General features: G+C 41.6%; 1 protein-coding gene across 1 annotated transcript; it reads right to left on the bottom strand.

Annotated features, from left to right (window-relative positions):
- Positions 1 to 28,072: 28,072 nt before the first annotated feature.
- Lpl (lipoprotein lipase) lies at positions 28,073 to 54,450 on the bottom strand. Its single transcript, NM_008509.2, has 10 exons — positions 54,165 to 54,450; positions 47,402 to 47,562; positions 42,231 to 42,410; positions 40,267 to 40,378; positions 39,110 to 39,343; positions 38,164 to 38,406; positions 35,468 to 35,588; positions 33,675 to 33,857; positions 32,620 to 32,721; positions 28,073 to 30,499 (listed from the first exon to the last, which is right to left on the bottom strand). Coding segments are annotated over exons 1-10 (1,425 nt in total). The 5' UTR covers positions 54,253 to 54,450; the 3' UTR covers positions 28,073 to 30,498.
- Positions 54,451 to 72,089: the final 17,639 nt, after the last annotated feature.

Here is a 72,089-nt window from a genome sequence, read left to right as displayed (position 1 = left end):
AGCACCCATAGAGTGCTGATGCTCAAAGCCTATAACCTTAACCTGGGCAAGCCTCTAGGTCTATCCATACACACCTGAGGTACAGAAATCAAAGGAAACAGTTAAGTACTACCAGTATGCAGGGTTTCCATTGACCTTGCCATGACCACCTTGAGTTGTAGCTACTATGGTTGTTGTTGAGTAGTCCTGGTGAATTTGGCCAGTCTTATAGAATAATATTACATAAACAAAAATATTTGAGTGACGTGTGGATCCTTGGACCAGATCCTGTAATCTATGCCATGAGTGTGTCTGATGCCCTTGGTATGAGATTCAGGTAAAGTACATACCTTGTGCCTTAGATAAAGTCTCTTTTGTTCTAACATTGTATGAATCCTCTTTCCCAGACAATAGTGGCAATCTACTGGTTTTGCTGTAGCCCTGAATCATGCTTATGTCAGTAAATCCCTAAAACATCCAACTATAAAGCCCTTAATCATACTTACATCAGTAAGTCTCCAACACATCCAATTGTAAAGAAATAATACTGTTTATATTTGTACTTAATGTGATCTATGTAGACCACCAAAATGCTTTTTCTATAAAATGTACAGATAGCCCCAAATGCTATCTGTAGGGTTTAAGAAATGCAGGGTTTAAAAACAATACCGGGAAGTCAACTATATGCCCACATACTTTCAGTGAACAAAGAGAATTTGAAAATTAAATAAGGTAATTTACAGTACCACCAAAAATATACCATAGCACTTAGTTCTACACATTCTCTTGTAATTTGTGCATTTACCACTGAAACAGATTTTTTCCATAATTAGTGTAATTAACATCCACTTCTTTGAAATAAAATTATGTTGAAAATCTTTTTATAAGATTTATGATTTTATAATTAAGCAGGATTCATAGCTCACAGAGACTGATGCAACAAATACAGACCCTGTATGGATCTCTGCACATACATTTATGATTTTGTAACTTGATGTTCTTGTGGGACCCCTAGTAGTGGGAATGGCAGGGGTGTCTCTGACTCTTTTGACTGTGCCTGAGACTCTTTTCCTCCTTTGTGTAAATCTGACAAAAATATAAAATCTCTATCCTAATGCCATAGTTTGAATATGCTTGGCCCAGGAAATGGCACTATTTGGAGGTGTGGCCTTGTTGGAGTAGGTATGTCAATGTGGGCCTTGGCTTTAAGACCCTCATCCTAGGTGCCTGGAAACTAATCTTCTCTGATCTGCCTTCAGATGAAGATGTAGAACTCTCAGTTCTTCCTGCATCATGTCTGCCTGGATGCTGCCATTCTTCTTATTATTAATTATTATATTCAAGATAATGTATATATTTCACCAATCATAAAAACGATGGACATGTTGTTAAATGAACATAAATAGATAAAGTCTTTTTTTGGGGGGGTGGGTTTCGAGACAGGGTTTCTCTGTGTAGCCCTGGCTGTCCTGGAACTCACTCTGTAGACCAGGCTGGCCTCAAACTCAGAAACCCGCCTCCCTTTGCCTACCAAGTGCTGGGATTAAAGGCGTGCGCCACCATTGCCGGGCGATAAAGTCTTTTTGTTTGTTTATTTGTTTTGTTTTTAGTAGAGCTTAACATCATGGCTCTTACTGTGGTATAAACCCAAAATAAGAACAATTTTTAGGCATTGGAGTTCACTGTAATAAGACTGTACTTCAACGTTGGTAACATCACCAAAGGATTTTACCTCCAAAGTAACTAGGCTAAGAGTTGACAGTTCTGCTGTGCCAAGGGATGAATTGTAGGCATGGTTATATGGGTACAGATTTCCTGCTATGGTCAAAGTTATTTGACTTGAGTGATTGTTGTCATTCTCAGCCCACAGGGAACAGGCTACATTCATTTAAGAAATTGTGTGTGTATTAAGATGGTCTAACCATGAAGTCATTCATCAATGAACAATGGTTCTGCTTGGAAGGTGGCACAGATATTAGGTGAGGGTAAGATTCTGGTTCACTGGCTGTGATGATTTTGAAAAGCATTCATCTCAGAAAAAGAGTAACTTATAAGGTCCTCTTCTTCAAAATTGACACAATAATTATAAATATCAAGCAAAACATTCAGTTTCACTTTTTGTTGTTCTTTTACAAGCCACCTCCCAAATTCATTGGTTATGTTTCTTTTGGCTGTATAAATAATTTTGAAATATGTAAGCTGTTCTAAAAACCATAGAATAGTATAAAAAACACCAAATAAACAATCCTACTAATAGAGAGGCTGAGATACAGGAAGCAAGATCTCAAGACCATTGTGTGGCACACAGCAAGACACTGTAACATACAAACAAGCAGAAAGTGTATATGGATTGTACAATATTGGACCTATTTCTCCAATTACCAAATTAGAGAGACCATGGGATGACAGCCAACAAATTTCTAATTCCTCATATTTTTTAATTTCAATTGATTAGGATATGTTGGTAGTATTAATTTTCATATTGAGAGATATTAAGGAAAAGTGATGGTTACTTCCTGTTATTTTTGTTGTTAGAGGTAGAATTATGTTTGTGTGAGTTTGTTAAAAGAGTACTTTCTTGCTTTTTCTAGGGTGTAGTTTCATTCCTTGTGTTGGTGTTTTCCATTTATTATCCTTTGTAGGGCTGGATTTGTGAAAAGATATTGTGTAAATTTGGTTTGTCATGGAATATCTTGGTTTCTCCATCTATGGTAATTGAGAGTTTTGCTGGGTATAGTAGCCTGAGCTGGCATTTGTGTTCTCTTAGGGTCTGTATGACATCTGCCCAGGATCTTCCAGTTTTCATAGTCTCTGGTGAGAAGTCTGCTGTAATTCTGATAGGTCTGCCTGAATATGTTACTTGACCTTTTTCCCTTAATGCTTTTAAAATTCTTTCTTTGTTTAGTGCATTTGGTATTTTTATTATTATGTGATGGGAAGAATTTCTTTTCTGGTCCAATCTATTTGGAGTTCTGTAGGCTTCTTGTATATTCATGGGCATCTCTTTCTTTAGGTTAGTGAAGTTTTCTTCATAATTTTGTTGAAGATGTATACTGGTCCTTTAAGTTGGAAATCTTTGCTTTCTTCTATACCTATTATCTTTAGGTTTGGTCTTCTCATTGTGTCCTGGATTTCCTGGAAGTTTTGGGTTAGGAGATTTTTTTGCTTTTGCATCTTCTTTGACTTTGTGTTAATGTTTTCTATGGAATCTTCTGCCCCTGAGATTCTCTCTTCTATCTCTTGTATTCTGTTGGTGATGCTTGCATCTATGTCTGTTGATCTCTTTCCTTCATTTTCTAACTCCAGGATTGTCTCCCTTTGTGATTTCTTTATTGTTTCTATTCCCACTTTTAGGTCTTGGATGGTTTTGTTCACTTCCTTCGTCTGTTTGATTATTATTATTGTAATTCTTTAAGGAATTTTTGTGTTTCTTCTTTAAGGGTTTCTAGCTGTTTACCTGTGTTCTCCTGTATTTCTTTAAGGTAGTTATTTATGTCCTTCTTAAAGTCCTCTATCATCATCATGAGAAGTGATTTTAGATTCAGATCTTGCTTTTCTGGTGTGATGTTCTATACAAGACTTGCTATGGTGGGAGAATTGAATTCTGATGATGCTAAGTAACCTTGGTTACTGTTGCTTATGTTCTTTTGCTTGCCTCCTGACATCTGGTTATCTCTAGTGCTACCTTCCCTGGCTATATCTGACTGGAATCTGTCCTTCCTGTGATCCTGGTTGTGTCAGAACGCCTCATAGTCAAGCTGTCTCTGTAATCCTGTGATTCTGGGATTCTGTGATCCTGAGATCTTGGGCATGTTAGAGCACCTGGGAGTCAAGCTTCCTCTGGGTGTTGTGAGACTGGCTGTGGAGTTTGTGCCCAAGGTCTGCTCAGGGAACTGGCCCAGACAGACTGGAAGGAGTTTGTGCCACTGGTCTGGGGGAGTTCTTGCATGCCTGGGTCCCATTGTCATTCTTTCACTTTGATGATAATGGACTGAACCTCTGAACCTGTATGCCAGCCACAATTAAGTAAGAGTTGCCTTGGTCATGGTGTTTGTTCACAACAGTAAAGCCCTAAGGAAGACATCTAAGAGATGAGCACCGTGTGCTCCATGCTCACAGACCATCAGAGTTAGTACTGTACAGATGCTGATTCTCTCTATAAGGATTCATAGGTGCAAGGCAATCACAATCAAAACACAGTAGGAGGTTTCACTTTTTTTAAGGAGTAGAAATTTTATTTTAAAAATTGCATAGAAATGTGAAGAGTAAAGAATAGCCAAAAAGTTTTTAAGTACAAGAATTAAACAACTGGTAGTTACTGAGCATCTCTAATTCACTATGAGAGATGTTCCCAGAAATCGTCAATCTCCCCTCAAGCTTTAGTGTACAGGCAAATGCCTCTGAAATACTTCAAGATGGTAAAGAATGTGAAGATGACGTGTGCTTGTGTTTGGGGGAAGCAGGACTCTGTAAGGCCTGAAGCCCGAGGGAGATGTGCTGCACAGCTGGCTATCCAAGCTTAGAATGAGCCAGGCTCACGGGAGAAGCCAAGAAGCCAGGGCATTTAAGGCAAAGAGAAGAAAAGAATCTGGGATGGGAAGGGGATTTCATGTTTGGGACCAAGGTCATCCAAGTAACAGTGTGCACAAAATACAGAGTGGTCAGGGTAGGGGGAGGAGGAGGAGGAGGAAGAGGAAGAGGAGGAGGAGGAAGAGGAGGAGGAGGAGGAGGAGGAGAAACAAGGGGAGAGACTAGTAAGAATGTGAGGAAGGAGGGAGGCATTGTTTTCAAGATACTGAATAAATTTATAGGCTGTATTCTCACAAACACTCCTCCATCTAGCAGGAGAATGTCATTGCACGCAGCAGCTCACTTTCTAGTTCTTTCCAGTCCCCTCTGGAGACTGCAGAATTTGCAAATGAACACCTCCACCGACTTTACCATAGCTATAGGCTAGACCACCTTTAGTTAGGAAAGAGTATTATCCTTTTGTATTCAACTCAGCAGATTCCAATTCTTGATGGGGGGGGGGTGCTTTAATCTCTTTCCCTTCTCTTTAGGATAGCCTCTGCCAGGCCAAATCAGCTGCATTCCAAGTGTAGAGACATAAACAGGGCTGACTGCTTCCAAGAAAACCAAGCCCAGTCCTAAGCATGCCAGGATTTTTTTTTAATATATTTTTTGTTAGATATTTTCTTTAGTTACATTGAAAATGTTATCCCTTTCCTAGTTTCCTCTCCAAAAATCCCCTATCTCCTTCCCTCTCCCCCTGCTCCCCAACCCACCCACTCCCATTCCCAGTCCTGGCATTCCCCTATACTGGAGCATAGAACCTTCACAGTACCTAGGGCCTCTCCTCCCATTGATGACCAACTAGGCTATCCTCTGCTACATATGCAGCTAGAGCCATGAGTTCCACCATGTGTTTTCTTTGATTGGTGGTATAGTTGCAAGGAGCTCTGGGGATACTGGTTAGTTCATATTGATGTTCCTCCTATGGGGCTTCAGACCTCTTCAGCTCCTTGGGTACATTCTCTAGCTCCTTCATTGGGGACATTGTGCTCAGTCCAATGGATGATTGTGAGCATTCACTTCTGTATTTGTCAGGCACTGGCAGAGCCCCTCAGGAGACAACTATATCAGGTTGCTGTCAGCAGGCTCTTGTTTGCATTCAAAAAAGTGTCTGGGTTTGGTGGTTGTTTATGGGATGGATCCCCAAGTGGGGTAGTCTATGGATGGTTGTTCCTTCAGTCTCTGCTCCAAACTTTGTCTTTGTATCTCCTTTCATGGGTATTTTGTTCCCCTTCTAAGAAGGATTCTGAGCTTCTGGGCAAATATGCACTTATCAGTGAGTGCATATCATGTGTGTTCTTTTGCGATTGGGTTACCTCACTCAGGATGATATCCTCTAAATTCATCCATTTGCCTAAGAATCTCATAAATTCATTGTTTTTAATAGCTGCGTAGTACTCCATTGTGTAAATGTGCCACATTTTCTGTATCCATTCTTCAGTTGAGGGACATCTGGATTCTTTCCAGCTTCTGGCTACTATAAATAAGGCTTCTATGAACATAGTGGAACATGTGTTCTTATTACATGTTGGAGCATCTTCTGGGTATATGCCCAAGAGTGGTATTGCTGGATCTTCCGGTAGAACTATGTATGCCAGGATTATCTTGCCAGAGGAAGTCAGACATGAGTGAGCAGACACATTTGGAGTGACCATATATTTGTCTTTAGGGATATTGGGATGCATATGCTAATTGGGACTGTATATAAGATGAGATTTCTTTTTTGTATGTGCACATGTGTGCACATGCATGTGAAGACACCACTGTGTGTCTTCTCTTAATTACTCTCTACATTATATTTTGAGACAATCTTACTATCTGAAACTCACAGACTGGCGACCAGCAAGATCCAGGGCTCTTCCTGTCTCCACCTCCTCAATGCTGGCACATTGCACCATGTTCAGGTTTTTATGTGTTTTGGGAAGTGAAGTCAAGTTCTTATGCTTGAAGAGAGACAAGATCTGCCTCTTCCAGCCCCAACAGGGAATGCTCTAAGAAGAACAATGCCATCCCAAACTGGTTTGTTGCAACTTTATCACTTCTTGCCTTTGTTTTCTTCCCTTCCCCCTCCTCCCTTCCTCTACCCCCTTTCTTCCTCCCTCCTTCCCTTGCTTTTTCTCCATTCTCTCTCTTTCTCTCTCTCCCTCCCTCCCTCTCTTCTTCCTTCCTTCCTTCCTTCCTTTCTTTCTTTCTTTCTTTCTTTCCTTCTTTCTTTCTTTCTTTCTTTCTTTCTTTCTTTCTTTCTTTCTTTCTTTCTTCCTTTCTTTCTTTCTCTCTTCCCCCTGCTTGCTTCCTTCCTTCCTTCCTTCCTTCCTTCCTTCCTTCCTTCCTTCCTTCCTTCCTTTCTTTCTTTCTTTCTTTCTTTCTTTCTTTCTTTCTTTCTTTCTTTCTTTCTTTCTTTCTTTCTTTCTTTCCTTCCTTCCTCCCTCCCTCCCTCCCTCCCTCTTTCTCTCTCTTTCTTTCTCTCTTTCTTTCTTTCTTTCTTTCTTTCTTTCTTTCTTTCTTTCTTTCTTTCTTTCTTTCTTTCTTTCTTTCTTTCTTTCTTTCTTTCTTTCTTTCTTTCTTTCTTTCTTTCTTTCTTTCTTGAATTATGGTCTTACTATATAGGTCTGGCATGGAACTCTCCAGACTCCCTGGAGCTGGGCTGATTAGGCATTTGCTGTCACACCCCACCCTTCAAGACTGGATTAGGAAAAGGCCACTTGCTGTTGCATCTGAATACACTTTAGAAATTAAAATATTTATATGTATGCATGTCAAGACGTCTAGAAACTCAAGAAATGACTTTCAAGGTAAAGTCTGCCTTCCCCCTGTGCCTGTTGACTACACCACTCTTCAAGGTCTGTCTAATGTTTCTACACATTCTCTGGAAACCTTTGCCTTTCACTAATTTTTAGGGCAAACTAAATGTTCTGAAGTAGAATTAGAAAATCATACTATTTTACTCTATCCCTTGGATTGGTATATATTATTTTGAGTTTTTTGCTAGGCTTCTCTAGAAAACCCAATTTTGAAAATTTATTAATTTATTACCCTTCAAACTTATTTAATTATTTTAGTCTTTCTGTCTATGTGCATGTGTGTGTATTAGTGTGCATGTGTGCAGGTATATGTGTATCATCGTGCATGTGGAGATCAGGACCCAGTGTTGGTCCTTGCCTTCCATCTTGCTTGAGACAGAGTCTCCTGGGTTTCTTCTTTTCTCCACTGTGTACAGAAGCATGTCTCTCAAGCCTCGGAGAGTCTCCAGTATCCAACTCCCATCTCCCTGCGGCAGTGCTGGGAATACAGTTCTGAGTCATCACGTCCTCATGTATACCACAATGCCTTACCCACTGAGCCAACTCTGGAGCCCTCATTTCTGGTCTTGTCATTTTTGTTTGTTACTGCTACATCCCAGAGCTTCTTCTGACTGCCTTTACTGATTATTTAACTATATATTTTCAGAACAATCTATCCATGTGACCAGTAACTTCTTTCCTCTTAGCTTTGTTAAGACTCTTTTAGTGGGCCCCTTTCTACTCCCTCTCTCCCAAGTTAAGTAATCTACCGAGGTCTCAGTTTGCTCTGTCTCTCTCTCTCTCTCACTGTTGTCCATCTCTTATCTTATTTAATTAAGAGGCTGCTGACCTCTCTGCTGAACTCCTGTGCTCCTCTGTGCAGATGTACTTCCACCCCCTCATGTTCTGTTTGTTGAGTCTAAGTCCATCATCAAGTACAAAACGGAGTTTCCTCCCGTATTTTTTAGTTAGTTTTTGGGGTGGGGGTGGGGGACTTCCAGTTAGTCAACTTGAAACACATTTGTCAATGTTTCCTTCTCCTTTGTCCCTGATCTTGCTCAATCATTCATTATCTCTTCATGACTTACTGCTAATTTATCTCCCACAATCATGGATTTCCTTCCTGAATTAATGTAGAATCACCGTCCTCTCAGTCTTGATCCTGTCTTCATTCAAGACTGTTTCTATATACTCCTAGGGACATATCTCAAGCATGATTTCATTTTTTTCACCATATTCTTTGACAATCTGGCACAGATCTGTAGTGTGTGCTAGTGATGTTTGTCCACGACGCTCTCACACACCCCTGCTCCTCCTGAGCCCCTTTCACAACAATTCTCCCTTGTATTTTCACATCTCCTTTCTACAGAGCTCCTCAAGGCAGCTTTGTTACTTGTTTTGTTGGTTGGTTTTGAGACAGGGTCTCAGTATGTTGCCTGGAAGTCAAGATCCATTTTCATCTTCTTTCTTCTGCTTTGAGAATATATCATACCCAGCTTTTAAATCTAAAATTTAAAAAGATTCTTTAATGAGTTTAATTTTTGAAGTTTCCCCAATGTCTACCATATAAATCCAAACTTCTTATCAGGGCTTTAGGTTTAATTTCATTCACTAAGCAAATGTTTACAAAGTTCTTGTTATTTGGCAAATAAAACAGGATAGAAAGATGGGAAATTTAGAGGAACTGGGAAGGGGAAAGCAATTCTTTTGTTCTTATTTAACTTTTTACTGATTCTTTGTGAACTTCACATCATGCACCCTGATCCCACTCATCTACCCATCCCTTCATATCCACCCTATGCTCTTGCCACCAGCCCCCCAAAAGAACAAAAAAATGTGGAAGGTGTAGTGTGTGACATTGTGTCCCACAGTATACCCTTTTGTCCACATTTCTTACTTGCAAATATTCATTGAAATGAGTCATTGGTCTGCTTCAAGACCTCTGGCTCCTCAATACTAGATCCTTGCTGGGACACCCCTTGGATATCCTGTCTTTGCCCTGTGTCATGGAGATCATGAAGTATAACAAGTTTAAGCTTATTCCTGACTAGCTTATAAATAAGTGAGACTCAGACTATGGTTATTTTATTTGGCTTTGACAATTACTGGGGGCAACCCCTAGTCTACATTCCGAACTGCTGGCCTGGCCACCTCCCATCGGTGTACCCCTGATATTTGTTGTTTCTCCTGGCCATGTGCTCATGATTCTTTTTCTCTCATGGCGGTTTCCTCCCACTTTTCGTTTTTCTTCCTTCTTCCTGCCCCCCACCTCCCTCTGACCAGGTCACTGCAAACCTACCTACCTCTAATCTCTCCAGTAATTGGCGGTAGCCAATTTTATTTAACCAATAGTTTTAAATCAAGGAACAAGGTTTGCACAACAAAAGCTTGTAAACAGAAGTCACTCATAGGAATAGAGGTTAACATTACAGTTCTTAGCAATAGACCATCTGTAGGACTGGGCCCCTTTTCATGCTCCTGCAGTTCAAAGCCTTGATTTTGAGCCTGGATGATAGCTGAGTGGATCAACCATCAGCTATCCTGCATCCGCACCACCAGTGTGAGCTCTCAGGCACTGCCCCAGATGGTTCACCCAGTGCCTCAGCTGGCAAGGGGCAGAGCCAGCTTTCCTACTCTGATGCCCTCAGGGCCGGCTCACCCACACTGCCACACTCCCAGGTGAGTTGCAGGGCATGCTTTCCTAAGTACTGTAGTAGGTGAGGGGCTGGGCCTGCTTTTGGAGGCAGCTCTCTTGCCAGTTATACATGAGGGATGGGGGTGGACATCCATCTATTCCTCACCTAGACCACTGTGTGCCAGACAAGTGGCAGGGTCCGCTCTCCCACTCTCATGCCTTTGGAGTCAGTTCACACACACACCCCTACCCCCCCACCCCTCCCAGCATCAACTGTACTGTGCTGACCAGGCAACACTCTCACTCTCCCGTGTGCCGCAGCTGCTAAGGGGCGGGGTCCACACACTTGCTCTCTTGACCCTGGGACCAGCTTTCTTCCGGCCGCATATGGTGAGGGGCAAGAGTCAGCTCTCTCTCACCCAAACCACTGAATGGCAGAGAAGTGGCAGGGCCAGTTCTCTCATGCTCGTTCCTTTGAATCAGCTTATCCTGAAACCAGGGCCAGCGCTACTTACTGTGTTTCCTAGGTAAGGTGTGGGGCCTACTCTCCCCGGTACTGCAACTCGCAAAGGCTGGGGCCAGCTTTGTACAGCCTCCAGACTTCAACATGGTCCTAGGTTGAAGTCTAGACCAGGACAAGTGCCAGCAGTGATAGACTCCCACTGCTGTAGGGCCAGAGACCCAGACATGCCCTTCGGTGGCAGCAAAGTCCACAACCTCACTATGGCTTTAGGCAGCATAGCTTGCTACTCATGACAGGCTGTTCCTTACTACCCTTGAGTTTCCAGTCTGCCTCTCTTCATTGTGCCCACATCTTTCTGCTTCTCTTTCTCTTCCATCTCTCCACCACTTGTTTGTTCATCTAAGCGGTGCCTGGTGCCTCTGGGTGTCTGGGAGTCTGTAGGTGTATCTCACCGAATATCACAGCATTCTAAAGCAGCAATTCAACCAGCAACTACTTATCACACCATCATGTGTGGATCAGGCATCCAGGCAGGATACTAGGGCAGATACCAAGTGAAAGACCTTGTTAGTGTCAGTGATGCATTTAAGAGTAGCAGTCAGGAAAGCAGCTAGAGACCGCAGGCCTCTGGAATCTAGCATGCTTCTATATTTAACTCTCTTAACATAACATGTGGGTCCCATAGCTCTTACATGTGAAAAATGAGCCCGTGGGCTAATTCCCACAAACTCAGATGGCTGGTAGGAAATTTGTTTTTAGGATGCATTTTTAGAAGTTCTTGTTAATCTGGTTTATTATCTGCTATTCTGGTGGTTTGTAAGTTATTTTTTGCCTGTTTAGGCAAATGTTTTATTTATTTATTTTAGAATCTGATGAGTGCTGTGTTTCATCTCCTAAGAAAGATGGTTTTGTGCCAGAGTGTTAAATATAACTTACAGCGCAAAGCATCCATGGGCAAAGGCCTCCTATGAAGGCATCTGTGGACCCTAGGTGAGGACCAGGTTGTATTAGTAATGGTCTCACAGGTTCTCTCCCACTGTAATTCTGCCCTGAATCTTGATCGACACCTCTCACTAATTTTTACCAAGCGATATGAATGAAGTAGTGAAGACTTAGGTAGGTCAGAATTTTACTTGCTTTGCAAATGACATGAGAATTTTTCTTTCTCCAAATTAGGCAACAATTGAATGGATTTTTCTCTTTAATTTTTACTAAAATATTTTTGTAAATTTTTTTGACATTTCAAACCTGTTTATAATATGTTTTGATCATATTCACCACCCATTCCCTACCCAAACCCTTTCTAGATCTACTCTCAATCCCAACTTCAGGTCATTTTTTTTCTTTTTTTAACTACCCAGAGAGTTCAATTTGTACTGTGCATATTTGCACCAGTGTGGGGCTATCCACTAGAGCCTAGCCCACCTATGAGAGCCTATTTCCTTAAAGAAAACCTATTGTTCCTCCCCTAGTAGCCACCAATTTTCAATCACCTCCAGCTAAAGGATACAGCCTTTCCCTTAAGGACTATTTATAGCTTTTGTGTTCTTTACAATGTAAGGCAACAGTAGCAGCTCTCTTGAAGTTTAACATATTAGCAATGCTTCCTATCACATTCTTAACTCTAGGTAATCCACAGAACAATAAATCAATCTTTGATTTATAGTGCCTGCTGATATCTTTAGTGTAAATATTCCTACCAGCATAATTGGAAAGTACCAACATGATGTCATTGATTAGACACGGAGTTGCCAAGAGATGTGGCAAGTCATGCTTTTATGAAGTGTTTATAGACACGGCCTTGAGGCCATTGATAATCACGAGACCTAATAGGCAAGAATTGAGACTTTTGTGTATTTTATTACTTTTATTTAAAACATGATTTGTTTAATTTTATATTCATATGGTTTCTTTCTTTCTTTCTTTCTTTCTTTCTTTCTTTCTTTCTTTCTTTCTTTCTTTCTTTCTTTCTTTCTTTCTTTCTTTCTTTCAGTTTTTCGAGATAAGGTAGCTCTGGCTGTCCTGGAACTCATTCTGTAGACCAAACTGGCTTCATACTCAAGAGCTCCACCTGCCTTTGGCTCTGGAGTGCTGGCATTAAAGGGACGTGCCACCATGTTCAGCTTCTATGATTTACTTTTTTCTTAAGATCTCTATTTTTTATTTTATGTGCATGATTATTTCGTCTGCATCTGTCTGTGCGCCATATGCATACCTGGTATCCACATCAGATCCCTGGAACCCGAGTCACAGATGATTATGAGATGCATGCGTGTGCTGGGAACCTAGCCTAGGTCCTCTGCAAGAGTACCCAGTGCTCTTAACCACAGAGCCATAGCTCCAGCCCTAGGTTTAAGTTTTAATTAACAACTGACAGAAGACATTGGATAACAACAACCCCTTTTGAACCAGGTATACATACACTGGCTCCAGAACACACTGATAAGGAGTACTTATCTGTTTAATATTGTCTCATTACCCATAATGCTTTTGAGAGGCTGGGTTTTCCCAGGTCCCAGAAGCCTAGTCAGTTCTCCAAAAGGAAAGACAGGTGATCTTCCGAACAAATCGATTCTGTCCTCACTTCCCTTAGGTAGTCATGTTTCCTGTTAAAAGGTAACCAAGAATGTTTGCTCTTCCCACATATATGCATATAATATATATGTATATACACATATACCATATATATGTATATTTGGCATTTCTCTATGTATATCATTATACATTATATACATGTATTATACAATTGCATTATACATGATACAAAATACAAATTTATACACATTATACAAATTTCAACAATTTTTATTCAGGAAAGGAGAGAGAAATAATGGATGTTTGCAAAATGGAAAGTAATTTGTTTTTAATAAAATAGTTCATTTTCTTTTTTAGTTTTTAGATAGACTAAAAGTCCTTAAATGGCCTGCAAAACCTGCCTTTAGGCTGTGCTCTCCTACAACATCAGAATCATATCCTCCAGGGACCATACTTAAAGAAAAAGTGGGCTTTCAATTGTAATTAGATGTCTTCTGACATAAAGATTCTCCTGGATTAACCAGGGTGCATATGATCATATTTTTTTGTTTTGTTTTGTTTTGTTTTGTTTTTTTGGTAAGGAAAGGAAAGGGGTGGGGGAGAGACAGACAGAGAGAAACAGAGATAGAGAGTGACAGAGAGACAGAAACAGAGAGCAGAGGGAGAGGGAGAGGGAGAGGGAGAGGGAGAGGGAGAGGGAGAGGGAGAGGGGGAGGGGGAGGGAGAGGGAGAGGGAGAGGGAGAGGGAATAGATAATAAGACTAGAGCTGCCACAAGGAGCAAGGCTCTGCAGGCACTTTGATCACAGCCTTTCTGCAGTGGCTTTGTGTTTCTGATCACAGACCTGTAACAGGTTTGTGTTGCTTTAAGCTGGGGAGTGGAGCCATTTGTTAGGGCAGCACTAGAAACAAATACATCTGCTATGAACATTCACTGTAGGTATTGTAGATGCCCATTTCCATTTATCTTAGCTAAATAATTCTGGAGAGCTGAAGTCTGGGCCCTAGAAATGTGCAGGTTTAACTTCAGAACTGGCAAAGCTCTTTTCCAATGTGGCTGAATTTTTTTTTTCGTTCCTACCAGCACTGTGTACAAGAGGCTGCTAGATGCTGTGCATCTTTGCCAGAATTTAATTCATGTTTTTCTTAACTACTTAATATGAAAATGTTTAGCATCTTTTATACACTTATCAGTAATATACTAGCTGTGAAGCATTTAAATATTTTGCTTTTTAAAATTTTTTTTGCATCCACACTGATGTGTTTATAAAAAGATCAAGAGTGATAAGATATGCTCTATAGGGGTGTGGTGAGGTGTGGGGAAAGGGAGTACTTCAGCAGGCCCATGCCAAGGCATCCCTTCCCTCTGAGGGACCAGCAACGTGATGGTATAGTATAGAATAGAGTTTATTCAGGGCATGGGGAAGGGAGTTAAGAGGGTAGTAGAGGCAGAGAAAGAGAGAAAGAGAGAAAGAGAGAAAGAGAGAGGAGAGGAGAGGAGAGGAGAGGAGGGGAGGGGAGGGGAGGGGAGGGGAGGGGAGAGAAAGAGAAAGAGGAAGAGGAAGAGGAAGAGAAAGAGAAAGAGAAAGAGAAAGAGAAGGGGAGAGAAGAGAAGAGAGAAGAGAGAAGAGAGAAGAGAGAAGAGAAAGAGAAAGAGATGAGAAGAGAAGAGAAGAGAAGAGAAGAGAAAAGAAAAGTAGAGGCTGGCCATGGAGAGAGAGAGGGGAAGGTAAAGGGGAGAGAAGGGGAGCAAGAAGGCAAGAGAGAGAGGAAGAGAGAGAAGAGGGAGCAAGCAGCCCCTTTTATAGTGGGCCAGGCCTACCTGGCTGTTGCTGGGTAACTGTGGGGAATGCTAACACACACCACTCCTTCTGTTGTTGAATATCAGTCTGGTTACCAGTCTTCCAAAGTTCCCCACTCTGGATTTTCACAGCAATAGAATCAAATCAGGTACAGCATTTTGTTGCTACTTATGCCACAATTTGCTCTGCCCTTGTGGACATTTGAACTGTTTCACCTTTTCTGAGTTGTGACTAAGGGTGTGGTAAATGTCTGTGTAGATGATTTACCTTCATTTGCCTAGCTTGTATAAGAAGAGGTGGACTGCTGGGCATATGATAAGACCATGTTAAGTTGCTTAGCAACTGTCTGTTTAAAAGTGGCTTGATTCTTTCCTTTCCCATCATAATCCTATGAGGGTTTTGCGAGCCCCTTGTTAATACTTGCTGTTCTCTGTCTCTATGACTGAAGCTACTCTCTTGAGGGTAAAGTACTAGCTCTTTCCCCATGACTAAAGAGTTGCAGCGTCTTTTCAGGAATCTATTGATTATTTGTCTATCTTTTCTCTAGAAATGAGTACCTATAGCCTCTGAATGTTTTAAGTTTGTACTGATGTTATTTATTATTATTGAGTTATACCCTAGTTATGCTCACTATTGCTGTGCTGAACATCATGACCAAAAAACAGGTTGGGCAGGAGAGGATTTATTTCCCTTAGGCGTCTCATCTCAGGCTACAGTTGATTGAGAGAAGCCAAGGCAGAAACAGGGTAGGAACCTGGAGGCAGGACCTGACAGACCATGGAGGTATACTCTTTACTGGCTTGCTTCCCATGAGTTGTTCAGTCCGCAATACCACCAACCAAGGGATGGCTCCACCCACAATTGCCTGGGCACTTCCCCATAAATTATTATGGTGCATTTTCCCAGTTAGGTTTCTTCCTTTCAGATGACAATAGCTTGTGTCAAGTTGACATAAAATTAGCAGGTCCATGTTGGGATCGTTCTTTATACACTCTAGATATAGTTTTCTTAATATTCTATTGTATGAGTTTGGTTTCCACTTTAAAAATAATTGTTGATGCAGAAAAGGTTTTATTTTTCATAGAATTCAATTTACCTACATTTTTGTTGCTGTTATTTTTTTGTTTGTGTTTAGTTAATATCTAAGAATCGTTTGACAAAACTAGAATCATGGAGCTTTATCCATCTACTTCTAACAGTTTCAGTTTTAATATTCCAAGTTAGCTTTATCCATGACATAAGGGGAGGCTCATTCTTCCTAACCATTTCTTTTATTTAAAATGTATGTATGCTATGTTTGTGCACGTGTGTGCCACGTCTCTGTGTCTGTCTGTGTATCTGTGTCTGCGTCTCAATACATGCGTGCACTTGAGTGTGAGTGCCTTCAGAGCAGAGACACTCGGGAGCTGGAGTTACAGGCTTCCTGAGCCTCCTGGGTGCAGGGAGGCAAACTCAGGTCCTCTGCAAGTGGCTCTTCTCTTATCACCAGGCCATCTCTCTAGCCCCCACCAGCTCCACTCTTTATTCTTTTGCTTGAGGCAATCCAGTTGCCCCCACTTCAGGAGATTAAACTGCTTGAAGCCAGGCAGGTGACTTTTAAAGACTACCCCTGAAGGAGTAGAGAAGCTGGTATACCTTTAAAGTGACTTTTGTTCCAAAGAGTAACTTACAAGAAACTGCTAAAATTGCCAAGTCATCCTGCCCCTCCCATTGAAGGTGACCTAAAGTGAACTTTGCCTTGAATTGCTCTATGCTTTCTATCCTGAAGGATTCTTTTTTTAAGTTAACATGTGATGTATGGGAAGATCTGACCTCAAACTGAGTGTGTTCAAGACTATGCCCACCTCCAAACAAGATGATGTGTGTTCCTCAAGTAAAAGCCCTGTTCTTTCTTTGTCCAGGAAGATGCTACTTTGGGAATGATCGATGCTGCTGGCTTTATTTGCTGCATCTGAGCCTTTCTTCACTCTTATGTTTATAGTGTCAGTTTTGTTCTCGCCACGGGGTGAGCCCATTATGTTATGAAAGACTATTATTCCTTCCACTGGATGGTTTGTAATTCTTATAGAAGATCTGTTGCCCAGATAAACGTGGGTCTATTATTGGCTCTTAAATCTATTGCATTGATCTATATTTTCACCCTGCTGTTCACATCACACTCTCTAGGTTACCATTGTCCTGTACTAAATTCTAAAATCAGCAAGTGTGAGCTTGCGTACTTTGCTCCTTTTTGACATCATTTTAGCATTTTAGGATCTTTACATTTTCATATGAATTTTAGAATCTGCTTGTGAATAAGATGATAGCTGGGACCACAAGAAAATTTTATCACACTTATACATGACAGCTATAAATATTCCATTTTAATGCCTCTTACCTTTTCTGATCTATAAACCTGAAGTTTTTTCATCATATATTATTAAGCCTTTTAAACTTTCTCTTAATAATGTCTTAGTAGTCCCAATATTCACTCATGGCTGTGATCAAATACCTGACAAGAAGGCATCTTTAAGGAAAGAGAGTATATTCTTCCCACGGTGGGACATGCCCCTATGCACCTAATTTTTTGGAAAAGTTTAGCATGAATGGATATTTGGTTGAGCAGATGATTTTTCTCCTTTAATTTGTTTATGGCTAGAAAAATAATACCAAGTGAAGGGCATATATTCTTTTCACAGACTTACTATTACAAACAAAGTGGTAACGACAAGATGCATTTATCCAATATAATGTAGATGTATTTATCCAATGTAAATTCCAAGAAAAATGTGCATGTGACTATTATAGGAGTTGTAGCATTACACATTCCCACCAAAAATAAAGAGCATTCTTGTTTCTTTGTAGAGTTGTTGTCATTTTTGAGATCATTCTAGTCTGAATCAGTAAAAAGTGGCAGAGTATGGTAAATTCTACCTACCTCTTACTATGTGTGGCAATGATGATCTATTTACACACTAAGGTCCATTTTATATTAGCTGTTTTGTTTCTGTTTTCAGTGTGTGTGTGTGTGTGTGTGTGTGTGTGTGTGTGAGAGAGAGAGAGAGAGAGAGAGAGAGAGAGAGAGAGAGAGAGATTTTCTTCTTTTTTTAGGAGGTTGGTTTTTATGTATCAGTTTTGAAGATTCATTGTTTCTTTCATTATTTTTTGATGTGAGTAAAGACTTAGGTTTAATGGGTACCTTTTTTTCATTGATATTTCTGATAAGATTTTAAAGAATGTGACTTGCAAAAAACTTGAAGAAATGCTTTTTGGTTTTATCAATTCCTTTGACAACTCTGCTTGTGGAAGGATTTGCCTGTAGGGGCAATGGGCTATGCACAGACAGCCTGGTCTCCAGTTGAGCTTAGGACTTGAACCCCGGTGGGACCTGTTGGGTGGTAATTTCCACCTACATGGGATGGAAGGCGTTTGATCATGTTCCCTGGACCCCTGACTCCTGTCAAAGTTACTGCCCCCACAGGGGAGGTCTGTGGCTATCAGCCATGCAGACAATGTCCCAAGCTTCTGACATTCTGGCTAGACTCCGCCCCCACAGTTACCTGGCAACAACAAGACAGCTCAGCCCACTTATAAGAGGGGCTGCTTGCCCCCACCCCCTTTAAGCTCTCACTTCTCTTACTCTCTAGCCCTCCTTTCCTCTTTCCCTTCCCCCGTCTCTCCACATGGCCATGGCCGGCCTCTCCCTCTCTCTACCTTCTCTCCTTTCTCCCTGTCTTTCTATAATAAAGCTCTAAAACCATAGACTGTCTCTAATCATCAAGGCCCTCTGTGCTTTAACGATGGGATAGGCTTTCTCCTAACACTGCAGCCACGGACCTGGACTAAGGACTCTCACCTGTGTGGGAACCATCCAGTGCCCCCCTTCCCCCTGCCCTCTCTTCCCTTCCTCTCCAGGCCGAGTGCCACCCCACGGCCTCTATTCTGTTCTCAGCTCCTCCACCGTGTCCAGCGTGGGGTGCCGGAGGCTGAGAACCTGGAACCTGTGGCTGCCCCTTGTCCACCACCTGCTGTGTGGGGTCAGTGGCTTAACACAGCCAGGCATCCATCTGGGGCCATGTGGAAAGCCTGCACAGTCCTCCTGCGTCTGCCCACTCAGATCACCGGAACTCTGGTGGGATGTGGGTTCTCTCCCACTCCCCTCTTTCCCACACACCCACAGCCCCACATATGCCCAGGTGTTGAACTTGATAGATAAACTGTGCCATTCATGCTAATCCTTCTCACAGAAAGTACCATCTAACAGGAATGATTCTGCTGTCATGAATGTGATAGAAGATTCCATCTAAACTCTCACATATTTTCATCATGGGCAGAGGCACCCAATGTATGTTCTATGTGGTGTTACAATGCACCCCTGGACTTGCAGTCATTTTTGAGATAATTGGTTCCACAACTCAGATAAAATGTTCTATATGTCTGAAGGAATATTCATAATTAGTGTGCTAGGCATCCTGAAGACATCTAAGAGCTTTTATTTGGATATCAAAGTGCTAAGTGTACAGTGTCATGTACACTCTGATTCGGCCTGTAGGATCTCTATCCTCAGTATTTGACACTGCCTTTCATGATGTTGGCATGCATAGAGGTTGAAAAAATATGTTAAAGATATTACACTATTAAAACAACACAACATAAACACCTTTCTTCTCCTCCTCCTCGTCCTCCTTCCCTCCTCCTCGTCCTCCTCCTCCTCCTTCTTCTTCTTCCTTCTCTCTCTCTCGCTCTTTCTCTCTCTCCTCTCTCTTTCCCTCTCTCCATTTTTAAAATTTCTCCTCTCATTTATTACGTCCTGACCACAGTTTCCTCTCCCTCCCTTCCCTCCAGCCTCTTCAGCCTCTTCCCCCTCCCCCAGGTTATCTCCCTTCCCCTCTCCTCCAGATCCACTCCCTTTCCTCCACTCTCCCCTCAGAAGAAAGCAGGTCTCCCAGGAACATCAACCAAACACGTCATAACAAGCTACAGTAGGACCAGGCACACATCATCACATCAAGGCTGGACAAGGCAACCCAGCAGGAGGAAAAGGGTCCCACAAGTAGGGAAAAGACTCTGGGAGAGCCCCGGCTTACACTGTAAGGATTTCAACAAGAACATTAAGCTACTCAGCCTAACATATATGTAGAGGATCTAGGTCAGACCCCTCCAGGTTCCCTGATCTTTCCAGTTCTCATGAGTTTTGGTCAGTTGATTGTGTGGTTGTATTCTTGTGGTGTGTCCCTGACCCTTCTGGCTCCTCCAATCCTTCCTCCCCCTCCTCCACAGGACTCCTCTGACTTCTGCCAAATGTTTGGCTGAGATTCTCTGCATCTGTTCCCATCAGTTTCTGGATGAAGTCTCTTTGGTCTCTTTGATGACCATTTTGCTAGTCTCCGGTTCCAGCAAGCTCTGCAGGCAAGACAAATTGTAGGTGGAAGGTTTTGTGGCTGGGTTGGTGTCCCAATCCCTTCTTTCTGACTTCTGCTTTCCATAGTTTTATCTTTTTAACCCCAGTTCAACTCACCCACCTTTTTAAAATAGACTTTCTGAGGGGAGGCACAATATCTCAGTTCCTATTTTTTCCTTCCTTTTAAGCACACATAGGAGAAAATGCTTCCTAATGCTAATAATAGTCATGGCTGTTGCCTTCTTGAGAAATTCATTCAATGAATTAACCAATGTATTTTAAGAACATCTTCTATGTCTTGTTTCCAGAAAGAATTGAGTACACAGGTCAGTTTCAGTTGCTCCCACCATGTGTAGAACATAGTGAAATGAAAAAATTATTTTTGTGTATTAAACAAGAGTTCAAAAAGTACTCATGATGATAGTCATTATTCTTTTATTTATCAGTTCATTGAACAGATAGTAGTGAAAATGTAAATACATTTATTTTATATTCTTTGAGACTCTAAAATGCTTTACGTGTGTGTGTTTGTGTACATGCACATGTGTACACCACAGGACACTTGTGGAGGTCAGAGGACAACATATAGGAGTCAGTTGTCTCCTGCTACCATGAGGGTCTTAGGATGGAGCTCAGTTTGACTGGATTGGCAGCAAGTGCCTTTACTCTGTGAGCCATCTTGCTGGTTCAAGTGTTCTCTCTCCCTCGAGGCTCATCTGAGAAGGTCAGACAGGCAAACATCCATCTCTTGAAACACAACGGTGGCAACAACATCAGGATGAAATAGCAGCACAGTTTTATCCTAGTTTTCTGGGAACCTTTAACATTTTTAAGTCTTTCATTAGTAATTTACATGAGGCCTTAGGCCAATAATTTGGTATAGTTTCAGCATGTGCAGCATTTTTTGTATGAATTAACTAAAGACACCACTCTGAGCAGATGAGTTGCCAAAAGGCATTTTCTTCTGAGCATATGAAACACATGAAGATCTGTGCTAGGCCAGCTTTCCTGGATACATCCCTGTGACTGTGCAAAGCTGCAAGAGGTACCATGACCCTAATATCTTACAGCTGCCTGAAATGAAGGTACTTGGTAAATATCTGTCAAATTGAATTGATCCTCTCTTTACTTCCTTCATCCCTCAAGATGTCAGTATCACTCATCACAGATCACTACCAATGGGTTGCCCGTGTCCAGAAGTGTCAAGGATTATTGACTGATCCTTCATTTAAGCCAGTGGATCTTATAAATGCTAGTTATAGATGAAGTGGCCTAGTGGATAAAGATCTTGTCATGCAGCTGTGAGCAGCAGGGTTTCAATTCTCTAGCACTCATATAAAAGCCAGCCAGGTTTGGTGAAAGCAAGAGTCCCTTCCTCAATAAATAGAAAACTATTGGAGAAGTCACCTGATGTCAACTTTGGGCCTACACACACACACACACACATACACACACTTTCACCCTCACACATACAAAGATGCATATATACATACACATTCATATGCATGTATATACAGAAGAATAAAATTCGTTCTGCTAACCATTTTCCTGTCACCGTGACAAAGTACTCTAGAAAATCAACTTCAAAAGGGACAGGCTTTGTTTGGGCCCCTTGTTTGAGAGGTTTCAGTCTGTACTCTTGACTCTGCTGTTTCTAGGTCTGAGGTGATGCCAAATATCATAGCAGGAAATGTAATGAAACAGGGCTGCACTGGGGAGGCAAAGCAAAAACTTGTGTTTGTAACAAAAATCTCTTCCCCTAAACACATTAAGTCATGAATCTATAACTTAATTAACTGACAAATGAGGCCAGATCACCTCTCAAAGCCCTCACTCACTCTTGAGTATAGCTGCACTGTGGACCAAACCTTTAATATCTGAGCTTTGGAAAAAAGTTAAGATCTAAACCATAACAACCTTACTGGAAAATGATGAGCTACTGTGCTCTGTACCATGGCTACCCAATATCCCTCTGGTTCTCAGAGTTTGCTCTATCCAAGCCTAATACATGCTTCCCTAGGGGATGGGCTGCAAGACCATAGCAGAAACAAACATGCTTCTATCTGCTCTCGATCTTTTGCTCTAGAAGAAAGTTGTGTTAACAATAGATTTTTGATAGATAATCTCCCTGTAGTCCAGATAACATTAAAACGGGGTTAAAGCTGACTAAGGATCTAAGTGAGACTACAAAAGTCAGCAGAGAAGGCTACATGGGCAAACTGGAGTTCGCTGCCAGTTGTGGAACTATTAGAGTAGAATGACTAGCTTGACTGATGTAGAATAGTCAAAGAAGAGAGAACTTGAAACTAGGAGTTAGGAAAAGTGTGTTGTAAGACACGTGTGGAAGATTCTGTGTAAAAGTAGATTAGACGGTATGATCATGGGAGGAGACCAGTGAAGAGATTCCAAGGCTGGAATATTTGTGTATCATCAGCATATATCCCAACTCTCTGTTGTGTAATATATCCCGTCAAAGTCTAGTTTTATTAAAAAAAATTAAAGACAGGGTCTCAAGTACATATCCTCAAACTTGCTATATAACTGAGGATAACCCTGAACTTCTGGTCATCCTTGCTCTGTCTCCTGGATACTAGGATGATTTAGATAGGTGTCTGGTATATGCAACACTAGGGATCAAATACAGGACCCCATACATTCTAGGCAAGAACTCTTAACAACTGAGTTACATCTTCTGCCAGATGAGTTAATTTATTATCTCTGCAAGTACTATAGGTTTTCTGGACTTCAGTTCTCATTTGGTATCCGTCCTGTAGTGAATTCAGATGCCAGCTGAAACTGTAGCCTTCTGAATGCCCATCTGGCTAGAGGTCCAATTTAGCTCAGAGTAAAAGATGATGCCAGCAATAGGATAGGAGCTCAAAGAAGCTTTTGCCTATGGTGCCAACATCTCCTCTTTCCATGTAACTTGGACTGACTGCATACCAAAAGATGTGTTCCAAAGGAATTTCCCCAAGAAAGATATTCTAAGATACAGAATGAAGAATCTACCAAGTTCATGATAGGCTGGCCTCAGGCTGAGTCATTTATGTCATGTTCTATTAGTGGAAACACCACCAGTGCCCACATAGAATTGGAGGAGTGGGAAGATAGAATCCAAAACTCTTCATAGTGTTGGCAAGAAAATACTACAAGCACATCAGGAATGAAAGATTCTGTAGAGGCCACCTTTTGGAAATGAAATCTGTCACAGCATGGGTACTTAAAGATTTTCTTTTCTTTTTCTTCATGTGGATGTATGTGTGAGTCCATGTCACATGAGTGTAAGTTCCTGTAGAGATCAAAAAGAGATGTTGGATCTTCTGGAGTTGTAGTTAAAGGCTGTTGTGAGATACCCAATATGGATACTAGGAACCAAACTTGAGATCTCTGGAAGGGCAAGAAGCAGTCTAAACCATCGAGCCACCTCTTTAGCACCCCAAAGCATAAATATTTAAACTAGTATGAATTATGACAGGAGAGTGAATGAGCAAATTGCTAAATGATACTAGAGACAAAACAGGTCTGTCAAAATCTGAGGCAAGGAAAAATAGGAGGCAATAAGTATGTTGTATTAGTTTGCTTCCTGCTGCTGAAACAGCCATGTCTAAGAGCAACTTTGGGTAGAAAGGGTTTACTTAGCTTACATATCCATTTACAACCCGTCATTGAGAGAAGTCAGGGCAGGCACCTGCAGGTAGAAACTGAAGCAGAGGCTATGGAATAATGCTGCTTCTGACTTGCTCTCCATGCCTTGATCAGCCTGCTTTCTTACACAACCTTACCTGCCTCACACACATACACAGCACACAGTAGCACAGCACCAAAGGGGGTACAGTCTTGAAAACAGTATAGATAATATTTCAAACCATCTGAATTTGAAGAGGTACAATGTTTGAAAATCATTTGAAGTGTGAACAAACTTTCCATAGCTGTGCCCAGCAGACCACTCTACATACGTTTTATCATTCAAATGACACCACGGAAACCTCCATGCAGTTTTGTGAGAAGACACTCCACCGTCACGATCCCATCAGACATGTTTGTAGCTATTACAGTCCTGGAACAAAGATGCCGTTTCTTTGCATGGTGATTAACTCACTTGCCTACTTCACCTACTACCCTTGGCTTGTATGTATACAAGTCCACAACTACAAGTTGACTCGATTCCTTGTGTTTTACTTGAGTTTTGGTAACTGTTCCTGAAAATCAGTGTTAGTAGGAATATTGGGAACAGTAAATAATTCGTCAGCAAATCCCTAGACTGCAAATTGATCCTTATACTGAGATTGCATGTAATTAGGGCTTCCTCCATGTCTATTACCCCTCTGTTCCTCCAGAAGTGAACAACATGGCCATCTAGAACCACAAACCAGTATCAACTGCATTTCTCTTCTTAATGAGAGAGAGAGAGAGAGAGAGAGAGAGAGAGAGAGAGAGAGAGAGAGAGAGAGAGAGAGAGAGTTTAGGACTGTGTGTTGCTGTCTGTGAGTTCAAGTGCACTCCTGCTGCTGTATGCATATGTGGGTCAGAAGACAACTGGGTGCTGGTTCTTACCTTCATCCTTCAGGCTGGCTGGCATGAGAGTCTCTATGTATTCCACTTACCACATGCTTTAAGAATGCTGGATTGGGTATCCACACAGGTCTTTTTGCATGCACCAGAGGCACTTTATTGAGCCACCACCCCAACCTCTCATTTAGCGCTTCTAGCAGCCTTCAAGCTGCCAGTTATTCGCATGTCTGTGTCCTAAAACCAACGTGAGTGTGTAAACCTGTTCTGACCACATCTTTATTTTCTTGCCCATCTCTTTGCTTATTTTTGCTTGTTCCAAAAAGCAAAAGTTATACCTGGGGGGGAGTTGTGTTTCATGCTTGAGTGGCTCTTTCTATACATAACCTTTATTCGTAAGCCTGTGGGGCTTCCCACTCAGCTTTACTGTAACCTAATCTCTGATAAGAAGACTGAGGATATCAAATGGAGAACTTTTTTCCCCCCATTGGAACTCTGCTGTGGGAAAGCATGTACAATGCCAAGTTCAAGTATTCCTGATTGGAATGAAATAGTATAAGACAGCCACATGAAGTTTGTAGAGTGGCAATGAGGACAACCAGACAGTTACTTCATTTCTAACATCCAGCCTGCAGGTCCAGTGCTGGTGGGATAAATAGGCAGCTTAAGGATTCCCTGAAGTGTGGGTCAGGAGTAACTTATTGGTTATAACCCTGAACTCCAAAAAGATCTAATGAGCAAAATAAAATTTCTTGTCTAGAACATTAGTGAATTAGTAGTTTCTAAGTAGTGTCTTAAGAGTTCAGTAGAGATTTTATAAGACCACATTCAAATTAGTTTAAGGCAAGAAGGAATCAAAATAATTCCATAAGACTGGTGGTGTAGCTCTGTGATAAAGAATGGGAAAGTCTGCACATGGTGATACTTACTTGCAATCTCAATTCAAAGGAAAGAGAGATGAGGACCATGGATTTGAGGACCAACAGACTGGCCTACTCCAAAACAAAAATAAAAGATCTGAAATAAAAAAGGAGCACTGTAGAAGGGCAGATATTTTTCTAGCATCATATACAAGACCTCAAGTTTGATCAACCACACCAAGTGGGGAGAAGGAAGAAAAAGAAAAATAACAGACAGCCAACAACATTTTTAAAGTGTGTGGGAGAAGGTATAGCTATGGAATCAAACAATAAAGACTTATGGATCCTAGGAAGATGTCTGGACTAGAGATTGGTGCAGGACTCAGGGTTCTCCATCAGGTTTGGCAAGGGGGCACAAGCTATGGTTTATATGGATGCACAGTGGCTATCCTGTGGAGTTATGTGCAAACATGTGCATCTCAAAAGAAACTCATCTTCAGTGCAGTGAGCTTGAAGGTAACCTCTTTCTGCTGCTCCCTTTCCTGTGCCATATCCTCCAGGCTTCTAGGGAGAGAGTTCAATTCTCTTCCTCTAGAATGTCCCAATTGCTGAGTCATCTAGGCCTAGTGACAGCTTATTTATCACACACAGTGTAATGACTGGAGAGGCATTCAGTAAGCTTGGCTAGGACTTGGGACACAATGCCAGCTGGCTTTTTCTGTCTCTTCAGCTAGACCTTTGTATATTCCAGGAAGGTTCCACCTTACCTCTTTAGTCCCTGTGCTGAAGGACACTTGACTACAGGTCCTCAAAGCTAGAAAAAGCAGACCACCCAACAACTTGCAGTTATGCTACTGGAAGTGCAGGGGGAAGTGGGCCAACTAATAGTCATGAAATTCACAAACCACAAGAATTTCATGAGAGTTTGTGTGCTGAACCAATTTTCTGGATGGCAATGTTATATAACTCAGTTGGCTATTCTTAGCTGCAGATCTCATTTGGTTGAAGAATGTCTGCATAAACAATCCTATCCTGTGGAAAAGTGTAGTATTAATAGGTAAAAACAGCAATATATGGGCAATCTGTTGTGTACCAATTCCCTTTGAAACAGGACATTTCATCCTGGAGGAATGCTAGGTAGGACTTGGGACACTCTAAAGAAAGACTTCTTCAGATTCAGGAAGTACCTTATAGCTATCAAGACTACCCTGAACCTTAGTGGAGTTGCAAGGCCCCTTGCTCCCCACTGTTGATATATGTAGCAAGGACTGAGGAGGAAACAGACTCTCCCACCTGGTGAGCTGTCAGCAAGTCACTCAGAGAGTCCCAGGGCTGCAGCTTTGATGAGTTGTCACGTGCATTAGAGTGTTCTTTCAGTTATGAAGCTTGTGTAAGTAAGCCCTCACTCATATTTCTGTAAGTAACGACACTAAACTCAGTCATAGCACTAATTTGTTCTGTTGTCAGTTCCTATCTGGAGTAAGCACACATTTATCCGTTGTTCTGTGTATGTGCATTAGTCTCTAACACAACATGGTAGCTTTACATTTATCCGTTGTTCTGTGTATGTGCATTAGTCTCTAACACAACATGGTAGCTTTGGCTATTGTCTACTCTGACCCCTTGAGACTATTCTACTTTACTCTGTAATAAATTCTATGTTCTATATTAACAAGAAAAGAAAGAAAGGGAAAGAAAGTATTGGAAATTAAACCCACCCTGCAGATAATTCAGTACAGGAGTAACTAACCTTCCTTGGTTCTTTCAAAACCTGGACTTATAAATGTTTTACTTACACGGAGTAAATTAGTAAGATAAAGCAAACTATGTATCTTTCATTTATGCCCTTGGAGCTTGACTAGATGTAAGGGAGCTAGCTCAAATTACTCATATGCTCAGAGTTCCAGTTTTGGGCTCTGAATGGTCTTAGCTGCAGTTGGTATCGCATGGTCCTCTCTAGAGTTTTATTAACGTGAATTCCTCCAGGTGAGTGCCCCAAGACAGAGTCAGCATGAAAGAGGGACCCCAGTGGAAGGTGAAGTCTACAATAACCTGAGTTTTTAGAACAATATGCTATAACTTATTCAGCATGCTCTTGGTCACATATATCTATGAGGGAGAGACTACACATATTCGGGTATTGACACCAAGGGTCAGCAGTCATTGGAGCAACTGTGGAAACTGATTTCTGCTCTGGTCCTGGTCCCGTTGTTCTGTGTATGTGCATATATGCTTAGTCTCCAGATGCGGTGTCCCATCTAGAGTATTGTGAGAAAAAAAAAAAAAGATGGGAGATGTAATAAACTTGTTGGTACCCAAAGTGTAGCAGTAGCTTATTGGGAAGTCTGGACATATGCACTGTCACAGAGCAGAGGAGCTGAGATTACATTGATCCATTTGATTTCCTTAGCTGGTCAGGCAGACATCTAATGGGAAACTTATTTTACTTCTATGTTTTAGTGGTTATTCAGTCAAAATTTGTTGTCTGAATCTGGCCTAAGAATAAATCTAATTTCTTCTTTAGAAAGGGCTAAATGATACAAAATGATGACTTAGTATCATGATAAAATGTTCTCAGTTTTATTGAAAGCAGATACCATTTCTTCACACAGGTGAGTTTTCTTCTTTCAAAAGCCTATTTCATTGTACTGTTTCATCAGAGTTAAGTTGGCTCAGTGAGACAGACAATCATGGATGGAGACGGACACAAAGTTAGCACCACAAATCTATACTGCAGATAACCACAACAGACTTTCCAGTGTTTACAAGCATTCTTACATACCCACACATTATTTACAGCTAATAAATAAATTGAAAGCTAAAGCATCATTGACATATGTATGCATGGATGTGTATATACTGTAATGAATTAGCAATAATGGGGATGCCGGTGACAAATTATACATATTTTTATTGTTAGAATTGACTCCAAACTTGATGAAATCGGTCACCTTTGTCCTATATTACATAGGCACAACCAGCTTTCTCCTAGCAAGGGCTAACATTCCAGCATATCTGGAACTACTTCTCTAACATATTCCAGTATATCCCTTGACTCTTTCCTTTCTGAATCACATTGAATGACGACTACACTTGTGGGGCTTTGCATGTGGGTTGGTGTTCAGATACCCACAAATTTCACAGTTTCTGCTCCCAGCTATAGCCTCTGAGATAGATCTTCTTTATCATTTTACATTAATGAATAATAAAAGCAATCTGAAAATGTGAGATCTCGTTCATAAATAATTCTTCATTATTGATTTTTGTTGTTGTTGTTGTTAAGGTAAAACAAAACAGCGGCAACAATCCTGGTACTTTCTATAGCTATTACAGTTGAGGGCTCTTCTCTTTGCACAGCAGTTTACAAGCATCCATATGCACATTTTCTAGTAATTTCAACTTTTATGTGATAAAAAAAAATGGTCCTGCTCTAAAACTTGTACTTTGCACAGTGCAGAATTTGAACTTGATCACATCTAAACTAGAAATTAATGTGATGTGTTAGAAGTGTGACAGAGGCATGGCGGAGATGAGTCTCAAATGAAATACAAAGTATTGGATATTGGGCATTTCAAATTGATGAAAACAAGTAAGAAAAATCTGATAATAAAATTACAGTTCTCAAGCTCCCAGGACACAGGAAGCTAAGGCAGGATGGTTGAGAGTTCAAGGCCAGCCTGAAATACATAGTTTAGTTCGAGGCCAGACTTGGTTACAGCATGGGACAATTGTGACTTTTTTCAAGAAAGCAAAAAAGAGAAGAAGTAAAATCAACCTAGGCATTTTTGTCTTTCAGCAAAATTTATGTGTCACCTCAATTACAAGCTCATTTTCTTTCTTTCTTTCTTTCTTTCTTTCTTTCTTTCTTTCTTTCTTTCTTTCTTTCTTTCTTTCTTTCTTTCTTTCTTTCTTTCTTTCTTTCTTTCTTTCTTTCTTTCTTTCCTTCCTTCCTTCCTTCCTTCCTTCCTTCCTTCCTTCCTTCCTTCCTTCCTTCCTTCCTTCCTTCCTTCTCCCTCCCTCCCTCCCTCCCTCCCTCCCTCCCTCCCTCCCTCCCTCCCTCCCTCCCTCCCTCCCTCCCTCTTCTTCTTCTCCTTCTTCTTCTTTTTTTTTTCCCAAGACAGGGTTTCTCTGTGTAGCTCTGGACGTCCTGGAACTCACTCTGTAAACCAGGCTGGCCTTGAACTCAGAAATCCTCCTGCCTCTGCCTGCCAAGTGCTGGGATTAAAGGTGAGTGCCACCATTGCCCAGCTTACAAGCTCCAGAGAACAATGTTAAAATATCTGACAAATATTTAAAAGATAGAAGGATTAAGTCATAAAAATTCAAGTCTATTAAGAATTACTCAGTCTAGGTTTTGTATCTCTGTTGACTTGTACTTTGTTGTGGTGGGACCAAGGGTCAGGACTTCATGAGCCATGTCTTCAACTGCTTTTGCCAAGTCACACGTTCCTGGTTACTTTTTTTTTTTTTTTTTTTTTGGTGGGGGGAATATATCCCAATGGTAAAAAAACTAGTTGCAAAGGCCAGGTGTTTCAATCACTAAAGAAATGGACCTGACTTATGCCACAAAAAATATTGTCTATATTAGACTTTGAGAAAACTTTGAAAAGGTCTCAATATAAAACCTCAGAGTTCTTACTAATTTTAGACCATGACCAAATGGGTCACATGATGGAGTCTTATATTGTTGGGAGCAAATGATTCCTTCTTAAGGGATACAAGACAGCATGTTTCTCCTGCCTGCTGTCTTCTAATGCTGGAAGACCTGCTATGGGCCATTAGATTCCTCACCCTGGGTTAGCCACCGTTTAATATTTGAGACTGTCTTCTGTTTAACTAACAAGATAGAGCTGGGATTAATACTCAGGAAAACCCACTTTCAAACACCCAAACAAGGGTATTATTTTTTTAAATTAAATTTACTTTGTTTTCTTCTGTCTTCAAAGAACTCAGATGCTTTCTTCTCTTGTTTGTTTGTCCAGTGTCTGAGGAAATACAGAAGAAAGGCTATTTAATCATCTGCTTTGTCTTCTACAAATCCATTCCCTCCCCAGCACTGTCAGGAGGAAGCAGTGACGTTCCGAACAGAGCTTGTGTGGTGCAGATTATAGATGTGGAAAAGCAGTAGTCTCCTGGGGCAGAAATAGAGAGGCCCCCATCTGAGCATCATCTTCAGAAGACCAGGTCATGTGATGACAAAAGTCACAAAGATTTCCTATGCTCTAAACATAATAGAAAGTCTGCTTCATTCTTTCTTTGTGGGCATTCTGAAGAGTTAACAGGGGACATTAGACTGAGAGTCTGTGAGTTAAAAACCCTTGAAGAGCACTGGCTGACTCATAATCCTAAATTTAAAATGCATTTCAAGTAATGGCTTCCTATGTATCTGTTGCTTAGAAACCCTATGAACACACCATAGACACATCATTGGACCTTCTCAGATGGACCTTCTCAGATGATTTCTTAGAAACAGGGCTATCTAAGTACTTCTTAAATAATTGAAGGTATTTTCTCAATTTTGGGGTTTTTACTTATTAAAGGGGCCTTTATTTTTATATTTAAATAGCTACTTAAAGTTGCAGATGGGCATGGGGGAAGGTAGGTGTATGTAAATGTGTTTGTGTGCATATCTAAATTTTTATACTGGAGTCCCCTATTTCAAAGAGGAGGTAAGTATGAAGTTTCCTTGGATCTATGATTTGGATTTCTCCCCTCAGTTAAGAGTCATTTGCCAGTTTAAAGCTGGCTAGCTCTTCTCCATGTCAAGTTCTCTTGGGCACTCACAGTGATGTTTGGGATCCATATGGCGCCTTCTTTTTATTCATTGCCATACCCCAGTGTTTGTGATGTGAGAACATACAAATGCCATGTATGTATAGTGACAAAGGTTATAAATACAACTGGTAATCACATGTCAAACGTTACTGATAAGACCTTACTGGTTTTACTTTGCTTCTGTCTGGTTTTCCTCATCTGTCCATAGTGAGCACATACAGGTTATATTTGGGTAGATATTTTAAATGACATGCTCATAGTAGGTCCTTAATATTCTTTTTCTGAAGAGGCTAACTTTATTTGGTACTTGTGCTTATAATAATCTAGAAAACAGGAGAAAGCAAAAACAAATGCTTTTTCTATGGCCCAGTGACTCTGTGACCAGCATCTGTTATTGTTTCTGTATCACTGCTTCTGTGGCACTATCTAGTATCTTCCTTTAATAGGTGTAACCTATTAGCACTTGGGGTCTGGCAGAGGAACAAGGGGGAGGGATAAAAACAGCGTATCCTGAGAGCTTGGTAGAGGAGATGGAAGGTCACATGCTTGGTCTCCACTTAGCATTGACGTGCTGGAAAGATTCTGCTGCCAGCTGCCATGGGGATTAGCCCCAGAGGTCACGTAGGACGGACAAGCCTGCAGTTGTTTTGAGATAGGATAACAGTTTCCTGTACTCTCACTCCATTTTTCTCCCCATATTTGGGGTTTTGACACAGTTTAGGTCTCCCCTGTGGTCCTGTCCTGGAATCTGTAGCTATTGGAGCAAGAAGGTGACCATGTGGCTACAGCTGATATGAGACACAGTGCAGAACATACAGCCACAGTGTTCCCTGCCTTTCAGATAACATCTATGTAGCTAACAGACTTGCAGTAGTGGGAAATTAAGAAGAGAGGACTTGTGTGTAATTCACGAAATAAAAGTTAACTTGTGGGCTAGCAAGATGGCTCAGCGGGTAAGAGCACTGACTGCTCTTCAGAAGGTTCTGAGTTCAAATCCCAGCAATCATATGGAGGCTCACAACCACCCATAATGAGATCTGACACCCTCTTCTGGTGCATCTGAAGTCAGTTACAGTGTACTTATATATAATAATAAATGAATTTAAAAAAAGTTAACTTGTATGTCTGGGATGAAGGTCAGCATAGTGCAAAAAGAAAAGTAGCATTAAGTGGTTAAAAAAAAAAAGGAAAAGAGCAAGTAAGCATAAGGTAAGAAAGAAAGGCTGAGAGAGAAGCCTTAAAGATAGCGACCACAAGAGCTGCAGGGCAAAGAGCTAGGTGGAGGCCACTTCAAGAAGATGCTTAAAAGGCTGTGCTGCAAGATGCTCACCAGCCAGACTTCTTCAGAGACTTGTCATGGCATTTCACAAACACTGCTGAGTCCTTTCCCTTCTGCAGATGAGAAACTTTCTCCCTAGCACAGAAGATGACCCTGTGGGAGAAAGAAGATGGAAGCATGCCACATGGAACAGTTAGGACAACTGTTCAAAATGGATCAAGAGCAATCACCTCCTAGGTAATCATGGCAGTTAACCGTGGTGGTCACAGTCCCAACAGTTAAGGGTGCCATCGGGATCACCTCTCACTCAGAAGGTCTGAGCAGCAGAGCCTCTTAGTGTTGCTATAGGAGAATTAGGGAGCCAGCCTTCAACTGCTTTGGGAACAAAGGTTATGTAGAAATTTTCTATTCACAGTCCTTCTAAAAGTTTTTGTCTAGAAATAATTGAAATAGTAATAATAATAAAAATAAAAAAATTTCTCAATTCTAGTTTAAAGAGTTGTTCCTATCAATGGTATGGTCACAAAAATCCCTGGACAAGTATGTAAACATTTCAATTCTATGGGAGCTTGGGGCTCATTATGCAAGTTATTTGTTCTATAATTTGTAACTATTTTGTACTTGCAAGAAATAGTCCTAGATGAATACATAGATTGCCTACTTCTGATCCCAGCTCTCATTCCAAATAATTGTGACCAGCTCAGGGCTTTCATGTCCCTTACTTGAAATGCAGAAATATTACAGGCTGAGCATCTCCAACCCCAAAATATAAATTCCCAGATGTTCCAAAATGATGGCACATGTGGGAAGTTTCACACCATGATCTGAGGTGATGGATGGTAGTCAAAATGCATAGTCACTGAAAAGGTTCAATTACCTTCAGACTGTGTGTATGAGAGGACCATGAAATACCTAGCTCCTATATATTTCATTATATTTGTGCAACTATTCTAAGATCTAAAAAAAAGTCCAAATGTTTCCATTCCCAAGTGTGCAAGTGTGATTGGTACTGAACAAGTTCTTCAGTGTGGCCAGGAAAGAATATTCCTGAACTGTTTCTGCAGTAATTAACTAGGTCCCACAGGACTGGAAAGGAGGGTTCCTACTTTTTCTGAGTCTCTCCGGCTTTCACTCGGATCCTCTCGATGACGAAGCTGGGGCTGCTCCACCAGTCAGGCCAGCTGAAGTAGGAGTCGCTTATCCACTTAAGCTTCATCATGAGCAGTTCTCCGATGTCCACCTCCGTGTAAATCAAGAAGGAGTAGGTTTTATTTGTGGAAACCTCGGGCCTGGGTGAAAATTCCACAAAGTTGGTTACTTCTGGAAATCAGCCTTTTCTCCTCACTAACTGTAAATAGCTTTATTGTTTGGGTGATATTTTTAAAATGCAAAACATGTCCAAGATGAATGTCAGCAGCATTTGGCTGCTTAAGATCCCGCACCCCTTTTCCTCCTTACACTATAATCGAGTGTCGTTCTTAAGGGAAAAAAGCCACTAGCCAGTTTCCAATCCCTATAATCCTTTTTTTTGTTGTTGTTGTTTTTTGTTTTTTGTTTTTTTTTTTCGAGGCAGGGTTTCTCTGTGTAGCCCTGGCTGTCCTGGAACTCACTTTGTAGACCAGGCTGGCCTCGAACTCAGAAATCCACCTGCCTCTGCTTCCCAAGTGCTGGGATTAAAGGCATGTGCCACCACCGCCTGGTCCTATCATCCTTTTTAATTTATACACGTGTTCCCTTGACTATAAGGTATATATTCAGTCCTCTTCTTCACTCTACGTTCACCATGTTTACCTACTTCTCACGAACTCTAATTTTTAGAATCTGTATTGATTTTATTGACATGATGAACCATAACTCCCATGACCTTTGCCTTAATGTTAATTAACACTCAGTTTGTGGTATATATTCCATGATAATGAGTAGGACACACTTCAATTTTAAACACATTCTATTGAGTATTTCTTCAGGATACACTGTAAAAGAAACCTATTCCTAGTCACCATAGTTATGGAAAACTATTTCCTTGCTGTCTGCTTTGCATGGGAAGTTCTTGCAACCAATGATACAACCAGTAGATGTATGTTCTGCTCAGTCACTTTATAGTTACTGTGCACTTTAAAACATGTGTTCATTTAGGAATTGTTAAAAGATACCATGAAATTTTCTCTAATCAAAACTGAGTAATACTTTGCCATGTGCATTTTACTTATGCTACGTTCTATATCTATCTATCTACCTATCTATCTATCTACCTATCTATCTATCTATCTATCTATCTATCTATCTATCTATCTATCTATCATCTATCTATCTATCATCTATCTATCTATCTATCTATCTATCTATCTATCTATCTATCTATCTAAGTAAACTGACTTCCTGCTACAATTTTTTTTTCTTGGTAACACTGGGACCACATCCAAACGATAGGTAAGTGCTCTACCTCCCAGCCATATCCCTACTTCATAATGTTAACTCTTTTGGGGGGAACTTATCTACTTTATCTATTTTCTTTTTTTAAAAAAAGAACTGAAATGTTGAAGGAAAATACAAAGTATAGAGTAAACAAGTATAAAAGAGATTAGAAAGCAGTGTTTTTTTTTTCATATAAAATGGTGCAAAATTTCCATTTTTTAATTCCAAATTCTTTTTCTTCTTTTGGTATTTTGAAACAGGGTCTCTCTACATAGACCAGGCTGGCCTTAAACTCTCAGAAATCTAACTATCTATGCCTCCTAAGTGTTGAGATTTTAAGGCTTTGATCTAATTTCTTTAAACTAGAATTTCTTTTCGTGGGGAGGTCAGGAGTCATGTGTACTTGTTTCCCAGATCCAGGGCTCTGGCAAGGAGCAAGGCTGTGACCTAGCCACAGTTCGGAGACAGGCCCTGAGATACTCACAGGGTGAAGGGAATGTTCTCGCTCTCGGCCACTGTGCCGTACAGAGAAATCTCGAAGGCCTGGTTGTGTTGCTTGCCATCCTCAGTCCCAGAAAAGTGAATCTTGACTTGGTAATGGAACACTGTAGGGAAGGATGTCGACACAAGGCATGTCAGTCTTCATGGAAACATTATAGTTCCCCAACCATCAAGCAGTTCCGACTCCTAGAACATGTCTTCTGAGCACCCAGACAAGTGTCCGTGCTGCACCATCTGAAATGACTTGGAAACAGTTGCTGTTGAAAGTAGTGCAGACCTTATGTGCTTTTCAGTGTGGCCATAGTGCATGGGAGAAACCCAACTTGTATCTGAACTGCCAACCTGGAAGGAACCTCCAAACACACCCAGAAAGCTCTCTGTGGCCTCCACTTACTTTGGCCACCTTATATTTCTACATCGGTGCCAAACATATTTGGTATTTGCTACTGTGTTACTGTTACTGTGTGTGGCCTTGTTTCTTCCCATTTCCTGGCACCCCCACCCCTTCTCATCCTGTTCCTTCACCATCCACACAGTGAGCGTGCGACACATACAGTACAGTGAATTACTGTGAACCGCCAGAAAAGCCCTGAGGTACAAAGCCAGGTCCCAAATTGTCCTGACTTAGGAAATCCACCAGGAAGCAGGAACTTCCGTATCTCTTCCCTGTTCTTTCCCACTTATCTGCCAAAACCCCGAGTCCAATAACAGTTACTGTGACCAAGATGGGGGTCATTCTGATGGTAACTTTCTGTAACCCAAGATTCCTGTGCATATTTTTTATTACACTGATATCTATTAAATGGAATTTCTCTTATGATGAGACTGACTGACCCTTAACTCTCATGGCAGAGAAGGTGTCAAAACTTGATTTGGATGTCACTTTGGATATTTATTTTCATAACAAATTTTCAGTACATTTTATTGTGGTTTCTTGTGATAATCTATTTAATTTAGCTATTTGTTTTGTTTTAAGTGATGGTATTTGTGTGTGTGTATGTGTGTGTGCACCCAGATGGCCTCAAACTGATTATATACTTGAAGACATCCTTGAATTCCTGATTTCCTGCCTGTATCTCTCAAGGGATGAGTATTACAGGTATGCACAACTATGCCAACCTCGTTAGCTCATTTTATAATGAAAGTAAATAGCTAGGTAAGCAAAAACAAAGCAAAACAAAACAAAACAACCCACAAAGCTACCAAAGCCCATGATTATTCAAATGTGAAGATAAATTATCTTGTGTCCAAGGCAGTGCTGTAGGTCAGTCACCCCAGGAGAGGCTTGTGCTAGGGATTGTCTATGTGTTTCTAGGAAGTCCAGACAGAAGCCTGGGTGACTGTGTGTAAACCACTCCCTGTTTTTAGAGTATGGCCTCTTCCATACTCTAACACCTTGTTCTAGAGTTAGAGAAAATGAGCGTTATCTCACAGCCTTCAAGATTTTTTTGCATACCATATGCTCCAGTATCTGGGCCACCTGGCATATCTACAGACATATTTTCTCTAGGGAAGCTATGTAATAAGTGCCCTTCCTTCAGGCTTCAACCAGGACTCCGCCAAAGGCAATCTGTCCAAAATTAAGTCTCTAACACCAGATGTATTTTACAATACAACCTTCTTCCCCCATGTATGTCTTTTGGTCTTGCTCTAAGCAAGAGTCCACGCTTTAAGTTCAAGTTTTAAATGAGTTCATGGCCAGATGGACATCTAACTTGGCATTCTTGCTCCCCTAATGTGCTGGCTAGTTTTATGTCAACTTGACACAAGCTACAGTCATCTTAGAGGAGAAAATCCAATTGAGAAAATGCTTCCATAAGATCAGTCTGCAGGCAAGTCTCTATAGTATTTTCTTAATTAATGATTGATGGGGAAGGGTCCAGCCCATTGTGGGTGGTGCCACCTCTGGGCTGGTGGTCCTGGGTTCTACAAGAAAGCTGGCTGAGTAAGCCATAAAGTGTAAGCCATTAAGCAGTACACCTCTGCAGCAGTTCCTGTCCTGCTTGAGTTCCAGCCCTAACTTTCTCTGATGATGAACAGTGATGTAGAAATTTAAGCAGAATAAACTCTTTGCTCCCCAAGTTTCTTTCCCCAAGACATGGTATTTCATCTCAGCAATAGAAACCCTAACTAAGACACCTGGAATATTTGAATATTGGTGGTTCTTGACTTCATGAAAAGCAAATTTTCAAAGTGACAAATGTTCTATGAAGTTCCAGAGAGTAACTTAGCCTTTGTGGGCTATGTGGTCTTTGTCTCAATCACTTGAGCCTGCCTTTGTGGCAGTGCTAGATAATATGGAAATGAACATGTCTGACCATGTTCTAATAAAACTTTATTTACAAAAGTAAGTAGTAGGCTGAATTGGACCAAAGGACTAGAGTTTATAATCTCAAAGTGATATTTTCAAATTAGCTCTATCCCAGTACTAATCGCTGGTTACAGCTACAGAGAAGGCTGGCTGCAAATTCAAGGCTGAGCACTGGGGTCTTGCTGGTGTGGGAATCAAGACCTAGATGAAGTGGACTAGTGAAAATGCTTCTGTATTAAGAGAGGCACAAGTGAGGCTTCAGGACTTAGTAACATCACTTCATCAACTCTTCTAATAGACAGGGTTGGCCCATGATAACAGAGATGGCACTAAGCAATTTCCCCTCCTTCCCACAGCTTCCAGTTTACCTTTGTAGGGCATCTGAGAGCGAGTCTTCAGGTACATCTTGCTGCTTCTCTTGGCTCTGACCTTGTTGATCTCATAGCCCAGATTGTTACAGCGATTCTTTCTACAACTCAGGCAGAGCCCTTTCTCAAAGGCTTCCTTGGAGTTGCACCTGTATGCCTTGCTGGGGTTTTCTTCATTCAGCAGGGAGTCAATGAAGAGATGAATGGAGCGCTCGTGCGAGCACTTCACCAGCTGGTCCACGTCTGGGCAAAGAGACATGAGAAATTGCAGTTCTCCAGAAATTGCCTTGCACAAGGGTAGACTTGGTGTCAGGCTTTTTAGGATGTGTTCTTGGTGGCGGCTGCTCACTTTCCTCCTTAACTGTCAAGCTGACCATGAAAAGTTGACAAGAACTTTTGGCCCCTGCCATTTTATATTTATGGATATTTATAAAGCCATAATAGACAACACCTGAGGGAGAAGTTGTTTCCCTCCAGCTTAAGAGAAACTTCCCTTTATTGAAAATATCTACCACTTTTGGCAGACATTAAGGTGCTCCTAAAAGCATAGTTCTAGAAACCATACCATAAAGGAGACAATTGTTAAATTAGTAGAGAGGTCAGAGGATAAATTTGGTCCTTGCCTTCTACCTTGTCTGACATAAGGTCTCTTCTTTGTGAACAGGCTAGCTGTCCTGTAAACTTCTAGGGAGTCTCCACTCTGTCTCCCACCTCACTGTAGGACTGTTGGGATCACAAACATTAGTGTATCTGGCTTTTATGTGGGCTCTGTGATCTAAATTTAGGTACTTACATATGCACAGCAAGTGCTTTACCCACTGAGCCATCTTCCCTCCCCACAAGTGTGTATACTGAAACCACATATTGTAGAGATAGGGAGCAGGATACAAGATCATTGAGACCTAAGCCTCCAAACTCACATTTAAGTGACTTGTAGCTTACTCACCTCCGAGTCCTCTCTCTGCAATCACACGGATGGCTTCTCCAATGTTGCATCCTGGCTGGAAAGTGCCTCCATTGGGATAAATGTCAACATGCCCTACTGGTTTCTGGATTCCAATACTTCGACCAGGTGACCCCCTGGTAAATGTGTGTAAGACATCTACAAAATCAGCGTCATCAGGAGAAAGGCGACTGGGGGCTTCTGCATACTCAAAGTTAGGCCCAGCTGGATCCAAACCTTAGGGGGAAAAAAAGGAGTCCCATGGATTTTTAAAGTCTGCAGTACATTTAATCCTTGCATCAGCATCTGCTGTTCTGAGTGTTATTGGAAGTCTTTTAAATTCCTACCAGCTTATAGTCTCAGAGTTGGATCTTTCAGTGACTAAGAGTCAAAAAAAAGTAGGCATAGTTCTTCTAAAACCCGGAATCTCTCTTGCTCTCTTTCATTTCCTCTCATCCTCCGAGGCTAGCCTCAAACTCTTGATCCCCCTGCCTACAATTCCACAGTGCTGTGATTACAGATGTGTGCCAATGGAGCCCACACATTTCCCCACCCTCCATCTTTCTCCAGATGCTCCTGTTACTAGGATAGCTTTAAACACATACCATAGCTGCCAATGACTTTGAACTTGCTCCCTTCCCATTCTGAGTGTTAGTGTTACAAGCATGCACCATCAGGCCTAGCATGCATCTCTTTAACTGGCCACTCTACAGAGATTTTTCACACCTAATGGCCTGATGTCCTCTTGTAGGTTATTTCTGAATCTGAGAAGATCATTAATCACTGATCAATTCCTTTCTCCTTCTCTCAACAACAAACCATTTATAGCCACTTCCTAGATGATTCTCTTATTCCAAAGCTCTCTAGAATCAGTCCTTGTCAGTCTCCTTGGTGCTATGTGAGAGGGAGACAGCTATGGAACAGAAGGTGAGAATTCTTTCTCACAGGAATGTATGGGTCTCTGTGCTTAACACTATTGTCTACTCCTGTGCCACAGCCAGGTGGAAAGCTAGAGCTCAAACAAGAGATGATGAATATTGGGCACAAGCCTCCAACACCACGCACGTGGGTACCTAGCAGAAGCACCTCAGATTCTCTCTCAGAATGATGGACATGTGGCTTCTTGTGATAAATGAACAAAACGACAAAATGCCTCTTACCAGTAATTCTATTGACCTTCTTATTGGTCAGACTTCCTGCTACGCCAGCAGCATGGGCTCCAAGGCTGTACCCTAAGAGGTGGACGTTGTCTAGGGGGTAGTTAAACTCCTCCTGTGGGGCAATAAATGAAAAACTTCTTGGTGTATGGTCAAACATCAAAACTAAAAGTAGTAAAAAATGAAAGTAAATGTTGATTTTAAAAAACTGGCACTACTGTAAATGAATTCTACTGATTTCGTGTTATACCTAAAAGCGACAAATACTCTGGTATTGAGACTTTTTTCCTTTAATGACAGTTTGAAACTGTTTAGATGTTTTCCAAACATCTGAAACTGTATTTGGTATTTATGAATATATATCTGTGTGTATACTTATATATACACTATTTAAGTGTATATATAAACTTTTGCACATTATCTGCTTGTCCAAATATCCTGCATCCTGTTATTCCTTGAAGTTAGCCAAGCCATGACTAAAGCAGACAAAAGGAAATGGGAAGAGATCACGGGCACATATAGCTCAGCTTTCTGTATTAACAGATGTGGTGATTTGAATGAGAATGGCCTCCATAGGTTCATGTATTTAAATGTTTGGTCCTCAGTAGGTGAAACTGTTTGGGAAGCATTGGGAGGTGTGGCCTTGTTGGAGGAGGTGTGTCACTGGGGGGTAGGTTTTGAAGTTTCAGAAGCCCACCCCATTCCCAGTGTCTCTATCTGCCTGGTGGCTGTACCTGGAGATGTGAGCAAGCATGCCTGCCTGCTGCCATGCTCCCTGCCATGATGGTCAAGTAGTCTAACTCTCTGAAACCCTGGACCCCAAATTAAATGCTTTGTTTTCTAAGTTGTCTTGGTCATGGTGGACCATCACATCAATAGAAAATTCACTAAGACAACAAGTAAGAAGCCTGGAGTCTAGGAAAGCAATCTTGTTCTTCCAAGTTCATTTGTGTGACTAACAAAAAAGCCAAGAAAATAACTTTTGTTCTCTGATGGTTAATCCAATAAACATAGCATAGCCTTTTGCATCCAATTCCCTGGTTGCAATAACTTGGTTCTATGAGAGTTCTAGCTTAGATTGTGGTAAAAATGAAAATCATACAGCCAGTAACTCATCCTGCTCATCACATCCTTTGATATCTCAGTGAATAGATCTTTAGCTATTTAGTTAAAAAACAAACAGACAAACAAAAACAAAAAACAAACAAACAAACAAAAAAACCCTTCAAAGTTAACTCCCAGAGTGTGGTTCTCAAGAGAAGGAAGTGTGTAAAAATCTTTAGGCAACACCAATTCTGGACCCTTACCTATCTCATGTCTTATATGTCCCCCCAACTGTCTTTCTGCCTCAGTTAATCTCTGCCCCACACAATGAGGGTGACTATATATGGATCTGAACTACTCTAAGAGCCAAACACTGTTAAATGTATAATTTAAATGTAAATGAGGAAAATACCTAATAAAAATATTAAAAAAAAATTAGTCATTCTTACTGTGGTGGTTTGAATATGCTTGACCCAGAGAGTGGCACTATTAGGAGGTGTGGAAGTATGTCACTGTGGGGGTGGGCAAAGAGAGCTTCCTCCTATCTGCCTAAGGATGCCAGTCTCCTTTTGACTGCCTTAGGATCAAGATGTAGAACTCCTAGCTCTAGCATCATGTCTGACTCCAGTCTGTCATGCTTTCTGCCATAATAATGGATTGAATCTCTGAACCTGTAAGCCAGCCCCAGTTAAATGTTGTCTGCTATAAGAGTTGCCTTGGTCATGGTGCCTCTATCACAGCAATAAAAGCCAAACTAAGACATTGCCACAATGTAAAAATGCTCTTGTGAAAATCTGAAATGTTTCAGAAAACATCTTAGATCTCAGAGAAAAGGCAATAAGATAAAATAAAAATCAGCCATGTGTCTAGCTCTAACCAAGAGTTTTATCCCACATACAGAAAGCCCCTTCTTCCAATCTTACCTCCATCCAGTTGATGAATCTGGCCACATCATTTCCCACCAGCTTGGTGTAGCCAGCTGACACTGGATAATGTTGCTGGGCCCGATACAACCAGTCTACTACAATGACATTGGAGTCAGGTTCTCTCTTGTACAGGGCGGCCACAAGTTTGGGCACCCAACTCTCATACATTCCCGTTACCTGAAAAGGACAGTGCAGGATTTCTTTTGACTATAATTCGTTACAAATATGGCAAGCATCTATGTGAAATGAAAAATACAAACTTTCATGGAAGCCCATTGGCTCAGGCTGAGAACTCAAGCCTCAAGGGACACTCTGATTCTTTCCTATTCTTTCCCACTTCCAGGGCAAATGTGAGTATACCAGGGAGAGTGCTGGTCTCAGGAACAGCACACTGGAGACTATCCTGCTTTAAAAAGTTATGTTTTATCAATTAGTAAGACTTCAACACTTTACTCTATTTTTTTTTTAAAAAAGATCAGGGTCAATGTGTTAAACATTTATAGCCAAATTATACACTTTTAGAGAAGAAATGTTGTTTAACTACTTTTAATTAAGTTAGGAAATGTTTTCCAGAAGAGTCTATTTAAAGGCCAGGCCTGCTGGGCATGTCTATAATTTTGGCAACTCTGTAGAGTAATGGAAGAGTTAAGTTCATGACCTGCCTCAGTTACAGAATAATTTTAAGATCAGCCTTGGGGATCTTAGTGAGATTGTCTTAAAAACAAAAGTGGAAAGAGGGCCAGGGCCATTGTACAGTGCTTGGCTTGCATGTGCAGAGAGAGCCCTAGGCTCAACATTCAAAACTGCATAATACGAAAAAGGAAGATTTTTTTTAGAGATGCAAATGCACTGCTTATAAAGTATGGTTTGCAAATGCAAACCATTTGTTAAGGATGTTAGGGTCAGGTCACATTGCAGCCCCAGTAGAAGCTATACTGAATGTTTGTTGAACTTAGAACACTTTGGCAAATGTGTTTAAGGCAGCTTTTAACGGAGACCTACAAAAGCCAACAGAGTAAAGGGACCCTTGGATACCCAAATCTACCAACTCCATCTGGAGTTTTACACTTAAATGATGAGTTCTTTTAGACTCCTGTTTTATTGTTTATCATTTATTAGACTAGAATACCCAAACATGAACTTTGTTTTATCCTTGCACTAGACAAACTATAGAACTTCTCACCTAGTTTCTGTGCCCTGTGTTGAGGCGAGGCCAGCCCAGGAGATATGGATTGTAGTTCTGCCTCTCCTACTTACTAATCAGTAATTCTGTAAACTAACTTCAGCCTTCCTGGGATACCTGCATCAGAAAACTGGCTCAGAAGAGCTCAAAGCTCCTGCATACATTTTTGCTTGTGACCAATCTGGTTCCTGATCTCCTTGTGGGGTCAGCTCTGCAACGATTTTAAGCATGGAGAGAAAGCATGAAACAATACAAAGCTGATGTCAGCCCACCAAAAGCCCCGTTAAGCCTCTTTGAACAGGTCGCAGCCAGGATACTTGAAGTTGGGGTTGAGAGTGTGCCTTTAAAGGAACAAAGTGAGCAAGTGCAGACTGTCCATTCTGGACTGCTGGTCCTAATCACCTCCCTACCTGACCGCTGCACTGACTCCCTTTTGCAACTCCCGTAGAAGATCAGAAGATGGTGTCATTTCTTCAGAGCATAATGTTAACTGCTCTGACTCCTTCCCATGCCCCGTGACAGACAACCAGCAAGGGCAAGGCTCCACTGGGAGTGGGTGGCTCTCCTAACGTGACAGAAGAGTGCCCTGACTTCCCTGAGTCTGTCACCTTGAGTGGCCTGGAAGCTTATCTGTTTGTTCTAGATTCTGTTGTACCTTTTTCTATATCAGTGTTTCCAAAGTAGGCAGTCTGGAAAAGGGCAGGTGACCAACTAACCTGCCCTGTGGTGCACTTGGCTTAACTCAGTAGCAGCTCATCTAACGCTTCCTTTTTTTGATTCAACTTAAAATACAAAAGGAACAAAAGGCGTCGAGGGAGCTGTTCCCTGTCCTCTTCACAGAAAAGATCTTCTTTTCTAGATTTCTCTTCTTACAAGCCGTTGTCAGACAAGGCTCTGGAAGCAGAGCCCACTCTGCTGCCTGTAGCAGGTGTTTTGACTGAACCCAGGCAGCATTTGCTCAGATAAGCCAGGATCAGCTGGCTTTATTACAGACAAGGCAAGCCTGTGCGGGAGGGAAACAGCCGGTATGACCAGCAGCCTCGCCTGATATGTTGTCTGAAGAGCTCAGGTGCGCTTTGTGAGGCAGTAGGACCAAGGGCAGCATCTGGCACTGTGTCTACATACTTCATTAGTCCTGTTACCTTATAAGAGAAGGGAAGTCTCCCAGCCCCACTGCAACGTTCTAAAACACCAATTTCTTTCAGGGGTGGGACTGAGATGTGTGCGCGTTGAGACTTGACTTGCTTCTCATGGATAAACAAGCTTAAACTTCTTGGAAAGTATTAGGGGCCATACTGTGTACATCCAAACCGTCTCCAAACACCTCAAATATAAAGATCTTTAACATACCTTACAGTTTATGTTAGGGACTTAGACTTTCATTGTATGCTATATACCATAGTCTAGTAAATGGTATCTTAAGAACAACAACATCTGTATGGGTCTTGCGGTTGACATATCCATAGAAATTAGAAATTAGAAATGGTTAAGATAACAAAATCACTGTGGTGTTTGGGAAGAGATATCTGCATTGGATGTATATTGCTTTTTCCTACATCTCACTGGAATTCAGGATACAGCTATAGCAGTCAAAAGCTGCATCTAAACAGGAAGATGATGCCTCTCTAGCCATCTGTTTTATAGAAATTATTTTTAATATACAATGCAACCTGCTCAGTAGGAGCTGAGAATTGTAAAAGTAAATTGAAATATTTGCATAACAGGATCCTAGAAAGCAATGATTTGGTGTGTTTGGGAGGGGCGATTTATGAATATTCTAAATAAGTAGCTTTAACCACAACTTAAACTTTCGTTCCTCTCCTATTTATGTGCGTGCGTGTGTCTGGTTGAGTACATGTGGGACAGCCTGAGGTATTGTTCTTCATCTTGCTTTTTTATTTTTTTTTAAATTCTTTTTTGTTATTAGATATTTTCTTTATTTACATTTTAAATGTTATCCCCTTTCCTAGTTTCCTCTCCGGAAACCCCCTATCCTCTCCCCCCTTTCCTGCTCCCCAACCCACCCACTCTTGCTTCCTGGCCCTAGCATTCCCCTACACTGGGGCATAGAGCTTTCACAAGACCAAGGGCCTCTCCTCCCATTGATGACCGACTAGGCCATCTTCTGCTGCATATGCAGCTAGAGACATGAGTCCCTCCATGTGTTTTCTTTGATTGGTGGTTTAGTCCCAGGGAGCTCTGGGGTTACTGGTTAATTCATATTGTTGTTCCTCCTAGGAGGCTGCAAACCCCTTCAGCTCCTTGGGTACTTTCTCGAGCTCCTTCATTGGGGCACATGCTGGCGAGGATGTAAAGAAAGAGGAACACTCCTCCATTGTTGGTGGAATTAGAAGCTGGTACAACCATTCAGGAAATCAGTTTGTCAGTTCCTCAGAAAATTTGACATAGTTCTACCGGAAGATCCAGCAATACCACTTCTAGGCATATACCCAGAAAATGCTCCAACTCATAATAAGGACACATGCTCCAGTATGTTCATAGCAGCCTTATTTATAATAGCAAGAAGCTGCAAAGAACCCAGATGTCACTCAACTGAGGAATGGATACAGAAAATGTGGTACATTTACACAATGGAGTACTACTCAGCTACTAAAAACAATGGATTTATGAAATTCTTGGACAAATGGATGCATCTGGAGGATATCATCCTGAGTGAGGTAACCCAATCACAAAAGAACACACATGATATGCACTCACTGATAAGTGGATATTAGCCCAGAAGCTCAGAATACCCAAGATACAATTTGCAAAACACATGAAACTCAAGAAGGAAGACCAAATCCTTCTTAGAAGGGGGAACAAAATACCCTTGGAAGGAGTTTCAGAGACAAAGTTCAGAGCAGAGACTGAAGGCATGACCATCCAGAAACTGCCCCACCTGGGAATCCATCTCATAAACAACCACCAAACCCAGATACTACTGCAGGTGCCAACAAGAGCTTGCTGACAGGAGCCTGGTATAGCTATCTCATGAGAGGCTCTGCCAGTGCCTGACTAACACAGAAGTGGATGCTCACAGTCATCTATTGGATGGATCACAGGGACCCCAATGGAGGAGCTAGAGAAAGTACCCATCTTGCTTTTTGAGACAAGAATCTCGATCAGAAATTGGCCAAGTAGCTAGGTTAGCTTGCCAGTGAGTTCCACAGATCTCTCGACCTGTGCCTCTCTGGGATTATACTACTATGCCCCTGTGCCTTGCCTTTTTATTTATTTTTTAAGCGCTGGAATAGAATTCAGGCCCTTGCTTTCCAGGCAAACACTTTATAGCATGAACTACCTCTGAAAGAGAGTTCTCTAGCCTTCTTCCATGACAGTAACTGATAAACTCCCTTAAGTCCGTATCTGGGGCAAATTGGAAGCAGAGGGGCCTTAGTGAAGTCTAGATGAAGCTCTTTGTTTTACTCTAGGTCAGTAAGATGAGGCCTAGAGATGACAAATGATTTGATCACATCATAGGGCTGGAGAACAGCCAAGAGGCACCTGAACAGCTTTTCTGCTCTGACCTCCTATTACTCTCACAGACGATCTTCAGGAAAGAGCCTTTGGTGAATAAATGGATACATGAATGCAAGCATGCATGCATGCATGCATGAATGAATGAATGAATGAACAAATCTTTTCCTGGTTCTCAGGTAGCTCATCCTGTGTGTATCAGGATCAAGTCAGACTTCCACTGGCTTCCCAACACAGTAACACATTCTTGTCTAGTGTTGAGTGGAGCATCCTTTTTTCACCTCCATAAATGATCCAAGGGTAGCAGACAGGTACTGTGTTGAAACAAAGGTGGGCACCAGCCAGGGGAAGGATTCATGAACTTGGGACGATTGGGGCTATCATGAACCAAGATTGCCTCTATCCAAGTTTAGAAGGAAGTTGTCAGAGAGCAGACAAAGATGGTGGGCTTCCGATAGCTGGGATCTAATTGACCCTAACCCTCTCTTTGCTCCAGAATCACTCTTACCGTCCATCCATGGATCACCACGAAGGTCTTGCTGCTGTGGTTGAAGTGGCAGTTAGACACAGAGTCTGCTAATCCAGGAATGAGATGACAAGTGTCCTCAGCTGTGTCTTCAGGGGTCCTTAGGGCAAATTTGCTTTCGATGTCTGAGAAATCTCTTCCCGCTACAGGAAAGGAAATTGGAGGGATTATTTGGTTTTACTCAGGACCGACAGGTTTTCAGATTCACATGCAGCCAATGCCAACACCACCCTTGGTTTTTCTAACGCAGGTTTTCAAAAAGGAATATGGGTCTGTGCAAGCATGAGGACCTGAGTCCAGAACCCCAGAACCCACATAAAAGCCAGGTGGCCATGGTGGCCTGCCTGAAACTGCAGCTTCACAAGGCAGAGGTGGGATCTTCTGAGCCAGCTTGGTAGCATCCATATTGGTGAGCTCTGGGTTTGATTCTAGGACCCTGCCTCAAAGAGTAAGGTGAAAGAGTGACCAAGAAAGACAGCCTCCATCAGCTTCAGGCCTCCATATGTGCATGCACACGTGTGTACCTGCACACACGCAAGCATCATCCACTACCGAATGCATGTGTACATAAAAATATTCTTAAAAAGAAAAAAAATGTGGATTGCAAGAGAATGCCTAATGTCTCACTGGTGACAGTGTGGACAGAGATGACCTTAACTGTGACTTAAGCAATCTGATGGCCAGCCCTTGCTCTTAGTCCTCGTCCAGTTAGGGAGTATGTGGGTGTGCATTTAATTCATGTAGAAATTCCTTAATTTCATCATGTCTCAAGTGACTTGGCCAAGATGGGAAAGCCAGGGCAGGCTAGCACCCAGGACGTCTGGTTCAAGTCCAAGGTAATGCTCCTGGAGAACACTTCGCAGAGATCTCATGTGGCATGGTTCCTGTTATGTTTTGAGTTATTCCACCTTCTTTAAATATATGATTATTATATTTATCTACGGTTTTCTTATAAAAATACAATCAGATTCATTTGAAAGAAGGACTCCCCACTACCACCACCCATTATCAGAATTTTAAAAGAAGGAAAGTTGGGAAACATTTACTATCCTAACTGCAACATGTGCTGTCTCAAGCCATTTTAAGAGAGTGGAGGGTTCAAAGGTACCACGGTGTGTGTGAGCCACAGTCAATACATTGTCTTCCTTTACTCCTTAGAATATTTCACACAAAATTAGACCTTTAAAATTATGGCAAATTCTTAGCTAGGTGGTGGTGGCACATAACCTTTAATCCCAGCACTTGCAAGTCAGAAGCAGGCAGGTCTCTGTGAGTTTGAGGCCAGCTGGGTCTGCACAGTGAGGTTCTTGATATCCAGGGCTACACAGAAAAACAATGTCTCAAAAACACAAAATAAATAAATAACAGTAAATCTGTCTGAAGGAGGAGCTTGTTTTCCTTCTTCACTCTAAATCTTGAACTGGATAAGGAAAGAAGGTAAACCTAGATTTTGAAACTATTGACATATAACTAAGTGCTGATAAAGTTTATGATTATATATACGAAAGGAAAAATCGCTAAGTTGCTAATACAATCAGATCCTTTTCAGAAAGCAGACCACAGAGGAGTTAGGGACAATTACTTAATTCTTGGTCAATTTATAGACACAGCCTATCTACTAAAAAAAAAAACTATATGTAATTTATATTATATGTAATATATATTATATATATAATTAGAATGTTTCTTTTTTAAATTTTTCAGGAAATGAACAAATGAGATAATTAAGACACTACTTATGTCTCAATATAAATATATTCCTTTTTTTAATAAGTAAAAATTAAAACCTCTAATTTCAAACTAACATTGCAAAAGTCAAGCCAAGAAGGACAATAAGGAGGATTTGCTGAGACTTTATCTGCCCCAGTACAGGGGAACGCCAGGGCCAAGAAGTGGGAGCGGGTGGGTAGGGGAGCAGGGCGGGGGAGGGTATAGGGGACTTTTGGGATAGCATTTGAAATGTAAATGAAGAAAATATCTAATAAAAAATGAAAAAAAGAGGAGGGTTTGCTAAAAGCGAAAGTATGGACATTGTGATTGGGCTCCTCATGCAGCTATCAGAGGACTGGCAAGCTTTTCCCTTCTTAAAGGTTATGTTCAAATGCTATTTAAATGTTAGTGTCTGAGGGGTTCATTATAAGCAGTGATTCAGTCATGCATGTGTGTACACATACACAAGCAGGTCTCTACTACTGAAAACACAGGAGATGTTTCTTAATAATTATATCTGCTAAAACTAAATGAGTTTCATAATCATAGCTAATTACTCTAAATGCATTTATCCAGCTCAGAGACTGTGCTAAACTCCTGATCTTGAAAGCACTTAATAATGCATGGAATTTATCCTGCCACCGAGACTATGTGCAATCTCTATCTTATTTCATGACTCAGCTATTCTTTCTCCTTCTAAACCAGAAAACACTGTTAACCTTACTAGTGGGTAGGGGAGCAGGGCGGGGGGAGGGGACTTTTGGGATAGCATTTGAAGTGTAAATGAAGAAAATATCTAATAAAAAGAATATTATGTGCCGATAACCTAATTAATCTGATTCTGCCCAACAAGTTATTTTAATTTTAGAAAGTGTTCTACAAAATATAAAAGTAAATTAGTCTTGCCGGGCAGTGGTGCCGCACAACTTTAATCCCAACACTTGGGAGGCAGAGGCAGGTAGATTTCTGAGTTCAAGGCTAGTCTAGACTACAGTGTGAGTTCCAGGCCAGCCAGGGCTACACAGAGAAACCCTGTCTCAAAAATAAATAAATAAATAAATAAATAAATAAATAAATAAATAAATTCCACCTCTCTCCACCTCTAATAGTTCATCCTCCTTTCTAACAATCTGCTCTCTTTCTCCTCTCTCTCTCTCTCTCTCCCCCCCCCCACACACACACACGTGCAGAGGTTGTACTCAGTTCTCTCCTTCCACCATGTGGGATCTCAAGACATCTGGCTCTCATACAGCCTTAATCTAGCCAGCCTGATTATCAGTCTTTTTCAACTAGAGGCAACTAAAGGATCCAGCAGACAAGCTCCCTTACTGCCTTTTTTTTTTTTTTTTTTTTTTTTTTTTTTTTTTGCATTGCTGCGTCATAAGATTACCTTCAACAGCTCCAGAAATGTCACTCTCTTGTGTGGTCACCTTTACCCTAGAATTGGGTAAGTTAGTGGCCCTGCTGACTTTGAAATGGCCATGGGTAGTCTCTGAAATTATTCAGGCTGACTTTGTATGTTTCCATGAGAAAAAAAAAATCCAGTTTAATGTGGAGATCCATATCCAGGGCTCAGGTTGGATGCCATACATCCAGCATGTGTACTGGGCTCACTGCTGGATGAGGAGAGACAGGAATTCATTCACCATCACATAGATTGGCACATGGAAAATTTCATTTTAGTTTTAATGTATTTGTGTGTGTGTGTGAGTGAAGTTTTCATATTAAAATGGTGCTGTTTAATGAGTTAGGCAGTAGTTTCAATTTTACATTAGCTATGGACTCACAGATCTTTCTGCTGCTTAGTCTATGCAGGGGGAATTTTTCATATTGCTAGTTAGTGTTTGCCTTTAAGAATGTGTCAGTATCCTAAAGATTTCCCAACCTCTGTGGTCCCTGCAGCACCGACTGATAAGAGCACGTAGAGACAGGGAAGAAGATGAACCCCAGGCATGCTTCCATAAGTAGATTTCATCATCACCCAGGTGCACTCCGGGTTGACTACTGGAGGGTCAGGTGAGCTTGACTAATCTGAGGTGACTGTTGCTAAGGAAACTCGGAAATGTATCTGTGACTCTGCATTCATCCAACTGTGCTGCCTTTTGCTATTTTCTTAGGAATATTAAGTCCACATTGGAAAAAGAAGGGGAGAAGACAAGAGAGGGGAAAGAAGGAAGAGCAGGAGAGGACTGAGGAAGTGAGGAAGATGAGAAAGAATGAAGGAGAGAGGCAAAGGTCTATCCTTCAAATGCTTCCATCCTGAATTTGACCCACTACAGTAATACCACCCTAACAACTGCGACCACCCAGACACACCCTCATTACACACTGGGGTGATGTGTTTAGGTAGGCAAATTAGAAGATAATATGTTCCTTTTGCTGTGTAATCTTTATTCCTATGTTTCCAAAAAGACAGCTTGAATATAGTGTATAACAAAGAAAAATTTATCCTGATATGGGTAATAGTCACAGGGATGAAATCAGGCTTAGTCAGATCACCATAGAGAGGGTGGGGTTAGATAGAGGGGACTGTAGTGCTGTCAGAAAAGTAGCAGCACGGAAGTGACACTAAAGACAGATGAATGCCATCAGAGGAGGGGCACCAAGTGTCTGAAGACTCAGAAGAACTCAGTCACCATCACAATACGGTTTCCTCAGATGAGCCACACACACAACACAGTGCAGCCTTGGTGATGATAATGTGGAAACAGGCTATGGTCAGAGGAAAAGGGGACAAGACCCCCTGAAATGTTTTCATCGACTTGACTGGACAATCTGACAGAACAGAAACAGTCAGTCAGTCAAGGAGTATAAAGTCTCCTCTACAGCGCAGCAGGAAAGGGAGGCTGTGCTAAAAATACAGTCTGTCAAAGGCACTGAACGTCTTTCCACTGCGACTCTTCCCCCACTTGTCTCCCCACACCTTTCAATGCCGCTATTAATCAGTCACTCCCTTGTCATCTCCCAGTTATTTAACTCAGATATTAACCTCAAGTGAGCACTGTGGCTGAAGGAACGGGACTTGGCAGAGCAGGACCCTCTATGCTCTCTTTTAGCTCTCTGCTTTCCTGCCTGGGACCAGGAGAGGCTGCAGGGGCTCCAGGAAGAAGCACAGGGCAATGCCTCTCAAACTCGCACACTATTCGTGGAAAAAAAAAAAAATAAAGAGTGAACACGGAAACTGGGAGCCCAGAGGGGAGCTGGGATCGCTCCAAGCTGTGCCTTTCTCACCCACATTTTTACCCCTAGGCAAACTCATTTGTGGGACAAAGGGCTAGGCCTGCTGTGGTTAAAGAAGCTCACTGTAAAGGGCTACCCTGAGAGGACAGAAAGATGATAAGAGGAAGTCATTTCACATCTGATTAGGAATAATATTCACCAAATACATTTTATTGATAGGAAAATCAGGTGATGGCTAAAATCCAAAATTATTATGTAGTTACTTAGGTGTCCCTTTAAATCAAGTATAAGGGAGGAGCCCCAGGGCACTGTGAGTCTTGCCAACTTTCCTAATGTTAGAGCTCATGCAGCTAACCCCAGAAGGGTGACACTAAGTAACTGAGAAGCTGGGTCCAGAGCTTCTAAAGGAACCTTTAGCAAAACCTAAAAATGTAGGCGACCTTTTCTATGGGAGTTTACGGTAAAAGTCGTGTTCTACTATGGTATACTTTCTGAAATGTGAATCGAAAGTTTGCTCCTATTTTCTTAACCAGAGTTGCAAACCTGCCACCGGAGAGGCAGAATCTCCAGTATCCTCAAAACACCCAGGATTCGTTTCTTTCGTGCAGTTCTGCCATGATGGATTCTCTTTCCTTTGATAACAAGACATTTACAACTATACGCAGAAATAAAGGCAAGCTTTTAGCTGCAGTCATAGACTCCACTAAGACTGGAATTAGGCTGCGGATGTGCCACCTTAGAGCACCTCCAGGGGACACCACCCTCGTGGCGATTCCACCAGCAGCAACACAAGGAAACCCCAGCCTTCTTTTACGACTGAGTTCAGTCACATTTTGAGTCTGTGTTCTGTTAGCTCAATCAAGGTTCAAGTTACAAGGCTTCTCAATTGTGGGCAGGTCTCGACTTCAAGGCCATAAAGCAACTTGCTACTGACCCTAGTCTTCTCTAGGCAGAGAGCAGGCAGAGCCGTGGAGGTGGCCGCTTTTTTTTTTTTTTTCACCTAGTGTTGAAAGCGATCTCCCTTAGGCTCTAGAGAATCCCATGTGCTCTCAGCTAGCTGAGCGCCTCCCTTAGGGCGAGCCTCTCCTGGGACAGCAAGGAAAGGACACAGAGCTGAACTGGCAACCTCCAAGCCACAGGCTCCAGTCGGCTGGTGGCTGAACCTCGTTTTCTGGAGGGTAGGTTCATTTCTGGGCTTTCTTGAGTACTGAGCTAAGCCGAGCACAGGAACGCTTGCAGGACGCCAGCTTCCAGGACTCTGCGCCACGCGTTCCCGGGCGCCACCGCGCACTCCCACTTTCACTGTAGCTCACAACCCCCCGCCGAGAGCGACAGCGCCCTGTACAGTTGGAATGCACACAACGCGTCCTCCCACCTGCACCCTCGATTCACTCTTCCCGCTTCTAGAGGGGTCTGACCCGCAGTCCCAGCAAAGTTAGGGTCACTTTGGCCCGCGTGCCTTGCATTCAGCACCCCTATTCCCTATAGGGAGGTCACCACCGGTCACTACAGCTTTGCTCGGCCTCTGCGTCTCCCCATCCTAGGCTCCACACCCCACGCCCCAGCCGTTCCCTGCGATGGCAGTCGGCGGGAGAGAGCAGGAGACCGAGTGGGAACTCAGGAGAAAGGAAAAAAAAGCGGGAACCCAGAGTCGCCGTAGCGTGATGGGAGGCAGAGTCTCTCCCTTCTCCTCCTGGATTCCATTCCAGCCACCCTTCCCGGGAATTTACTGCGCCTGGGAGTCCCAGTGCATGCACGTACTTCCAACTTTCTCCCTCCCATCTTCAGATGGAGAAAAAGTGGTCCTGTCCGGGTCTGCAGGTGGGGGTAGGGGGAGTTGGCGCGAAAAACGTACCGTCTGCTGCGGCCACCCCTCCTCGGAAGGCGGTCAAACTCTGGAGCCAAACTCCCAGGACCACCAGGAGCAGGGCTTTGCTCTCCATCTCCCGGTGCACCCTTCTGCTTTGCTGCTGGAACTACGCGGCGTGGGGCAGTCAGGAGCGGGTTGAGCAGGAGGCGCAAGAGGACTGGAGCGCGGTGGAGCGCCGTAGGGCAAGTCAACCTTTAAAGGGGAGGGCAGAACAGTTACAAGGGGCAGAATTCCTCGGAGGAGGAGTAGGAGGAGAAATCGAGAGTCTGACACTGTTTCCACTGCACAGCTGTTTAAGTGACTGGAAATATGCAAATAAGACTCATCACCTATTGGCTATAAAATCATAAGTTGGGGGGAGGACTCTAAATGCACTTCCAAATATTTGAGCAAACGGTAACGAGGCTCAACGGTGCCAGCGAGAAGAAGGGGAAAGGGCAGGAAGGAAAGCTTGCTTGTTGTTTAGACTCCAGTTTGCCTACCGGGAGGAATCTGGTCCCTAGGGACCCCTATAGAGGCAGAGAGGAGGGGTTTACACTGATTTATGTTGAGTAGTCTACGATCCGTTTTCTAAGGGGAAGAAGTTTTGCTCTTAAACAGCGTGTACCTAACACTTTCACACTCACACACATACAACCTTTTGATAAATCTTTGTTAAACTTGAGAGATCCTTTCAAACGCACACCCTCCCCCACCCACCCACAGGTCCCCACGCGCCAAAGGGACCTTAGGACACATATTGCTCAGCGCATGGTGCCTGCACGGTCTGCTTTGTATCTTGGCAATATGGGTCTCCTTCTGTAGTAGAAGAAAAGACCCACTTGCTTTAACTAGTTTCTAATTTTTGCCTTATGTAAATTGTACTCGATCCTTTAATTCAGCAAGAAACTCAAGAATAACATCTATTTTCAGAGGCAGAAAGTCATGGTCAAACATTTTAAGCTATCCTGGATTTTCAGTGGGAGAGGCCATGCCAAATGACCATTCCAAACCTACAAAGACAGTCCATAGATTAGTGATGTTCCAGGGCGAGGGGATATGGGGTGCTAGGAGTGTGGGGGCAGGGTGAGGAGCATGATAGAAATATTCCAAATTCCATTATGCTTATCATTGTTCAGCTATGTTGATGCGTTGATATTAAATTGTACTTTGCAAGGGTGAATACTGAGCTTTTGCAAAGTGGACTAGCACATGTTTGTAGAAAAGCAAGAAAAATAAAAGCACATCATATACTGTGCTCATCTGCAAGTATCTTTTTAAATGAAAAGGGTGCTGATTAGCTAGAAAAAAAAACCAATAAACATTAAATTCCCCACCTTAATGCTGAGAAACCACCTCAAAAAATTAGTTCTCTTTACTGATCTCAATATTTTTAGGATGGTTCCCTCTCTCTCTACACACACACACACACACCCTTGGAGGTTAAGGGGATCAAAAACTATATACTTTAATATAAGCCCGCTTTTTAAATTTCTCACAACTATCAGATAAAAGCCAAACATGCTGTTGTGTAGATGAATTCCAGCCAGATGTCTCGCCATCTCATCTTGCACTGCAATCGCTAAGCAATGCATCATCCACGTTCATTACTGGCTCCAACGCATGTGGTGGATCTTGAAAGTTGGCAAGAGCGAAACCCCACTGAACAACTTTGGAAATGGCAGAGATACTCCAGGGCACATAACTAGAATATGGCCAACCTCTGAAAGAAGTATATAGGAAGCTCTAATTTTAAAACATGGCAGTGGCATAAAAGACATAAAAACAGAAGTGTAGAAATGCTTTGTGTTTTATCTAGAATAGCCACACAGCCGAATTTCAAGCTTAAAAGTCATTTGATCAGACTCCAAACCGACCTGCACTGCTACCTGGAACTTTCAGAGAACTTCAAGATTTTATGAGATTAATAAAGGGGCAAAGGGGCATCTAACACAATGCATTTTAAAAATGCCTCTCCAGTTAACTGATCACAGAAAGCACTCAAGAGTCCAGAGATAAATACTTATCTATGGTTTGTTGAAGCTGCTTCTATAATATGTGAACCTGACTTATACTGGCCTATATTGTCACTTTGCATGACCAGTACGGTGCACAGATTTCCAAGAAGAACTAACACGGAATTCAGACACGCTGGCCTCTCTCCAGGGGACAAGTGGTGGGCAGGTAGGTGTGGCAGCCACACTTGTTCATGATTGGTTGTGCTGGCCTTAGTCAGGTGCCCCAGTTCTCCCCGCAGACGCTCACATGAGCTCCAGGTCAGGCTCCTGTGAGCTTCTGACAAGTCTGATGCCCAGACTTCCACAAGGTTATTTGGCCATGCATAGCTTGAGGCTTGGCTTTTTCTGAAATTGACTTTTTCTTTGTAATAGACAAAAAAAAAAAAAAAAAAAAGGTTATGTTTGAACAATCTGAGCATTTTCAAATGTTAAAAAAAAAAGTACCCTTAGGGTAGGGCACTTTGGTATCTGCTATAGTTAAAATCGATTTAAGTACAAAACCAAATATGTATCGCTTACGAAACACTCACTTTCCTACTTTCCTGATGTTAAGTGATAGGTCACTTCTCCACCACTGAAATGAGCCAGTTCAAGCCAGATTAGATTGTGCTCAAGGAAGATTTATTGGGAAGTTGCTCTTAGGTGAGTTCACAGGCCCAAAGGATTGAGGCCAGGGGAGTCGCCATGGAGAGGTGGAGGAGGGGAGGTGAAAGAGAAAAAGGGGAGACGGAAAGAGGGAGAGAGAGAGGGAGAAAGGGAAGGAGAGAGAGATAAAGGGAGAGGGGCACACAATATGTCTGGATTATATAGGGAAGAGCCTCTGGGGGAAGGGCAGCCTAGTCCCTGGACTGGAATGTTCAGGGGTGGGGGCAGGGTATGTCAAGTAGAGACTGAGGGATGCTGGGAGAACCTGGAGGCCAGGTCTGTTTTGATATGTAAAATATGCACCTTAGTACCTTGTGGGAAGTGTGTGTGTGTGTGTGTGTGTGTGTGTGTGTGTGTGTGTGTGTGTGTGGAGGGGGGGGGGGTGTTCCAAAACCAAAGAGTAAGGAAATTCTGTCTGTCCTTCTGCCTGTCCGTCATAGGTTTGATTGACTGCTTGCCATTTGCCCATTGAGCAATCTTCATCCTCTCATGCATTTAGTGATTTTAGCTGTAACAGAGCTGAAAAATTCTCCCATATTACAGATGGGAAAAGACAAAATTCCCCAAAGATTAAATACCCCAAAATCACCAAGTGTACCTCTTCTATTTTGGTGGTTTCAGGAGAAAAAGGTAATGTGTTAATTTGTAATATTTTAATTGCAAACTAAAAGGGAAGCAGACCTTTTTTGTAGACGCAGATTGTGGTTCAAATGCTATTCTATGTTTTCTTGATAAAACTAAAATATAATGAAACGTCTAAGTAAGGTTGAAAGAGCATTGTGCAAGGATGGAGCTGATAACTAGAAAATGCACTGAATATGAGAACAACGTGCCTAACACAAATCTAAAAATACAATCTCATAAATGTACAAATATTTTTGGGCTGGAAAGATGACTTTGTGGTGGCTGAGAGGGTTAGGGTTAGTTGGCTTGGCCTTCTGAGAGCCTGTGCTTGACTCCTGGAGCCCACAGAGTGGCCTGCACCATCCGAAACTGGACTTTCAGGGGATCTGATGCCCTCTTCTGGCCTCCAACAGAACCCAGAATATGGCGAACTTGCATACATGCAGGCAAAACCCTAAACACATTTTAAAATAAAATGTCTTAGGTCCATTTTAAATACATCTAAATAAGAAAAAAAAAAAAAAGGTCAAGATGAAGGGCTTTTCTGCCATTACCTACCCACATCCTAGGATTGAACTGCAGTACTGAGGAACAAAGGGACAAAGTGGAGAATGACAACTAAGGATCTGCCAGTGAGAATGGGGCTCTTATTTGAGTAGCCAATAGATAGGCTTTGGCCTGTGGCTCCCTTCCTAACCAGCTGCTATGTTGTAGAATCCCAAATAATGTAACTCAGACAGAAGACGGTTTTGGGCAAAGCTGAGTGTTGTGACTGAAAGATATCAAAGGTACAAATGAATAGTGTATGCAGCCAGTTTCCTACAACTCCCCCCCCCCCCGCCCCGCCCCACGCACTATGGTTGTGCTTGCTTGGAGAGTGCCAAGTTCGGAGTGTGAGATTGCTTCAGGCTGTGATGTGATGGTGCAAAATGATCTGGAAGCATCTTAAGGATTTTGGTTTTTTGTGAGTTATAGTCACACAATCTCCACTTCCTAAAACAATAAACAGCCAACAATGAAAGCAAATATGTAGACATAAACACACTGATATGTAAGGAAGGATACCCACCCAATTTTGTATGAATATGGTTAAGAGAAATAAAAGTCAATTTTTAAAAAAGAACAAAACTTCCCCCAAAGCCATTGTGTTGCACTGTTAACCAAGACTGTGTGGTAGAGAAAGGGGACAGACAATTCCAGATAGAGAGGATGCAGCCTCTCCCATGAGACAGCTCATAAGAACTAAAAGGGATATTCCACCAGTGGTGACACTGCTGCTAGCCCATGTTCATTTATAAGCAGATTTCTTCCCTTTTCTAAAAATAAATAAACAAAAATAAAAAATTAAGTCTACATAGGAAGCCTAGTTAATAACATGGATACGTGAAACCACAAAAGCTTTCTACTGGGATGTCACAATTAAGAGATAACATTAGACCCTTGGGCAAAACCCAAGCTTGGCGCCCCCTGCTGACTTTATGGTTACACTACCAGATCTGAAAAAAAAATGAGCTATTTTACTTAATTATTCCAGATTTTTAAGTTATCATACAAAATAATGGATTTCATTATAGAGTTTTAGTACAATTGTGCCATTATAATCCCCACTCCTCTACTTGCCTTTTATTGGTCTCAATAACCTCTCAAACTGGGCCTCTTCTGCTTTTGTGCCATGTATTCTATTACCACCTCTTCGTCTCTTTCTGAGTCTGGCTTATTTTGTTTAACATAGTGATTTCCAGTTCTGTCCATTTTCTTGCAAGTGTCATGAGTTTTTCTTTATGAATGAGATTCATTCATATATATATATATGTATATATATATATACACATATATATAATGTGTGTGTCTATATATACACATTTATACCTGTATATGTATATGCATATGTATATGTATAATGTGTACATGTATATGTGACATTTGAACTTTTTACAGAAAATAAAGCAAAGCACAATGTGTAGAATGCCCACTAAAGACTTCTTAGGGACAGAGGAATCCACTGCCACAGCTCAAAGTGTAAAATCTTATGCATGTGAAGGTCAAAGTGAACACATTTAAATGGCAACTTTGTTCTCTTTTCTTTTCTTTTCTTTTCCTTTCTTTTCTTTTCTTTTCTTTTCTTTTCTTTTCTTTTCTTTTCTCTTCTCTTCTCTTCTCTTCTCTTCTCTTCTCTTCTCCTCTCTCCTCTCTTCTCTCTTCTCTTCTTTTTTCTTTTCATTATTTTTTTTAAGGTTTTACCCTATGACTGAAATTTCGGCATTATCCTATCACATATTGCTTGAAATAACTTAAGCATTTCACTAAATCTTCTAGAAAACAGGTAAAAGTCACCGCAATACCTTAAAACATGAGCACCCCAAAGTTTAGATTTAGGGAGTCTTATAGTCTGTGAGGCTGTCATCACATAGTGTTCTGTCAGCACGTTGTAGCCCCGAGGACCCAGGACTGTGGCATGCCTCCATTCTACTCTGTAGTGAACAGGTAAGTCTACTGCAGTATAAACTCCAGCTATCTAACAGCAGTGACTGTCAGATTTCCTGCTGGGAGATAGCTTATCAAATGTACGTCTCAAGAAGACTTGAGGATGCCAGGTGGTGGTGGCGCATGCCTTTAATCCTGAAGACTTGAGGGTGCTCTTAAAATTCTTGAAATAAGGTTGGAAGGTGGCTCAGTGGGTAAGGTGCTTGCTGTGCAGGCCTGAGGACTGGAGTTCAGATCTCCAGCAGCCATGTAACTAGCTAGAAGAGGCAGTGCACACCTGTAACTCCAGTGCCGCAGAGAAGGAGAAGAGAAGTGGAGGGCTTAGGAGTTTGCTGGTCAGCCATTCTACATGAACCTGAATTCCAGATTCAGTGAAGGACACTGTCTCAAAGACTAACAAGGTGGAGCGCAAAAGAGAACAATGACTCTTTGATCTGCACGTGCCATTTGTTCCCCAGGCATGGGCAAGTGCACCCGCACACCCGCACATGCACACATGTGCACAAACCTTCATTTTTGTATAATTTTTAGTGTTAAGCAAACATAATAACTGAAATATATGACCACAATAATTCAGTATTTGGTTTAACAAAACTTTTTTCTCTCAACATCTATAACTTTTTACAGCATATTGGTGCTGTTTTCCGCGGGTAAGCAGAATCCAGCTTTCTTATTGTACAATTGAAGGAGGAGTCAATGGAAATACACGTCATTGGGGCTTTTAAAGAGCTGTGGGGATGGCAAATAGATCTTACTAACTTACCAGTGTAAAAGAACCAAGTCCATCAAGCATGTCCCTCTTTGTTTAATAGAGACATTGAGTTGTTATTTACAAAGACACATCAGGAAAACTGGATGAAGTCTAAGCATGGATAACTCAGACATAATCATAAAGATGATTTGGGTAACAACAACCCACTTCTTGTCAGCTGTTTACATCATCTTCACATATCCAATGACAGCTCAATTACAGCTCTGCACCATATGACTCTTTTGGAGAAAGACTGTGTTAGGTTCTGCAACAGTGAATACAGATTGTCATTGAAGAGGAGGTCCATGTTTCAAAGTTAGTCTTTTTTATCATCACAGGACATTATGTATCCTGCTAATAATGTTCAATATTCAAAGGCATAAATGATGATGCAATACTCTCTTGTGCATCTCAGTCAACAATAAACTTGCCAACTGTATAGCCAGAGTGAAAAATGGATAAATCAGTAGCCATGTGAAGGAAGGATACATCCTGTGTTAACATATCTATTAACTAGTTCCAAACACAAATGTCTATTAAGATAATACTTAATAATAATGTAAAAAGCATGTCCAGTGGCAAGCTGCAAGCATGAGGATGCTCTGTAGGTCTTCTCTCAAAAGCCTTGAGACCTGCTGCTTGCTGAAGTGTGTGCCTGTCAACTTGCCATCCTAGCCACCACCATCACAGTATGTCACAGCCTGCAGTTCCAACAAGTTTTAGTATTGTTGACTGAGCTTTTCTGTTCCCTTTGTTAGTCCATAAGTAATTAGAAGAGAAGCACGCCTGGCAAGGTACTTCTCATAGCGCTGAAGGACATTAGGAACATTGGAAACTCCGAGTATAAGTTTGAGTAAATGTCATTGAGTGAAGTGTGACCAGAGGCTAACTTGTTTGGTTTATAGTTTTGCTCACTTCAATTCTCTTTCTCCTTTCTTCTAATTTATTTGTTTAATTCTAAAGGCAATATTTTGTTGGAGTGGTGGATGTAGCTCAGTTGATAGAATGCTTATTCAGCAAGTGGAAAGCCTTGGGTTTTATCTCCAGCAATACATGAACTGAGTGTTGTGACATACACCTATAATTCCAGCATTCCGGAGGTAGAGGCAGGAGTATCAGGAGTTCACGATCAGCCTCATTTACTCAGTGAGTTTGAGATCAGGCTAGGATGTGTGACAGTTTGTCTAAAATTTTTTTTAAAGTAGGTTTTTTTTTTTTTTTTGTGGTTGTTGCTTTGTTTTTCAGTCTATTTTTTTTTTAACTAAAACCAGAATTCCAAGCAATACAAAAGCAAGCAGGACCAAATGAAAGTCTTTCTTTGACATACTAACTCCCCTTTGTTTACTTGTATATATGTAAATATAAGCGTATATATGTATATTATATGTAAATGTGTGCATAAGCATATAGCATAACATATATAAATTACTTTCTACAGAAATGTTAGCACACCATAAGCCTTGCAATTTTTCTAACTTAATAATAAATCTTAATGATAAACTCATTGAATACACTCCCTGGTTTCTCTTTTTACATCCTCATAAGGTTGCTTTGTATGACTGTACCATCATTTATTTAACCAGACACATATTAATAGTCCTTCAGGCCTTTTGGTAATTTAAGCCTTGCCAGAAGGAGCAGAGAAAAATTCTCTTAAATTATTGAACCAAAATATGAATATTTATCATTTGATAAGTAAGGCCATGAGACAATACAAATTTACATTCCCACCTACAGTGCAGGAGAATCCAAGTACAGTTATTCTAGCCGTTACTGGGTGCTACTGAAGTATTTAATATCTCCTAGTGTAGCAAGTGACATCAATAATAACAACCCAACCCTTGTGCCAAGCATTGTTCCCAGAGCATTATGTATAGGAAATAATTGACAATGTACAGCAGCCTCACACATGAAGATTGTCCTCCCACACGGTCAGCTGTTTAAGGGGTATAATTATGTGGCTGTGGAAATGGCCTGGTGAATAAAGTGCTTGGCCTGCAGATGTGATGACCAGACCTCAGAGCTCTAGAAAACACATATATTCAGGTGGGCATGATGACTGTCTATGTCATCCAGGGCTGGGAGGTGGAGACAGAGGCTCACTGGAGCAAGGTGGCTAAATAGATTACCCTGTATTTGTGAACCAGGTGGAGACTGACCAAAGACTATTCCCAGTGTCAACCTTGAGCTTCCATAGCATGGACACCACAGACAGGTTCCCACCTCACATACACATGAAAGAAAACATATTAAACTAAATAATTATGGAGCTGGGTATGGTAGGACACACTTGTGATCCTAACTACTCAGGGTTTCACGATCAGTCTGGGAACTTAGCAAGATCATTTAAAAACAAAATTGATGGTTAAATGGAAATCTGTATTGCTGGCTAGTTTTATGTTAGCTTGATATGAGCTAGAATCATTGTCGAGGAGGAAGAACAGGCAATAAGCAGTCATATAGGGCATTTTCTTAATTAGTGACTGATGTGGAATGGCCCAGCCCATTGTGAGTGGTTCCATCCCTGGGCAGGCAGTCCTGGTTTCTAGAGCAAGCCATGGGGAGCAAACCAGTAAGCAGTGTTTGTCCATGATTCTGAATCCACTCTTGACTCTAGGTTCCTGTTGTGTTTTGAATTCCTACAATGACTTACACTGGTGATAAACAGCAGTGCAGAAGTGGGAGCTGAATAAACCCTCCCCTCCCCTCCCCAACTTTCTTTTGATCATGGTGTTTCATCACAGAAATCGTAACCCTAACTAAGACAATGTACAATTGTCCTCAGCCTTTGAATGAATTTAGTCATCTCAGAGGAACCTCCATATCCAAAAGCTGTTAACCGTCTACTACTTTTGTACCCAGAAGCCTTAGTCAACGCTGCCTATAGATTTGCCTGATGAACATACGATTGTATATATGTGGGTTTCATAACTGACTTCTTTTACTTAGCCAAATATTTTTAAGGTTTACCTACACTGAAACAAATATCAGTCCTTCATCCTATGGCAGTCTGTTCTTCTTCTTTTAAAGATTTATTTATTTTATGTATATATGAGTACATTGTAGCTGTCTTCAGACATTCAGGCACACCAGAAGAGGGCATCAGATCCCATTACAGATGGTTGTGAGCCACCATGTGGTTGCTGGGAAATGAACTCAGGACCTCTGGAAGAGCAGTCAGTGCTCTTAACCATGGAGCCATCTCTCCAGCCCCCAGTCTGTTCTTATAACACCCCATTATTGTTTTAAAAAAAAAGCTACCTTTTATTGACTCATTTACACATTAAGGGGCATCTGAGTTGTTTGGACTATGTAAATAACATTACTTATCATGTGCAGTGTGAGGAATGCAGATGCAGTTCACTTGCTGTATGGTAGGGAGGAGGCCATAGAGTAAGCAAATTTAAGTTTAAGCATGTGAAGATTGCTAAGTCTTTCTCCACAGGATTTACTAAAGTTCCTGCTGGGAGTATGTTATCATCCATGAGTGCTGCACTTACAATAGTCACTGCAGCCTCCCAAGGCATCCATGTATCCAGGCTCCGTGTATTTATCACCACAAGTATAGAACTGGGAAGGAGAGATCTCACTTCTTTCACTCAGCAAATGATTGGATAGAGTTAAGCATTTAAGAGATGAAAATAGGAATATGGTACAAGGTAGTTGTGGTGGTTTGAATATGCTTAGCTCATGGAAAGTGACACTATTAGGAGGTGTGTCCTTGTTGGGGACAGCTTGCCACTAGGGGAATGGGCTTTGAGGGCTCCTAGTGCTCAAGTTCCACCCCGTGCCTTAGAGACCCTCCTGCTCCCTGCCTGGCGAAGCCAGTCTCCTTCTGCCTTTGGATCAAGATATAAATTCTCAGCTTCTTCTTCAGCACCATGTCTGCCTGAACTGTTGCAGGATTTTCCTGTCCTATTACATTAGGGCAGCAGGATGCCTATGATTGGACAGGGAAAAGGGAGGTGGAGTTAAGAGTTTCAGAGACATAGAGTGTCTCAGGAGAGAAGGAAGAAGGCCAAAATGGAGGTGGACATGAACCAGCATGGCTTTAACCAGCCACAGATAGTTATGATATTATAAGGTTAGAATAATTGGAATAAAGCTTTTATCATTATCAATTGGTTCTGAAATTATTATATTCGAATCTTGTAAATTGAATTTATTGTTAAATAAATCTGATTGGTTAATTATTAGCTTCACGAGTTTGGATTTACTTGTGTTGTGCCCTGAGTGTGTGGGAAGCCCAGATGAACCCAAGAATTGTGAAATCTCTTGCAACTCGCAAAAGAGTCTTTTATTGTTTCAAGTTCGAACTCAGATCACCTGCCTTACATTCACTATGTAATGCTGGCAAGTACCCCTGAGTCCAGAAAACGCTGGGTTTATATATAGTATAGTTAGGAATTCCTTGAATGGTCACAGAAAAGGAGAGTAGAGGGCTGTGATCATTTGGTGGAGTGGTACTGGAGTGGGAGGGGAAGGTTAATGGGTGTCTGTTCAAGGACTAATTTTATGGCCAGTAGTAACTGTCCTGACCTCTGATTTCCTTTTCTCCATTATTTTAAACACGAGGCCCTAGTCTCCCTTGAGTTTGTTATTTCTCTAAGGTCTCAAGGACAGGCACTTGGAATTTTTCTTATCAGGAGGAGTGTTGGTTTTTAAAGACATGAAGGCAGGGAGGATGTCTTGAGCTGTCTCCTCAGAATGTCCTCATTAAGGGGGAGTTTTGTGGGCAGTGCCATTTGAATGCTAGGGGAGCAGACAGGGAAGTGGGAGGGAGCCCCGGGCTTGCTGCAGGTGGACAGAGCACAGAAACCAGCTGTCTGCTTACTAGAGGAAGGATGGGAGCTTCTAGCAGGGGCCAGGGAATGCAGAGGCAAACTGTCTGCACACAACATTGAAGTCTCTCTAGTATCAGTAATTTGGGGGTTACAACACTTGGTTACTGGAATGTTACAGGGGTTTAAGGCAGAGCAGGAACTAGTGACTCAAGGGACAAGAGAGCCAGATGCTGCAGGGACTAGCTGGAGAGAGGTGGCAGGAGGGTGTGTAGCTTGCTGGCCCCACCGGGGAGTTGGTGGGCTGAGAGAAGCAGGAGCATAAAGAGTTGGCAGGTTGTTTTTTAATATTTCCAGCAGTAGGTGGCAAACCAACACCAATGTGCTAGGCAAGAATCCACTAGAAATTAAATTTAAGATTATTAGCAGAGAGTTAGAGGGTTTTGTTTTGTTTTTGTTTTTGTTTTGTTTTGTTTTGTTTTAGTGAGGAGGGGGGTACTTGGACTCAAGCACAGGAACCTTGAAACAAAGAAACTGCTCTGGCAGGCTCTGAGGTCCCCTGCTGTGGGGAGTGCAGGCTGCTCTGAGTCAGAGAGCTGCTGAATGGAAGTTGCCTACCTTTAGGGCAGAGGGATTGAACTGTGAAATTAAAATTGGGATTATTTGCTTTTAGGATAGATTTATATTCAGATTCTGTCCTAATCACATGGGGAATTTCATCTGCAGTTCAGAACTAAGATAGGGAAAACTAGTCATTGACTCCAGAGTAGAGAGGCAGTGATAATATTGCCTGCTGTGTACAGGTAATAAATAATATTGTCTGTGGCTCCAGGTAGAGAGATCAACAGATAGATACTATACAGGTGTTAATAAAATATGTCTGTGGCTCCAGGCAGAGAGCTGACCAGATAAATGGTATAACAAGATGGCTGCTCTAGGCAGAGAGACAAACAGTAAGATGGTGTAAGATTGCTTTATATGCCTCACAGGATACTCAAATTCTGTCTAATGTGGGCTCCACAGGAATCTTGGGGGTTTTATCCTGCTTGGCAAAATAAACAAGGCCTAAGAATAGGCACATACTGTATTTCAGTTTACTTCATTTGTTCTGGATTGTTTAATTTGAACTAGGATAGGGAATATTCGTCACTGACTCCAAGTAGAGGGTGCAGTGATAATCACTGCCTGCTTTGAACAGGTATTAATTATCAATGTCTGTGAGTCCAGGTAGAGAGATCAACAGATAGATGGTATAACACGATGGCTGCTCTAGGCAGAGAGCTGAACAGTAAGATGGTATAAAGATTACTTTATACACCTCCACAAGATACTTAAATTTTGTCTAATGTGAGCTCTATGGGAATCTTGGGTTATATTTCCTGCTCAGCAAAATAGATAAGACCTAATAATAGGCACATACAGTATTTTAGTTTACTTCATTTGTTTTGGATTGTTTTAATTTTCAAAAAAGGTATGATTTTGAGTTTTGTGGTTATATTATTCCTTGGGGAGAGAGGTCTAAATAAAGGGTTTTCTGATTACTGACTAAAGGATATGCTATTTTGGGGAAAAGGTTATCTTAATGATACTAAAATTTTGTTTTGAGATTTGTATATTACAGAATTTACAGCCTTGGTGAATGTTCTTGTCAGACATGCTGAACTGACCTGCTTGAACTCATAATGTCCTGGACTTTCAGCCAGAACAAGTCAAGACATAGACATCAGAAACTAAATCAATTCTATTTTCCCTATCCTCCCCCAAAATATCTCAACACCCATATTCAGCTTGAAGAAGTTATGAAGAGTCGCCCCAGTTCCCTGGGCTTTGGGGCTGGAGGGGGCTATTATAGATTTTTCTTTCTTTCTTTCTTTCTTTCTTTCTTTCTTTCTTTCTTTCTTTCTTTCTTTCTTTCTTTCTTTCTTTCTTTTTTTCTTGAGGCAGGGTTTCTCTGTATAGCCCTGGCTGTGCTGGAGCTCACTCTGTAGACCAGGCTGGCCTTGAACTCAGAAATCTGCCTGCCTCTGCCTCCCATGTGCTGGGATTAAAGGTGTGCGCCACCGCTGCCCAGCATATAGATTGTCTTTCTAGAGTCTGTAGAAATGGTCATAATCAGAACAGGGAGGAATAGCTCAAATTGATTACATAGCCATAATCTCATTTGATAGAAATCTTTTTAATTGTTACTAAGCTAAAGTCATAATTCTTATTTTGCTATAGAATTTATTTTAATACAAAAGCAAGGTTTTCATTGGTATAAATTTCTTCTATTGATACAAAAAATTTAAAAGAACAGGCTTAGTTTCTATCCTTCTATAACTATTTTTATAAACTGATCCGAGATGATTAAGCCTGTGAGTTAAGGGCCAAATAGCAAATTCATGGCTCTGAGTTTATTGTTAGGGTGTTTTCAGATATTTTAATTAGAAATAGCTGAGAGTAGTTAATGGAGAACAGTCCAGATTACTCTACATAGATAGTTCATTCAAAAATGTCAAAAATCCACAGAATGTGACATTTAATGTTATTTATTCACTTGTTGTTGAGACCAGTCTGATCCTGACAGCATTCCCTTTCTTTGATTCAAAGAAGAAATTGAGCATCTATGGAGTTGCTCCAGTTGTGGCGAGACATATTCTACAAGACCAACTCCCCGATCTGTCCACTCATATAGTGAGATATTTTAATGACAATGTAATGCATTGCCTATGATCCGCCTCCATACCTGTGATGGCACCAGCTTCTTGCTCAGAGTTTAGCTTTGTTTGCCGTTAAGTCTCAGCCACCCAGGTGGCTCTTGAGAATCATTCCTTAAGACCCTGCTTTCTAATTCTGCATGTCCATTACCACATTTCCTTTCAGAACACAGAAATATCCATGCCCAAACTTATACACAGCCATCCCAAGCCTGCCATACACACCGTCCCCTAGACCTATCACTTCATGCTACAGAAGTTCAACCCAGTTGCCTGATTACTCAATAGCAATGCAAGAGGGGTTAGAATCTGCCAGGACCTTCAGCACACATGATTAAGGGTTTTCTCTAGAGACCCTGAACCCAATTTGTTGGCTTAACTAGCCAGGAGAAAATAGTGAGTCTTGCGAACTCAGTCCTGCTAGAGTGAGGGATCCTTTTCCATTTCAGACTTGGGCTCCAGAAGCTTCTATGAAAAAAGAAAAAGTTCAGCGGAAAACACATCTGGTTAGAAGTCCAGGGGGAATCCTGAGAACAGGAGGCAAGGTCCAAAGTGAAGGAAGACCACGCAAGTAGGAGTTTTGGGCCCCGGCTCAAATCAAATCAAGTCTGCAGCTGACATCAGTAGTTGCAGATACTCTAGGATAGAATGTTCCCTCAGCACTCTACGCCCTTATCTGTAATGTGCTGGAGCTGGCTAACGTTGGCTAGTGAGAGTTGGCTGTTAACTTCGTGGTCATTTTGCAAGCCAGGTTAACAGTATTGGTAGCCACTGAGGGAGTATTTACACCATGCAAATCAACACGAATTGCAAACAAAGACTTTTGGCCAGGGTGGGGAGTTGGCTAACTAAATATTTACTATTAAAACCACTTAGTACCACTTAGAAAAACGTACATATAAACTTGTAGTTCTTAATCATAATGGTTTGTGTACGCAAGTAACATTTGGGTCCAAACATAATTGGTTGTCAAAACTGATGGAAGAGGTATATTGTGGTCTGAATGCTAAATGTCTCCATAGGCACAGGTGTTTAAACACTGGACCCCGAGCCAGTGGTGTGTTTTGAAAGATTATAGAATCTTGAGGAAGGGGGAGCCTCACGGGGGGGGGGGTGGTGGTGTTAATCTTAGTGTATCTTTTGCTGTGAAGAGACACTATGACCACTCCAACTCTTGTAAAGGAATGGGGACTGGCTCACATGCCATTATCGTGGGAAACATGGCAGCATGCAGGAAGACATGGTACTGGAAAAGTAGCTAAGAGTTCCAAGTCAGAAGGGAAGAGACAGTGCTGCTGGGCCTAGCTTGAGCATCTGAAACCCAAAGCCTACCCTCAGTGACATACTTCCTCCAACATGAACACACCTATTACAACAAGGACACAGCTCCTAATAGTAGCACTCTGGGGAGCCTATTGGGACCATTTTCATTTAAATCACAACAGCATTGTGGGGCGGGCAGGCCTTCGAGGTGTTATAGCCTGACTCCACTTCCTAGCTGCTTTCTATTTCCTGGTTGTTTGAGCAGTGCAGCCAACTGCCTCATATTCTTGTCATAATGGATTTGTCCCCACAAACTTCCAGCCAAAATAAATAGTTTCTTCCTAAATTGCTTCTTCTCAGTCAACTGGCCACAGCATAGAAACGAGTAATTACAACATGATGCTACTGAGGTCTCCTGGGTATGGAGGAGATGTCACCAAACATTGCAATGGGCATAATCAACAAAGAATAATAATTCTACAGCCTCACGTGTCGCTGTGCTGGCTCTGAGAAAGCTAGGGTGAATATGAATAAAGTGAGCTTCTTGATGGACCTTGCCTGTTCAGATTAAAATAAATCCCTGGGGGAACTGGATAAAATATCTTTTCTGTTTTTCCTTTCCTTGAAAAGTCTCAAAGAACTACTTTGCAGCCATTGCTAAAGTTCATACCATTGAAATCCCACCTGGCAGGCCCTTCATACTTCAACTTTTAGTCACTCACTAGCAAATTCAGATTTGCAGTCCTGCCCAGCACTCTGTGCGGTGTTTTGTATCTAGAAGCCCCTGTCTCTCTGCTGCAGTGGCACACTGTTATCAGTACCCAACTCTCACTCACCTCATCTACATGCACAAGTACATGCACAGGTGCCTACAGACTTTAGTAGAGGGCATCGTATCCCCTGGACCTTGAGGTATAGGCAGTTATAAGCCATCCCACATGAGTGCTAGGAACTAAATTTGGGTCCTCTGCACAGTTACATAGCATGTGACTGCTGAGCCATCTCTCTACCTGTGACATACCACTTCTAGGCAACTGTTAAGCTGCTGTCTATGTAGATTTGTTTATTCCGAACATTATGTACATATGGAATCCTACATATATGTTCTTTCGTGATCTACTCCTTTCAGTTAGCATGTTTCAAGATTCTATCTGCTAAATTCTTCCTTCATTATTGCTAAATAGTATTTAATTATAAGGATATGTTACCTTTTATCTAGTCATTTATCAGTTAATGAACAGGTAGATCCCCAACCCCAGCCTTTTTTAGCTCCTGTAAATTAATATTACTGATGTTCTGGTAGACACATTTTTGTATTGATTGGTGGATTTTTTCCTTAGTGTAAAAGGCAAGCCTAAATTGAATCACTTTAGAAATCCCAGACTCTAGCCGGGCAGTGGTGGCGTATACCCTTAATCCCAGCACTTGGGAGGCAGAGGCAGGCGGATTTCTGAGTTCGAGGCTAGCCTAGTCTACAAAGTGAGTTCCAGGATATCATGTTATACTCCTTCCATCTCTGAGAGTTTTGATATCAGCACATCCTCACCAACACTTGTTATTACCTATCCTTTTTGGTACAGGATTCCTAAGCAGTGAAAAGCAAAATCTTATCATGGTTTTGGTTTGCGTTTTCTTGAAAACTGACATTACATTGTATCAGCAGTATCTGTTAGAAATATAGCTTTCTGGGGGCAGCAAGATGGCTCAGTGGGAAAGAGCACATGCTACTCAAATCTAACATTCTGAGTTCAATCCCCAAAACCTACAGTGGAAGGAGATAACTAGCTCTCTTATATTTTTGGTTGTGAGTCCAGCCTTTAATGGCTGAGCCATCTCTCTAGTCTGAGGACCAACTCTCAAAAGTTCCTTTACCTCTACACATAAGCGATGGCGCCGGACGTGGTGGTGCACGCCTTTAATCCCAGCACTCGGGAGGCAGAGGCAGGCGGATTTTTGAGTTCGAGGCCAGCTTGGTCTACAAAGTGAGTGCCAGGACAGCCAGGGCTACACAGAGAAACCCTGTCTCAAAAAACCAAAAAAAAAAAAAAAAAAAAAAAAAAAAGGCAATGGCATACATGCAGCATCCCCAATACACATACATGTACATATACACTCACACACACACACACACACACACACACACACACACACACACACACTCGCACACGCGCACGCGCACACGCACACGAACATGCACACACAAAATAAATACAATAGAAATATATACTCCTTGATCATTGAGATACTCTGATACCTCCATTGAAAATCATCTGATTTGGGACTGGAAAGATGGCTCAGTGTTTAAGAGCACTGTTTGCTTTTCCAGAGGTCCTGAGTTCAATTCCCAGCAACCACATGGTGGCTCACAACCACCTAGCTGGGATCTGATGCCCTCTTCTGGCATGGAGATGTATTCACATAAAATAAGTCTTAAAAAAAGCCCCCCAAAATCTACTGACCTGATGTCTTAAGTCTACTCCTTCCCTGTTTTCATACCTTCATTTTCCCCTTCTTTCATTTCTGAATGTTATTTACTTATTTGTTTTATAATATTTAAGGATATGGTTTTATTGCATATATAACTTAGGAAAGTAGAAAGACTGCATAGATATCTCCCCACTCGGACATGACAATTAACAGCAACTGTCTGTGTTTCCTTCTGCTCTTTG

This window comes from Mus musculus, chromosome 8 (assembly GCF_000001635.26).
Source record: "Mus musculus strain C57BL/6J chromosome 8, GRCm38.p6 C57BL/6J".
NCBI lineage: Eukaryota > Metazoa > Chordata > Mammalia > Rodentia > Muridae > Mus > Mus musculus.
This window is presented reverse-complemented; position numbering and strand designations above follow the sequence as displayed.

Coding starts and splice junctions, on each gene's coding strand:
- Lpl (NM_008509.2), bottom strand. CDS start 54,252: ATGGAGAGCAAAGCCCTGCTCCTGGTGGTCCTGGGAGTTTGGCTCCAG. Junction 42,411..47,401: donor TGGTGATCCATGGATGGACG/GTAAGAGTGATT, acceptor TGTCCTTTTCAG/GTAACGGGAATGTATGAGAG. Junction 38,407..39,109: donor TGCAGAGAGAGGACTCGGAG/GTGAGTAAGCTA, acceptor CTCTTTGCCCAG/ACGTGGACCAGCTGGTGAAG.